Source organism: Phocoena sinus, chromosome 2 (genome assembly GCF_008692025.1).
Source record: "Phocoena sinus isolate mPhoSin1 chromosome 2, mPhoSin1.pri, whole genome shotgun sequence".
NCBI lineage: Eukaryota > Metazoa > Chordata > Mammalia > Artiodactyla > Phocoenidae > Phocoena > Phocoena sinus.
Window position 1 is genome coordinate 36,328,753 of NC_045764.1, and position 70,752 is coordinate 36,399,504.

The window sequence follows — 70,752 nt, forward strand, 5'->3', positions numbered from 1 at the left end:
CGTTATGACACACAGTCTCTGTGGCGCACAGGCTTTTCTCTAGCTGTGGTGTGCAGGTTTTCTCTCTAGTTGTGGTGCATGGGCTCCAGGGCCTGTGGGCTCTGTAGTTGTGGCACATGGGCTCCAGAGGGTATTGGCTCTGTAGTTTGTGACATGTGGGCTCTCTCGTTGAGGCACGTGAGCTCAGTAGTTGTGGCACTTGGGCTTAGTTGCCCCATGGCCTGTGGGATCTCAGTTTCCCGACCAGGAATCAAACCTGCGTCTCCTGCATTGGAAGGCAGGTTCTTTACCACTGGACCACCAGGGAAGTCCTGGGGTTTTTTTTTTTGTTTTGTTTTTTTGTTTTTTTTAAAGAAACTGTGCATTTACATGTTTGTGTGCATGAAAGAATCTTCAAAAGGCACCTTGGGGCTGGGGAATTTGAGGAAGGAGATGATTCTCACTTAAGAAAGGAAAATACGAAGTTGTGCATGCTATTATCAGTAACTTTTAATGTGGCATTGAACTTCCCTGTAAGTCTTTGTATCTCATTCTCTTAATAGAATCGTAGAAGTACTAGACTACTAACATTTGTTCTGGATATAAACATAAAGAGACGAAGAGCATCCCAAAAGTTTTACCAAATTCTTTTTTTTAAAGAAGACGGTTTGTTTTTATTTAAATGTTCTGTGTGTGGTTTTTGTTTTTTTGTTTTTTTGTTTTTTTGTTTTTTTTTTTTTTTTAATTTTTCCGAACACGCAGGCTCAGCGGCCATGGCTCACGGGCCCAGCCGCTCTGCGGCATGTGGGATCTTCCCAGACCGGGGCACGAACCCGTGTCCCCTGCATTGGCAGGCGGACTCCCAACCACTGCGCCACCAGGGAAGCCCTGTTGTTTTTTTTTTTTACCATATTGTGAGTTCCTTTGTCAGAGAGCCATACCCAGATTTTAAATTCTTAAAACCACTTTCTGAATTCTTTTTTGTAATTTATATTTGCTATAGACAATAGCAAATAGACTATTTGCTATTTACATTTGCTATAGACAATTTGGAAAATTCAAGTACAGATATATCCTACTACCTATAGTCTACTTCAGTTGTTTAGATGCTGTTAGAGTGTCTTTCTACATATTTCTGGATATTTTCATGCAGTTGATATTTTCTTTCCCCAACACTTGAGCATTCTTCTTTATCATGTACTGAGATATGAATTTTAATGTATAAGTTCCTACTCCATTATGAGAGAAATAGTTTTTCACCATTAATAGCTTTGTGACAGATATCTTTGTAGGTAGATATTTCTCTGCATTTATGAGTATTTAATTAGAGATTTTTAGCAGTAAAGTTACTAGGTTGAACAGTTAATATTTTTAACGTTTTTGATGATTTATGGAAATGCTCTCTTTTTATGATCCCTCTAGCAGGTTAGAATGCTTATCTCACCATATATGCAGAGAAGGAAATTATCAAAATGACTGAGCACCGTTGAATATTATACCTTTAATTTTCCTAGTTTGGTAACCAGAATTCTTATTTTAATTTCCATTTCTTTTTTTTTTTTTTTTTTTTTTGCGGTACGTGGGCTTCTCACCGTTGTGGCCTCTCCCGTTGCGGAGCACAGGCTTCGGAGGCGCAGGCTCAGCGGCCATGGCTCACGGGCCCAGCCGCTCCGCGACATGTGGGATCTTCCCAGACCGGGGCACGAACCCGTGTCCCCTGCATCGGCAGGCGGACTCTCAACCACTGCGCCACCAGGGAAGCCCATCCATTTCTTATAAAGTGGAATAAAATGTTTTTAGAAAAACACTACAAGTCCTGTATCTTTTTCCTTGTTGAATTTCCTGCTGACATTTTTTTTTTTTTTTTAATGGCCGTGCCATGTAGCTTGCAGGGATTCAGGGATCGAACCTGCGCCCCTTGCAGGGGATGCAGGGAGTCTTAAGCACTGCACCGCCAGGGAAGCCCCCAGACCTTTTTTTTTTTTCTGTTGGGGTGGAAACTCCACAGGCAATCTGAAAAATCAGACTACCTTAAAGACAGTTGTGATTCCTTCCTTTGTAGTGAAGTTAAAAGAAGATATGTAGCTTTTTAATTCATTGTTATATAATTTCTAATGAATAAAATCCCAGGGGGAAATGCTTTAAAATGGGTTTAGACTGGCAAATATTCCTTACAGGCAGCTTTAACTCTGAAATGTTAATGATGGCTAGGAATAGTAATCATCTTAAATTCACACCTGTGTAGTTCTATATCTCTGTGTACAAAGGTGTGTGTACAGGGGAGAATCCAAATTTAGAATAGCTGTGAAACCAGTTTGAGCATATGTCCTTAGATTCTTTCCCCATAAACACAAAAGTACAAACTAACTTATAAGTGGTACTATTTATTCTTATGTGGATCAGTTTGGTTATTACTAGCAATCTGGCTATCCTAGACAAAATGTAACTTAATTAACTTTTTGTTCTGACCAAAACCCAGAGAGGGAGAGGTCAAATTTATTTAATGTGCCCGTTTTTTTTTTTAAGGGAGGTAATATTTTTTTAAATTAATTAATCTTGGGCTGTGTTGGGTCTTCGTTTCTGTGCGAGGGCTTTCTCTAGTTGCGGCGAGCGGGGGGCCACTCTTCATCGCGGTGCGCGGGCCTCTCGCTGTCGCGGCCTCTCCCGTTGCGGAGCACAGGCTCCAGACGCGCAGGCTCAGTAGCTGTGGCGCACGGGCTTAGTGGCTCCGCGGCATGTGGGATCTTCCCAGACCAGGGCTCGAACCCGTGTCCCCTGCATTGGCGGGCGGACTCTCAACCACTGGGCCACCAGGGAATCCCAAAGGGAGGTAATATTTAAAACCAGAGACCTCTACAGACAGTGCCATAGTTTTAAAGTGCTTTAAGTCTTACCAAGTACTTAGAAAAATGTAGTCATAATATTTTTAGAATCTTCTTCTTCTTCTTCTTCTTTTTTTTTTTTAATCCTTACAGAGCACAATAATACCAGTTTGCTAATGTAGAGGAAAGGCCACTGGATAAGAACTCATCCTCAAAGAAAAGAGGGCAGAGGAAATGAAATTGATAGCTACTGGCTGTTTTTTTTCTTCTGTTTGGAAAAAATGCTTCAACTGTCTAATAATCAGATGTTGTAAATTAGATTAACAAGATATTTGAAAAGCATACTTAAGGAAATCTTAACCAACATTCCCCCATTAGGCCAGGAACCCCCTTAATACTTTAATATCATCATCTCTCTTTCCTTCCTAGCTCTTCACTCACATTATAGTTCATCACTTGTATGATTATTTAGATTGTCTTCGCCACTAGATTGTCAGTCCATACAGGCAAGAGCTGTAGCTGGTTTTCCTTACTTATCATATTCCTGTTGCCTAGCTAGTGCCTGACACATGAGACTCTCATTTAATAGGTAAATATTTTTTTTAACCTATTATTTTGGCAGAGCTTAAACGTTGGATATTATCAGTGTTGATAAAGGTGTTCACAAATGCATAGAAAATGGTATGAGAGGAATATATTTTAAACTGTTAATTCAGAGGAGACTATAAGATTGAGGATGGAGGAGTGCTGCAAGCATGTGAAAATGATCTTTTCCTTTTTACTCTGTGTGTTGTCTTGATTTTTATCTTTTTTCTTTTTTAACACATAAAGTGTACGTCTACACTGAGTGCTAGCTGTGTCATCTTGCTCACATTGCTTTACTTCTTTTGAGCCTTGGTATCAATACTTGTAAAATGGACGTAGTGCCTTCTCCATATGGTATTTTAAAATTTTAATAGTATATTTTATTATGTTCATCAATTTTTTATTATTTTTTTAGATTTCACATAAAGGTGATATCACGGTATTTATCTTTCTCTGTCGGACTTACTTCACTTGACACAATACCCTCCACGTCCATCCATGTTGTTGCAAGTGGCAAAATTTCATTCTTTTTTATGGATGAGGAGTATTCTGTTGTTTCTATCTACCCATCTTCTTTATCCATTCATCTGCTGATGGACACTTAGGTTGCTAATAAAAAAGAAACAGGCTCACAGATACAGAGAACAAACTAGTGGTTACCAGCGCAGGGGGTGGGGGAGGGAAGGGACAAGGTAGGGGTAGGGAATTAAGAGGTACAAACTATTATGTATAAAATAATCTACAAGGATGTACAGCATGGAATATAGCCATATTTTATAATAACTATAAATGGAATATAACGTTTAAAAATTGTAAATTACTGTTTGTATACCTATAACTTACATAATATTGTACATCAACTGTACTTCAATTGAAGAATATATTTTCTATTTAATATAAAATATTTTAAAATGTGATTTATATAAAAAATTATTGAGGTATTTTATGATTTGATTTTTTATACTAAGTCTTCAAAATGCAGAAATTAGAAAATTTTGAGATTATAATTGGTGTACAATATTGTATTAGTTTTAGGTGTACAACATAGTGATTGTATACATGTTTATTGTGAAATGATATACAGCTTATTTTCCTGATATGCGTTATATTTTATACTCACAGCTCATCTTGATTTGAACTATAAATTTTCATCTGAAGTAGTTGATATGTATTTAGGTGTCATAATGTTGAAAATGTAGATTCACGTATTCAGGTTGTTCTGAACCATACTTAAAAGTTTTCCAGTAACAGACTAGAATTACCAGATTTTTAATTTAAATTTCAATCAGTTAAAATTTAAAATTCATTTCCCACTTGTAACAGCTACTTTTTAAGTGCTCAGTGGCTTCCTGTTGCTAGTGGGTTCCGAATTGGACATGACAATTCCAGAGGAATATGCATTAGATTGACAGGACAGTGAGTGGTGTCCTTTTGTTCTCACTAGGGCTCTTCAATCCAGGTTTGCTCTTGTCCTTGGCTCTCTAAGAGAAATTCCCAGCTACCATATTTACTGTAGGGATGACTTCCATTGTGCCAGTGTCCCGACAGACGTTGATCAGGAAGCAGAACCACAATGAGTGTTGTGGACTAAGGGATTTATTATAGGACTTAACTCATTACACAGTTGAGGGAGGAGTGGGGTTTGGAAGATCAGGGAAGCTGCACTAACCAGCCTTCCTGAAGCCCTGGCATAGGTGGACAGTTGGGGCCCACAGGGCACTCCAGAAAGCCAGGCCCATCTAGCTGCTAGAGTCAGGCCTGAAGGGTTGCTGGTGGAGAGTCTGTAGAAGGCTGTTGCCGCTGCACCTGGTGGTGGGCCTGGGCTTGCTTTTGTCTTCAGGGCCTGTTGTAGGGTGGAGGAATTGGATGTGGAGTGGAGGAGAACAAGGAGAGCTGGAAACTGCCAGCGTCTCAGTGTCTGTTCCTCACTGTGTCAGCGCTGCCGACCTGATGTTCTTTTACTTTCTCAGCCAATTCCAGGCACAGTCACCTGTGGAGAGCGGGACAGAACAATACTTGGACTTGAGGAGTACAAGTGTGAAAGAGCTGCAGTGGAAAGTGGAGGGGTGTGTGTGTGTGTGTGTGCAACCTTAAGACTCCAATCCGTGAAAATAAATAAACCTTGTGCGATTGTTCTAGAGCCTTTCCACAGACTCTCCTCTTTTTCTCACTTTTTGAAGTAGGGAATGTGATGTTTAATTTCCCGATATCCTTGGTCTGCATAGTACCATCCCCATCTGTTGCAATGTCGGGGCTTTGCCACTAAAAGCCTAAGGCTTGATTATGTCTTGATCACAAGTAAGATTACTCCCACTTTAGTGTGTGCATTCTAGTTTCTGAATGTAGATGTTTTACATCTTTTTGACTGAAAAAGAAATGAGTACAATTAATGGGGGAAGAGGGAAACGTCAAGGATTAAGGCTTCTGGAATCAATCCAAGAGAGGGTGTTTCTGCTGTGAGTTGAGGGGCTTAGACTAAGTAGAGTCCAAAGTCTCTTCTATTTTTAATATTCTGTGGTTTATTTTACTTTAATTGAATTTTAATCCTAATTTTATATTGTCATTGAACTCCTAATGTCCAATTTAAAATCTCTCTACGTGAACTTTTCTTTGTAGAAATTTTTAATTTTTCAAATTTATTTAGGGGATGTTAAGTGTGAGTTACCCTTCTTAATAACATGTATTTTTTTCTTATCATAATGTGTTCATTGTAAAAATTTTGAAGAAAACAGATACATTAGAAGGGAAAAAATCATAGGTAATCCCACTACCCAGGTACAACTACTGTTAACATTTTAGTGTATCTCTCCAGTATTTTTCTTATATTTACTAAAGAGAAAGCTTTCTGAACACACTATGTAGTAATTTGCCTCTTTCTCTTCTTTTATCTTTTTGTGTCACTAACTTCCCATGTCTTTTTCAACGTTACATAGCATTTTACTTTGTAAGATTGACGCATTATGGGATTTTTAACCTGAGTCTGTGGATAGAATTCAGGGAGTTGAGTATCTTGGGCAGGGAAAAACTTAGATATTTATTTTCACCAGTGTTTAACTGAAATGTAGCATTTCCTTCTAAATGTGGACAAAAAGTCAAAATAACATTAGCAGGACCTAATTCTTTGGCAATAAGAATAATCATCAGTAGGATGATTAGACATTTTTGTCTGATTGCTTTATCGTCATTGCACATATCTTGAGGTGTTTACATTCATCACTACAAAATTATGATCACTATTTTACATATTTAACATTATTTTTAGAAGGTATCCATTCATAGGCTTTAGCACATTGCCAAATGGTTCATGGAACGAAAAGTTAAGAATTTCAAACTGTTGGAGGTAGTTTGCTTAAATAGGTGTCTATTTTAAACACTAGTAGAAGTACCTGAAGTTAAACTTTTGCTTATATCTGTGATTATTTGGACATAGGATAAATCTCTAAAAGCAAAAATTTTTTCATCAGATAAGTACTTTTAAAGCATTTAGTTAGATTAGCTTCCAGAAATGTTGCATTAGTTTACTCTCTTACTATACTATCTGAAAGCACCCAGTTCTTTCTAAATCATTAACTTTTGTATTCTCTAGATCTGTTATGATTGGCACTGTAATGGGTCTTCAGTTTGGTGTAATGTTCAAGGAACTTATGCAGATCCCAAAATTTGAACCAGTATAGCATCAGGCATAGTAACATTTTGTTGTGTTTAGATTATGCTAGTTTTATTTACAACTTGGGGACATCCACCACCTGGACAGCATGTTGTATTCCAGGACTCTGTACCACAGAGTCTTCAAAACATTCTGCTTCAGGAACTCCCACACCAGAGCCATAGATGAGGTGGAGCTAGACTTAAATCTGCAGTTTTCGTTTTTGTTCTCCATGGGGAAGAAATTGTCACCTTCAAAAACTATGTATGTACATGGCAGTGGAATCTTGGAAACACCAGAATGTGAAATTGACATTTTACTGAATAAGTGGGTGCTTAGGGGAAAGGATGATAAGAAGGGGGAGGAGCTAGTATTGAGAGTTGAACTCCTGGTAGGATGGGATAGGTTTAGAACAGAGCTCCATAGGGACCTAGCTGGAGAAAACGGAATCCATTAATAATTTACTGATAAAGCAAGTCTGATTTGGGGTAGTATGAGTGTAGACCTGGACCTGAGAAAGTGCCCTGGAGCAGGGGAGAGGCAGGAAAGCAGGTTGGTCCCTGGATTTGGATCCCACTTCTACCACTTAGTAGCTTTCTTGCTTTGGCCCTATCTGATCCTTGTTTGCTCACTAGTTTCTAAAAAAAAAGACGAAGAAGAAGATTTAACCAGGTGGTCTTTTTAGCTCCTTTCTTGCTGACTCTCTCATCTGGTGCTGGCATCAGGGGCTTTTGCCCAGAGATGCTCATCCTGCCTGTAGTAATTACTTGTTTGGTCAGTCCTTGCTGAAGGGCTTGAATTATACAGAACACTCTTATTTGCAAATGATCAAACACCTAATTAGAATTAACTTTAGCAAACCGTGGGAAGTGTTGGAAGGCTGTTGGTATATAGCTCACAGAACAGGAAGAAATTTTGTTGAGGTTGTATCTCTTTGCTGCCTCTCTTCCAGTGTGAGTTTCATTTTCTCCTTTTGCATAATTTTCTGTTATCTAAGGAAGGGGCTGTGTTCACATCCTCTGGCATCATGAAGTCAGGAAATGATTCTTTCTTTCCAATACCCAGTTAGAAAAATCTTAGGGAAGAAGTCTCAATTAGCTTGGCTTGAGTTATGCCCATACCAGGACTGGTCTCTGTAGTCATAGGGATGAGTTATTATGACCCAGGTTGGGTCAGATGCGCATCTATGGACCATCACTGTAATCAGTGATGCAGAATCCAGCAAGAAGATGGCATTTGCCATTAGGACCACTTGGATGATATAGAAGGAAAAACAGTTCAACAAAAACCTGAGGTGTTGGAAATTTTTAAAAACATGATCTTGGGGTTTCGTGGACTAAGCAGCAGCAGTCTTCAAACATTTGTATCTATCCAATTTTTAAAAAACAATGTACCCCACAGTGAGATCCAGTTCACACGCATTAGGATGGTCATTGTCCCCCCGCCCCCCCCCCCCCCGCAAAAAAAAAGCCCAAACAAACCAGAAAATAACAAGTGTTGGCAAGGATATAGAGAAATTGAAACGCTTACGCTTTGCAGAATGCAAAATGGTATATAGATGCTGTGGTAAATAATACAGTGGTTCCTAAAAAAATATTAAACATAGAATTACTGTATGGTCCAGCAGTTCCACTTCTAAGTATATGTATGTAAAAGAAGTGAACTCAGGGCGGGAACACATATTTGTACACTGATATTCACAGCAGTACTATTCATTCACAGTAGCCAAAAGGTGGAAAGAAATGGCCCAAATGTCCATGGACAGATAAATGGATAAACAAAATGTGGTACATACATCCAGTGGAATATTATTCATCCTTAAAAAGGAAGGGAAATTTGATACATGCTATAGTATGGATAAACCTTGAAGATACTCTGCTAAGCGAAATACGCCAGACGCAATAGACAAATATTGCATGACTTCACTTCTTGGAGGTACCTGAAATAATGGAATTCAGAGGCAGAAAATGGCTACCAGAGACTGGGGAGTTAGTGAGGAGTTAGTATTTAATGGGTACAGAGTTTTAATTTGAGATGAAAAAGTTGTGGCAATGGTTAGTGGTAATAGGTGCACAAAAATGTGAATGTACTTAATGCCTCTAAATGGAACACTTTAAAATGGTTATAATGGTAAAATTTTATGTTAGATATATTTTACCACAATAAAAAACATTTTAAAAAACACAGTGTACTCCTTGCACATTTAACTTGGTATCTAAAATTTCATCGAAAAATGTGTCCAGTGGAATCAATATTTGTAGAGATTTTTATCCATATCATCTGTTTAAAAAACTGTAAATTAGCTCTTTAATTAAAGTTAAAGCTCTTTAACTAATTAAAGTGGGAAATTTCTCATTATTCCTTTTCTCCTTTACTTGTATTTCTAGTCTACTTCTCCCACAGAACATTATACTAATGAAATGTTTTACAGTTTAGTCTTCTGTTGATCACGTGTTATACTTCTCTGCAACAAAAACTACATAAATTGAAAATTTAAATTATTTCCTGTGACTAAAAGGCTATAAGTGTTTTGGATTGCTGTGGCCATTGATTGCTAGGACAATTGATTAAGACTTTGTTTATTGGAAATGCTTTTTAATGAGAGAAATGGGGCATTTTTATAACTCATGTAATTTTGGATGACTCACTTATTGCCAGAATGACTCAGCATTTTCAACACCAAATACACTCCTCTTTTCTGTTTTTATAGATCTGTGCCCTACTGAGTATACTTGTTCACATAAATAAGTAGATGGGAAATGAAGGTATTGTTATAGAGCAGTGTCATTCAGTTGTTTGAACTCCTTGACTTGTATGCAAAAAATCAGTCATCTATCATTATTTTTAGTCATTTACTTGCCAGCAGTTCCATTCACTCCTTCATATTTGTTGAAAAGAAGGAACTGGAAACCATCTAAGTTGTGAAAAGATTTGTTACCTGAGGCATCAGTCATTGAATTTCTCAGTTTTTTGGCAGTATACCAAGAATGCTTATGGAGATTTCAGATGACTATGTTTTTCTTTCACTTAGAGACCTGTTTAACTCATTACCTGAAGGATTGAGAAAATTAAAATGCTCTTAAGTTAAAAAATATGCCCTTACGAATACAGTGGTTTTAAATGCTTTTTTTTTTTTTTTTTTTTTTTTTTTGGCTGTGCCGTGTGGCTTGCGGGATCTTAGTTCCCTGACCAGGGATTGAACCCAGGCCCTCGGCAGTGAAAGTGTGGAGTCCTGACCACTGGACCGCCAGGGAATTCCCTTAAAATACTTTTTATCTTATCGCTTGCTTTATGTTTTGTCAAAAACCTTGGGTCTGTAGATCTTAACTCGTTCTGTTTATGGAAAATGTCAACCATAAAATCTAATTTAATGAAGTTGGTAGTTGGTTTTTATCATCAAACCAATTACTGCTTTTAGTCAGAAAAAGTCTAACTTCATTTTCCCCCAACATTTTACTTTGAACATTTTCAAGCATACAGAAAACATGAATGAATTATAAAGTGAACACCCATAATACCCATCACCTAGACGCTGCAGTCAACATTTTGTCATATTTATTTCGCTCAGTGTAATTGAGATTCATCCATGTTGGTGTATGTATCAATAGTCTATTCTTTTTTATTGCTGAGTGATTTCTAGTATATGTATGTATACACCACATTTTATTCTTCTGTTAATGGTCACTTGGATTCATTCCAGGTTTGGGTGATTATGCATAAAGTTGCTGTCACCATTCACGTACAGGTCTTTTTGTAGACATACACTTGCATTCCTCTTAGTTCAATACCTAGGAGTAGAATTTCTGGGTCATAGGATAGTATATGTGTAATTGTATAAGAAATTGGCAGAGCTTTTTCAAAAGTGATTGTACCATCATAAAATAATATATGGAAGTTCTGATCGGCAACACCAAATGATGGCAAATTGTGGAGCAGTCTTTTTAATTTTAGCCATCTGGTGGGTATGTAGTAGTTTCTCATTGTGGTTTAATTTGCATTTCTTTGATGACTAATGATACTGAGCATTTTTTCTAGTGCTTATTGTCCAGTTCTGTATTTTTGTGTGAAATGCCTTTTGAAGATTTGTCTGCCCTTTTAAAAAATTTTTTTTTCTTTTACTTTTGAATTGTTAATATTTCTTATACACTCCACATACTAGCCATTTGTCAGGTATGGTTGCAGATACTTTCTACCATTTTGTAGGTTACTTAATTATTTTCTTAATGGTGTCTTGATGAGCAGACATTTTTAATTTTGCTAAGTCCAGCGTATCAAAACTTTCTGTAATGATCGTTGCTCTCTGTGTCCTCCGTAAGAAACATTGCTATGCATCCCCCTGGCCCCCCCACCCGAGGTCAGAAAGATAGTCTGTATTTTCTTACAGAAGCTTTAAAAAGTTAAAACTTTTACTTTTAGGTCTCTCTGATTAATATTAAATTAATGTTTGTAAATGGTGTGAGGTAGGGGGTCAAGGTTCATTTCCGCCCCCCCCCCCCCCCCCCCCGCATATGGGTATTTGGCTGTTCCAGCACCATTTGTTAGAAATGTCCTCACTGGATTGCTTGAAGGCGTGTATATTACTGGGGTTGCATTGAGTATGTGGATCAATTTGGTGGGAAATGACTTTTTAATAACATTGAGGGCTTCCCTGGTGGCGCAGTGGTTGAGAGTCTGCCTGCCGATGCAGGGGACACAGGTTCGTGCCCCGGTCCGGGAAGATCCCACGTGCCATGCAGCGGCTGGGCCCGTGAGCCATGGCCGCTGAGCCTGCGCGTCCGGAGCCTGTGCTCCGCAACGGGAGAGGCCACAACAGTGAGAGGCCCACGTACCGCCAAAAAAAAAAAAAAAAAAAAAAAAATTGAATTTTCCAGTATGTAAACATGGTATATGCCATTTTAAAATCTAAACATTGTTAATATTTATTTTCAGAAACATTATAGAAATTGCTTTGAAATAAATTACAGAATTCATTTGAAGATCATTAATGTGGTTGAGACTAAAATGAGCCAATGATCATATTTTTATGGTGGGAAGTACAAAGTAAACCTAATATTCTCTCATACCTTAATCTGTAATGTGGTTAAAGTATAGCTGAAATTATAAGGAAGCTTTCTTTGAACATCCTAGGCATCATGCATTCCCTCTCTTCTGAACTACTGTTATTAACACACAGGTTAACAGTACATGGTTCTCTTAAGAGTGTGAACTTCCAGGGAGTTGTGATTGGCTCAAGTTCAGCCTTTAAAGTTTGATGAATAGTGTGAGAGAAAGTTGGTAAGCCTGGAGATTGGCTTTGATCTGAGAGGCTACAGGGAGCCGTTGAAGGCACTTTTTTAGGAGAATGAACACCATGAAGAGGGGGTGTTGTGTAAGAATGGGATGAATTACCTGGAAGAGAGAGTCTGGGGTAGGAAGACCATTTTAAACTCTTAATGCTCAAAGTGTGCTCAGCAAACCAGTAGTGTAAGATATCACTTTGGGAGTAGGTTAAGAATGCAGATTCTGGGACCTGACCCACACCCACTGAGTTAGAGTCAGTGTTGTAAAGATTCCCAAGTCATTCCTATGCCCATGAAAGTCAGAAGTAACTGCTTTAGGGAAACGTTCAGTCCCCCTGGTGTGAGTGGTTAAGGGCCCCAGTGCACACAACAGTTGACATGATCGTGGCAGATGTCTGACTTCTTGCATGTTGGCTCTTTCTCTTTAGATTGTCAAAATGGATTTTTAGAATCATTTCTGTTTTCTTGAGTTGGTGGTGTGGGGGCAGGGGAATAGTCTTTCAAACAGTCTTTTTAGAAATACATTCTTAGAAATGCTACTTTATGGGCTTTTTAAAACTTCAGGAACCGTATATCGTTGATTTAAGTAGCCTCAACAGACCGTAAGGTCAGTTATTTAAAAGAAATTTAATGGGGACAAGTGATTCAGTGTCCTTTGCTATTCCCAGGGACTGGAATTTGGGGATGAAGTTGAGATTTTGTAAAAGATTTCAAGTGTGGTTGCTGTACAAATTGTAATAGTGCGCTTGTTGAACGTCTAAAGAGAAAGAAAGGAGAAGACAGCTTTCGTTGTACAGTTTGTGCAATAACTAAAGGACAATAAATCCACTAGCAGCCTGCTACCCTCACACATAAACTGTTTGTATTTTTATGTATTCCTTTACCAGCATCATCTGTCAACATACAAAATTTTCACACAGTTATGTAATCATGATATAGATGCAACTTTGTAGTCTGCTTTATGTCATTTAACATATTACCCTGCTCCCCAGCTCCTCCTCTTCCCTCCTTATCCAGATGTTCTGCCGTCTTCTTCCTTCTCTTTCCTCTCATCCCTTACCTCCCTGGCTGGCCTCCCTAGCTTGGATCTCTGGTTCATCTTGGGCCCTTTACCACATTATTTCTTGTTTAAGAGTGTACAGAGATTTTTCACTGCATGCCTGAGCATCAGTTTGATATTCCAGCCTCAGTTCTTCCTGGCTTGGCTAGCCCAAACACACGTTGCTTATTACCTTCTCCCCTATTACCTCCTCCGAACCAGGTCCCTTTCTGCCGAGGATCAGCTCTTGATGCATCTGCTGTGTGAAGCCATCTCTGGTTTCCCAGGGGCCTCAACAGACTTCTTGCAGTCACCATCTACCTTTATACAATGGAACCTGACTTAATGGTTTCATAAATGGGGGCTCACTGCCCTTTTCTTGTTTCACTTCCCTACTTGGCAGATGCTCAAGAATGATAGCTGCAGAGAACCCTGAGCAGCTTCGTGCTAAGTTTTGTTGGCAGAGGAGTCATCAGAGGACAGACATGTTCTTATTGCTGAGGATGGAAATGATTAGAGTTGAGGCTATACTACTCTGAGCCCTAGAGCCAAAGCCCCTGGGTCACCTCTGCATTTTGAGTCTGCCAGGGGTTACTGTATTTTAGACTGTGGCAAACTTTGGACTTTGGGTCAGTTTACTTGTTTCCATGAGTTGTCCAGTTGCTAAGAAGTTTGAGAGATTAACTATAAAGAAGATAACTGATATTTTCAAAGGGAGATGCTTTTAAATTTTTGAATCAAATTAAGAAACTTAAATCGGAAATGTTGTGTAGGTATTGATAGAGAAACTTGTAGGGTTAGGGTTGATGTAGAAAGCATTTAAGCTGAGACATTATTCAAATAGATAGCCTTAGAAGGAGAAGTCTCACTTCATCATGTGCTCGTTCCCAGTTTTTGGTATCTTCGGAGTGTCTAGTTTGTGCTTGGCTAAAGGTTATAAAGAATATCCTCCAATAAAAAGGGTCAAGTTCCTGTCCAGCATCAGGTGTGAGTTTGAGAAGCAAAGATGGGCTTTACTTAGTAAAATCAGGCTTTGTGTTTCGGACCTTTCAACTTAACTGAATGTTATCCTGTGTTGACAGTTAACTTCTTAGACTTTCTGTCAATGTAGATTGAAGAGGTAGAACAGAACGGGCACGTTTGGAGAGCTGGGATCAGGAAGCCATTAGAAAAGAGGCTTTTGGGGGTAAAATGTTTTTGAAGACAAATGGCCGCAGATAAGAGTGATCATGCCTACCCGTTCACCTAGGACTGTCTCTGTTCAAGCTTGCTGTCCTGGTATGATGATTAATATTTGCCCCCTTTCTCTCTCAAAAGTGCCTTCGTTTGGATGATAACTTATATGGTCACCTACTAAAAGCAACATACTGATAAAATACTTTGTGCCAGACACTGTACCAAATGCTTTATGTAATCCTTGCAAAACACCTGAAAGGTAGCTGCTGTGGCCACTTTACAGATGAAAAGATGCTCAGAAAGGTTTAGTAACTTGACCGAGATCACACGGTGGCAGACCTGGTGAGTAAAGCAAGCTCTATCAGACTTTTAAAGCGACTTAATTTTTCCCAGCCTGCCACACCAAGGGGTTAACAGGGTCTTCTATTAATTTGAGGAACTAGTGAAAGAATCCTACAGTGGTAGTGCAAGCCTTTACCTAAAAGAAACAGTGGAATGGAGAATGTCTGGATAAAGATAAAAAGGTGATGTCTTAGTGGGAATGCTGGGATTAAAGGGAGAGAGTTACACTGTATTTAGATGTCCAGGCTCCTAGATGCTTATAGCCATTTGTTTCTAAATGGACTTAAACTGATGTGCTGCTCAGGCCCGGGGTCTTTCTGCTTGGGTTTGGAAGTTCGTGGTAGTTGTATAGATCAGTGCTACTCAAACTTTTATGTGCATTAATATCAACTGGGAGTCTTGTTAAAATGTAGATCAATTCCATAGGTCTCAAGTGGAGTCTGAGATTCTGTGTTTATAACAAGCACCTAGTGATGCTGATATTGCTGGTCTGCCACACTGTAGTTTGGGTAGCAAGAGTACAGTTGATTAGATTCCCTCTGCCTGGGGCATGAGGGTGCCCATATCCACAAATGCCCTGATTTTAGATGGGGAAGGGAGGGCCGATTGCTTCTAGTTGTAGGTGTGCTCACATTGTGATGGAAGGGACTACGTGGATAGCTGGTGTAGGTGGGGAATAGGTACTTAAATATGGATTTTCCAAAGGAAGCATTGTGTTTTTATAATTAATACATATGGATTATTTTTAAAGTATATCCTTAGCTTAGGGGAAGGGTGGACAGAGAAGCAGGAGGGAGTGGTCTGGGGTGGGGGCAACACCAGCGTGGGTGAGTTCTTGCTCAGCCTGTGCAGTGGTGAAGAAGGCTTTGATAGACACAGACAGGGAGCAAGCAGAGTATCTACAGCCAGACAGGAATAATGTGGATGGATGACACAGCAGCAAAGCTCTTAAAAAAAAAAAAAAAAACCAAGGGGAGGAGTCCCTCCCACAGACTGGCCATTTTCCCCCTCTAGGCTATGCCTGAGTGCCTGTGGACAGAAGGGTATACTCAGGAGGCTCTGGCCAGCTGTTCCTGTGGATAACAGCATTATCCTCCACTCTGCCCACTTCGTAACCCTGTCCTGGGCGGTCCCAGGTGGGCATGCTTCCCGTATCTGGTTACTTCTTCTTGTAACATGGGCAAACAAGCAGGGTGGAGTGCTGCCTACCTGGTCTAGGTGCGAGCAGCCTGCTTGCTGAAGCTGGGACCTTCACTTTACCCTCCTTTCTGAGGAAGAAGCCTTGTGACTGGAGGGCATGTTGGAAAAGGACTGATGCAGGAGAGTATGTTGGCAGACAGGAAATGGCAGTTTCCAGAAGCTCTGGGCAGAGCTGGACTTGGTGCTGGAGCTGTGAGTGGTCACCGAAATCGGGCTTTGGTCCTGGGCAGCACCCCTGAGAGGGGGCCTGGGCAACCAGAGGCATCAGTGATCCTTACAGCTGGCCAGTGTATCCTGAGTGCTTCTGGAAAAGCAAGAGAAACAGTACTGACAGAGCCAGGTGATGTGAACTCCTGCACATGGGGTTTCTGATAAGGCATAGTCCTGCTTCTGAGACGGTTTCTCTTATTTTGGTCTGTCAGACACTGTTTTGGGAGTGTTTCCTCAGTCTGTACCTACACTTGCAGGAGGGAGGAGCTGGTCCTGCTGTATCTGCTCGTGATTGATGCCCATCCTTTTTGGGGTGAGGGAACTTGGGAACAGGGAGTATCCTAGTCAGGACAGATCTTACTCTGGCATGTGGGTTGCCCAGTGACTCCCCCTCCCCCTGCCGAAGCTGACCCCCTTTCTCTGATCAGCTGCTCCTGACAAGCCTGGAGCACCAAGTGTTGTTCCCCAGGGTCCGAGCGCACAGTGTTTTTCTGAAGGTTGTCCCATCCTCAGTGGTAAACACTGCTGTGTCAGGGTACTGCTCAGGGGCCACTTGGAGCACACAGATTTTTGCTAGCAGAATTGTGAAGCTTTGCATCGGGCTGCAAAACCAGGGCTTGAGCAAGCAGCTGGAGAGAGTCCAGGACTAGAGTGTTTTTGGGTTTGGGGGGTGGAGAGCAGAGGGAGGGAAAGGGAGGGGCAGGAGGGCAGAGCTACACAAGCAGGCAGTCTGCTGCTTTGGCTTTGCTGTCGGCAGAGAGGACTTCAGTCGTGCCTGAGGGCCGCTTGGCCACTATTGCTGTAGACCGGAGGGCGCTGCCTCGCAACCCTGACTTAGCGGCACTGCACCCGGACTGTTCCAAGTAGCTGTTGTGCTGTCTTTTCCCTGGGAGGCAAGTCTCCTCCCTGTCGTCCCCTCCTGCTCCTCCCCCGTTCTGTGAGGGATGATGCCGCTCTCTTGCACAGCTCAGCCGGCTGATGTCACTGGCAGCGGGAAGCATCAGCAGCCTGATCACATGCCGGCCCAGTCTGTAATGCAGACGGGATAGGGGTGTGTATGTGGGGAGGGGGGCTGTATGGCAACTGCTCTTGCTCTAATACCCCCAAAAGTGCAGAGGCAGCGGCTGCAGCATCCAGCCAGCTTGGATGTCTGGTCCTTGAGCCTAAGGAAACTATTATTAATATTATTTATTGTTGATAATACTGGGGAAAACAGCCCTTAACTCTGGGGTTCTGCTGTCCTCCTGTCCAAAGCAGACTTCCAGGACTCTGAAGAAACAGTTACAAGCAGGATGCTTTTCCCCACCTCTGCGCAAGATTCTTCCCGTGGCCTCCCAGATGCAAATGACTTGTGCCTTGGCCTGCAGTCCCTCAGTCTCACAGGCTGGGACCGACCCTGGAGCACCCAGGACTCAGATTCTTCAGCCCAGAGCAGCACACACTCAGGTGAGTGCCAGAAAATGAGTTGGCTTGGGGGATGGTGGTGGTGGTGGTGTATGTGGGGTAGTGAGTGAAGATATCCACAGCAACAGTTGTTCTGTTCACCTTTACATCACCCCCCCCCCCCCCATACAACATGGAGCTGTTTTGCAAAAGATGGAAATGCTGGCTGTGAGTGTGGCAGGACAGATGGTTGCTTGTAAAAGCAGGCATGGCTTTTCCACTTACCCTGATAAATTCCCTGGAGTTGTTAGTCTGTACCTGAGGTGGCCCCGAGAAGGGTCCACAAGGTGACAGTCTTAGGCAGAAAAGATCCAGCTAACCCCCTAGTGCCCAGGCCTGTCTTGGAGATGATGAAGCAAAACACTTTTAGGTGGGGGAGGGGACTTAAGGGGCTGATTACTGGATGTCCAGATTCTATTTCTCAGTGGCTTTTAAAACTAGGGAGCTATGTGTGAAGGATGGGTGGTCCCTGAATCATGGCAAGGGAAGAATTTTAACCGTAAGTGAGGCTGGGTATTACTGGGATATTGGAATTGGCTTAACATAAGGTTTAGAGCATTGATCCTGGAAAGGGGTAAGCAGGGTAAGTGGGGTGGAGTAACTCTCAGCTGCGGAGGCTTTTTTTTTTTTCTTTCTTTGTGTTAAGGGTGACCAAGTAGATGAAGGAAGAACCACTCCTCTTTAGGATCCCTTGACATCTTGGAAGGATTCGATGGGGACAAGTTGAAGGGGCTTCTTGGCAACCCCTTGAGCTGATTCTGCTCAGACCTTCCCATTGCCCGTTTATTTCCCTCCCGTGGTTCAAGGGGGAGGGTTGGCCAGATGCAAGGCTTGGAGTTTTCAGGAAGAAATGTGAACTTAAGAAATACTGTAACTATACATAAAAATCTATGTATTGCGCCTTATGTAAATTATACCTTAATAAAAAGAATATTGGCAGCAGGTACTTTAAAAAGATGGAAAGGGGGGGGTGGGGGCGGCCATTTGCTGTTGGTGCTGACAGTGGGGTTCACAGAGCCTGCCATCCTTCCTTGCCTCCCATCTCCAGAAGCTGGCAGTCATGGCAGCAAGGTGCTGTCTTGTTGATATCTCTGGCCTCCACCCTGTTTGGCGCAGGTCTTTTTTTAGAATGCTTTGCAGAGCCTGGGACTGTTGTGTCTGTTGGCATTTTAATGCCCGGTTTTTTGGTAAATCCCATCTGATTGGGGGGTAGAGGGTGGATTTTTTTAATTTGGCTGCAGGTGGGGAAGAGCTTCACCTTAAGTAACTACCTCTGAGTTGAGGTAGAATTTCTTGAAGTACCAGCCTTTAGCTGACTCAGGTTTTTCCCTGGGCTGGGAAGTGTGGTGTCACTGTTTGGTATCCTATGCCTTGGAGATCTTGGCTTGGAGATAGTGGTAGTTTCTTTTATGTGGTATTCCGAAGCCAGCCGGCGGGGTGGTGGGGGGTGGGTCAGCTGTGAAGCTGACCTTGTCCCCACCCTCACTGCTGTATCTGAGCAAAAGACAGGGGAGCCCACCCAGGAGGCAGGCACGTGTCTGTGGTGATCAGTGTTTGACCAAAACAGTGTCTCTCACTGGTATCACATTGGGTGTGGCCCTTCTTTGGCTCTGGTTTCTCTTAGCTGCAGGGGTCCTTCTGAAATGTATTATAACAAATAGAAATGCAGGAGGGGCCAGCTTGGGGCTTGGAGAGGGCCTTGAAAGTCATTCTGAAATTAGGCTGTTAAAAAAAAAAAAAAATAGCTTGGGCCCAGCCATAATTTCCTCAGTTTCCCCACCACCTGAAAGGCCTGTTTGTAGTTATTTGTCTCTGAAGTGGGGATGGATTTACTTCTCCATGTTCTGTCTCAAGCACTTAGGTAATAAATACTACATGATTTTTTGGATCAGGGCGGGGCTGTAATCTGTGGCCCTGGCATTCATGGGAACCCAGAGAGTTGCCCCAGAGGTGTGACTTAGCCAAGGGCAGGGTTAGTGTGTGTATGTCTTCCTTTCCGAGGGTTGAGGGCCCAGCCATCCCTGATGCCCACGTTATCCTTGGGAGCTGTGGTGATGGCCATCTCTCTCCTTTCTCTGAGCTCTGGGCCTTCTTGGAAAGCCCACATGAGGGTGCCGCCTCCTGGAGTAGGACGCAGCCCTCCCACCAGCCAGCTGCACCCTTGCCAGCAATGCAGGAACACGCAGCCCACATTCCAGTGCCTACACTGCCTCCCCATCTGAAGACCAACTAGCTCAGTTTCTTCAGGGAGGGAGGAGGTATTTCAACAGCTCTGGACGGTCTGGGAGTCATCATTGCAGACAGCCTGGTAGCTTGCTGTCTCTGCATGGAGCACCTGGTGCAAGCTTCTTCCTTGGCCCTCCTGGGGGATATATTGCCCCATGTGGCTATGCGTTTACATCTGACCATTTTCCACAACTCTTTAAGTTTTCAGCAATGTGTAGGGGGCAAGGTTGGAGGTAGCAGGGCTCTTGCCTGAAAAATCTTGGCTAAATTCATTGAACAAATACTTGAGCACTGGCTGTGTGCCAGGCACTGAAGAGACATCAACGAATAAAATTATTGCCTTTAAAAATCCCCTTAACTATCGAGGGGAAATAGATGAGAACGAATACCAAATGCAGCATGATAGTTGCTGTGCTTGGGGGCTTTCATTTTCTCCCTTAAGGATTTTTTTGGCATTGGGGCAACATTTCATTGGATTCTCAGCATGAGACTGGTACATGGAGACCTGTCTCCAGGGGCTAAGGTCCTTCTGCCACATGGATTTCATTGGCCTGGGAGGCCTGCAGGAAGACCCTGGGGTGTAATCTGTTTTCGAGAGTTGTGCCTGTAAGGCCAGCATTGGTTTGGGTGTGGTACTCTGTGAGGTCCCTCCCTTCTAGACTCTGCCTACCCCTAAGGCCTCATTTCACGCTGGGAAAGGAGGCCTTCCTTCCCATCAGGGCAAGATGAATGTTAGAGGCGACCCCAGTGACATGTGTCTGGGGCTACCTTTGTCTTGCTTGCAGTGTCCTAAGTCTTGTAATGGAACAGGAGGGCTATGAAAGCTATATCCTCAATGTCCTGGGATGGGGGAGAGAGTGACTAATCACCATTTATCGACTACTTCCTATGTGAAGTATATCACATGATTTAATGCTTTCACAGTCCTGTGAAATGGGTACTATTATTGTTCCTATCTGAAAGATGAGGAAATAATGCTCACAGAGCTCGTGAAGTGCTAAAAGTGAAACAACGACCAGAATTCGAGCCTGGGTTTCTTTGATTCCAAGCCTCTTAGGCTTCCTATCACACCTGTGTTCCTGTGGGCAGAACCCTAACATGCTGAGCAAGAACACTTCCGGGAAGGTATCTCTGTATATACAACTCCAGGGCTGTTCAGCCATGATGTTTTCCTTTGCCGAGGGTCCCTCAAGGCTTGGGCACGAGACAGTTCTGACTCCCTCCTCACCCTGAGTCTCAGCTCATCAGCTGTGCCCCCCGATGCATTTGTGTTCCTGCCTTCCCCCGGTGACTCTTTTGCATGCAGCATTACTCAGCAGGAAGTGGGGTAGACTGAGAGCCTACTTTAGGGGACCTGGAAACAAGGACTCCTAATGAAGGCCTTGTGCAGAAGCCCAGTGGGCAGACCAGACGCTCAGTCTAAGGATGTCAGAGGACATGTCCTGTTTCCTCCCACTCTCCTTAGAAGTCCCTTGGAGATTAACCTGTTCACCCTCTTTGATTTCTGCCCTAACCAGTGAAGAGTATGTTCCCTGTGCTTTGTCACTTAACAGGCTCCCCATTGGTCTGCAGGCTGAATCAGCCTGGGATGAGAGGGGAGTCTTCAGCATTTTGCTTCTGCTGCTGCTCTACTTCCAAATAACCTTTCTGAGGCAACGTTCAAAGTAGGGTTGGGTTCCTTCTCTGTGGAACATGGACTTCTGGGCCCAAACAAGTTCTCCTGCAAATCTACCTCAGCTGTCCAAGTCTTCACTGCTTATATTCCCAGTATGTAGCACAGAGCCTGGCTCCTGTCTTTTTAGTAAGTAGTTACTGAGTGAATGATGAGTGCTGAGTTAATTCCGGGTAAGTTTGAACTACAGAGTTCAGACAAATTCTCTTTCTCTTCGGCTTCCTACTTGTGTTGATCATCTGGACGGACAGATGGTTCAGTGATCAGTATCTCTGAGCCCTCATAGCTTTTAGGGCATGATGATGCATTTACAGAAAGTTTTTTTCATACACCAGAGCATGAATTCTGTCACGGAGTCAGGTAGTCTACTGAGGAGAATAGCTTTTAGTGCAGAGAGGAGGGAGGGCCTGAGGAGCAGTGTGACAATGTGGTACCTCCTAGGTGAGAAAGAAGTTGAGGTGGTTGGGTCCAGGGACCGAGTATTGCTGACCTTACATGGGACTTGAGCATGTCATTTCTTCAGGTTAATGAAACTTGTCCAGTGATCAAGATCGGGGAGAAAGGCTATGTCGGGTACCACCTTGGACCTGTGGGATCCAGAGTTGGTGGAGGGAGTTCAGACTCGCAGGATCACCGCCTGAGTTGGGGTGTGTTGTAGAGTTGCAGGGTTGGGGTCATAGGCAAAGAGCATCGTTATACCTGCAATGAGTGCTCCTCTTATGCCTTTAGGTAGATTTTGAGCAGGCAGCCCAGGACCAAGGGTTGGGATAGGGAAGAAGGGTTCCAGGTGCAGCCTTGTGTCTCGGGCTGGAAATAATGGCTCCTGGTCTGGGTTTTTCCCGTGATTACTCCTGTTAGACAGACTATGATGTCTCAGGCCTGGGCTCTCCTTGAGCTGAGCTCAAGCTCAGTGTCTTGCAGTGCAGGCATCCGGTGCCTGACTCCTGCTGCCATTGCTGCTGCCGCCATCGCTCTTGGGTGCCTTTGTACTCGTGGGGAAGGCTTCAGAAAATTCCAGCAGTGACTCAGCTGTAAAACCCACAGGAGCTGGCACAGAAGGGTGAAAGTGGAGAAAGTTAACAATCAGTCTAAAAATATTACTGCTGATTTGGTCTCTTGTACCCTCTGAGGTAGCATTAATGAGCTGGAACCCTCTGCCAGGTCCTCTTCTCCCCGTGACTTCCGTTAGAACTGTCTGTAGCTGATGCGGATTCCTGCCGGCATGTGAGTGGGGATGGGTGCCTGTGCTCCAGGGAGAGCATACTGTTTTTCTTAGTCACTTTTGGAAGATAAGGATTTGCCGTACACTTGGCCACCAGGGCTGGAGGCACCTGGTAAACCTCAGACTTCCTTTGATCCCTGAGTTGTAGAGGTCAAGATAGGAGCAGAGCAAAGAGGTCAGGGCCTTGGCCACCATTGAAAGGGACTATGGGACTTCTCTGTCTGCTTAGCGGACTTCTCTATCTGCTTAGTCTGTCTAGGTTAATACTCGACATCTGACTTTGATGAAGTTCTGTGCCGCATGACGGGGAGTGTAGTTTGAGATCGGTCACTGGCCTACAGCATAAGGAACCTGTCACTTCCACTGGATTTTGGGTTATATGGCTTGAAGAGTGTGTCTTCCCAGGAGGTATACTTTATACTTCAAGTTAGGAAGAAGTGATTGCTCCTTCCCTCCTGATTCCCAGCTGGTGAGAATCAGTGCTCCTTACTCAGCAGCCTTATATAGGGGAATATAGTCTCATGGGCTGAGCTGGGAGCAAGACAGGCTCTGTCTCTTGAAACGAGGTCCCACCTTCCCAAGAAGCCCACTGTCTCTGCTGCTTTCCTCCCTTTGATCTGTAGATACTCAAAGAACGACATAGCCAGGTCCTTTGTGAGGTTGGGCTATATAGAGGGACAGTCAGGTCACTGTAGGGCATCTGACCATGAGTGACAGTTTCCAGAACTTGGCTCCTTCTGTGGGTTGAAGAAACTATCAAACCACCTAGAAAATCCTTGGCCTCTTGATACAGGTTTTCTTGTCTTCCCTGTATCTTCTAGTCAAACTCCTGTATTCTTGGCCTCTTCCAATTTAATATTTGCAGGAAACTGATGTGGAGGTGCTGATGTGACCCAGGTGTGTTAATTCTGGTACACTCTGATGTTTCATGTTTTGTCTGACAGCACTGCCCCTTTCCCGTTTTCCTGTGTGGTTGGAATTAGTGTTCAGTGGATACTCTTCCCTGCTCCTTGTATTTGAATGTAGAAGTATATTTCAGTGGTTGTGAGGATCCCAGGGAGAGTGACTCTCTTCAGCCTGTATCTATATATGTTTAGTTCTCTTTGAAGAAAGTATTTGAAACTAGTGGAAGGAATATTGTCACAAATTTGGTATGGGAAGTAACAGTGCTTTCCTTTCAACCTTTGTTTTGGTGATGGGCTGGGCTGGGATGAACTAAGGTTTTTTTCCCTCTAATTCTGAATTGCATCTCAGTCAGCACTGTGTCCTTAAATTGAATAACCTTGATAGAAGGGGAGTAGCCTCAGTGAGCATACTGGCTCCTAGGGATCTGATACTCCCTTTCTTTCAGTACTATTCATATTCAGCAAGCGTTGATCACCTGCTTTCTGCCAGGTGTTGAGCTAATTACTGCTGGAGTCGGGTGGTAAGGATGGCCCTTGGTGTGCTTGGTTGAGAAGGCAGAACTTTGTACCTCTGTGTGTCTGCAAATATCTATGCAAGTGTTTCTGATGCTTTAAAAAGCTTGTTTAAAAGAAGATGATTTCTCTTACAGGTAGAGACTCCAAAGGTACTCAGTTACCATTTTTTCCCCTGGGATTCTAGTCCCTATTGGTTGTGCTTGATTTCTGTTTTCTGGTCGGATCAGTCGCCTTGAAAAAGGTGAAGAAAGTCAAATGGGCATTGACTGGTTTTCCTTCGGTCATAAAAAAGTTTTTTTGTTTGGAAATTTCAAACTTACAGAAGTCACAAATACAAAATAAAAATTATACAAAGGTTACTTGTATTTCATTTATCCAGATTCTCCTGTTGTTGACATTTACCTCATTTGGTTTATCATTTGCAGTTCTCTCTCTATATGTATATCTCTCTATATAATTTCTTTCTGTACCATAAAGAATAATGTTCTGACGTACATTCATGTACAGCAAAAGCTATGAACTTCAGTCAACTTAAAATTGATATAATACTCTCATTAAACTGTTGTTCATATTCCAGTTTTCTCTGGTGACCCAATAGTGTCCTTAATAGCACTTTTCTCTCCTTTGTCTCTTAGCAGTTGTCTGCCTCAGGCAGTAGGCCCACGCTCTCTTTGTATTTGCTTGATATAAGCTTACAGAGTTCTTGTCTTGAATGTTTTTCACAATGTTCAGCTTCTTTCTGGCTGTCACTTTTCCTGAAATTATTATCACAGTCCATGCCAATTTTTTTTAATATTAATTATTTGTTCCTGGTTAGGTCTCTTTCCCTCTCTCCTCTCCTCCAGCACCCCCTCCCCACGCCGGTGGGGTCGGGGGGGTTGGGGGGCATGTTTCAGAGATCAGACTCTTTGGGAAATGTCCTACATAGCCACCTTGTGTTCTTTTTTCCTCCTGTGTATTAGTTGCCATCGTGCTGTAAGAGCTGTATTTGAATAACCTACAGTTTCTTAAGTCAAGGAAATAATTACATACGAAAGGTTCTGGGGTGTGGTAAGGGGACTGATTAGAAGCTTGAAGTAGCAAGCCTCAGATTTTTCTAGATTAGTGCCTCTCAGACTTTAATGTGCATACAAATCTCCTGGGGATCTTGTTAAAATGCAGGTTCTGATTCAGTAGGTCTGGAGTGGGGCCCAAGATACATTTTTAATGAGTTCCTGGAGCAGCAAGGTCCTAGAGAAGTTTTAAGAGCTGGATGATTTAGATCCCAAGGTATTGACCTCTGGAACCCGAGATGGCTTGTCTGTAGTTGATGGTCTTACAGGAATTTGAACACAAGAGAGGTGTCAAGAACATGAAGACAAGAAGATGTAAAGTCCTGAGTATTTAAAAGAAAAAAAAGTAGGGAATGGTGTGTTACCAAGGATAAAGCAAGGAATCAGAAAGAATTGGGTCCCACTCTGTCATTAATTAGCTGACAAACTCACTACAAACACTTGCCCTTTAAGCCTTGGTTTCCTTTTGTTAAGATGGGGTAATAATACCCACTTCTTAGGAGGCAGGGAAGATTATTTACCTAAAGTGCTTCTGACACGGTATCTGGCATATACTAGATGTGCAGCATGTGGAAGCTGCTATTAGTGAATGGTCGGAGCTTGACTGCACCTGTCCAGACTGGAGAACAGATGATTGACCATGAACTCTGGGCACTTAAGGAAGTGGAGTTCATTAGTGGCCATTGTGGGTTGTCATGCCGTTTTCTTTTTAGACAGGCTTATTATCAGATTAGAGGAGTGTTACAGACATAATCGCTAGCTTTGACACAGGAATTTGACAAAGCCTCAGGATACCTTTGTGGGCATGTCAAAAAAAAAATTGTAGGTTAGTTGAGGTAGATGGATTTGTGGGTGTTAGAACAGATGTATCAACACAGTCATGAATACAGGTTGTTGTAAATGAGAAAGGTGGTCTACACTGGCACCCATACTGCTTTTTGACTCTTTCAGATACACTTTTAAAATCTTGGGTAAAGATGTAGTTACTGTGGCCCATATTTATCCTCCTTGACACAAGTCATTTGGGCCAGCCATCTCCTTGAGTGTTTTTCTGCATCCTGCTTAATGCTGTGTTTCCCTGACAACTCTTGGAGCTCTGCTGTGCCACCCTTCCTAGGATTAACAAACTGCCCTTTATCTTGTTTGTCTCTGGCGAACGCTCCTGCCAACTTCTGCCTCCGCTGAAGGTTTTTTCCTTCAGGATGTCACTTTCTCAAGTGGAGGCTGCATGTTCTCCTAGCCTTATCTACCTCAGGGTCATTCTTTTTGTTCTTCTTACCAATTCCCCAGTCCTTTCCCTTTTCTGAAGATCTCAATATGTGTTTTTTGTTTGTTTTAACCCCAGGCCCACTTGTCACTGTGGGTCCCTTTAACGTCCACGTGAATGACCTATCCAGTATTTTAGCCTCCACGCAGTCCACCTCAACCACCTGTGGTCGCACACCCTGGACCGCACCGTCCTCAGGACTTCGGACTTCACTGTTCCCCTCTTCCTGTTTCTCCTGTCTGCCCCTCCCCTCCTCTGGTAGCTGTCAGCACATGGCCATTGCTGCTTCTCCATTTGCTTCCAGCATCTTGACTCTCTCCTGTCTTTCACCTGTAATGCATGACCCCTTCTTCATCTCTGTTGCTGGTGCCATCAACCCTGTTGTCTCATTTCCTCCTTCACACCCTCTTTGGGAAAAACCCTCAGCCCTGTGTGGGTGCAGTATCCACCCAGGTTCCCGACGTTGCTGGAGAGAGTCACCCAAGTCTGATTTAATACTCAGTCCCAGCCGGGCACTGGGTACCGGCACTGTCCTCCCCAGTGTCCCTGCTCAGCCTCCTTGGCTGTCCCCATGGCAGCTCCCCAGTATCTCCCACTTACCTTCAGGATAAAATCTAAACACCCTAATTTGGTTTTCGAAGCTCTCTATGATGTGATTGTTACCTCATCATTCACCGCCCTAACCTTGTTTCTGTAAAATGTGAAGAAAGATGAGGCCCTCTTAGGGCAATGGTACCACTTTTAAGACCAATACATGTGATATGTTAGTTTTCACAGTGCTTTTTTTTTTTTTTTTTGACACGTCTTGCAGCACCAAGTAGGAGCCTGGAATAAATCTTCACATCTTCTACCCTCTCAGGGCATGAATTCCAGGGGCTTGGGCTCGGTGTTTCATTGATGTAGGGGTTTGTCAGGAGTATTTGAGAAATTTGACAAAAGTATTTCTGATGGGTGTCAGAATCTAAGCGTTAAGGGACACTTAGTTTCAACACACCTGTGCATATTCAGTGCCTGTGCTTGGGAAACTGCTTTGAAAGTCCTAGTTTTAAAAGAATGTTTCCTTAAGAAAGGAAGTCATAAACTAAGTAATAAACTCCTTGCTGAAGATGGTAAAGCTCCCCCCTCCCCAGCACACATACATGTTAGACTGGCTAGATTTAAAAAACCAACCCTACCGAGTGTTGGCCAGCGTGTGGAGGGACTGAAATTCATCAATGCTGGTGGGAGGGTAAAATGGTACATCTACTTTGGAGAACAGTAGGACAGTTTCTTTAAAAATCAAGGCTAGGGCTTCCCTGGTGGCGCAGTGGTTGGGAGTCCGCCTGCCGATGCAGGGGACACGGGTTCGTGCCCCGGTCCGGGAAGATCCCACACGCCGCGGAGCGGCTGGGCCCGTGAGCCATGGCCGCTGAACCTGCACGTCCGGAGCCTGTGCTCCACAACGGGAGAGGCCACGGCAGTGAGAGGCCCGCGTATAACAACAACAACAACAAAAAATCAAGGCTAAGTAAACACAATAAAATAAACACATCCACACTATTCCCTGCATTAAAAAAAAAGTTGATACCCCTACCTTATTTTGAGCTGAGAGGGAAGTGGTTGGCCAACGGAGAGCAGGTCGGTCTGATCTTGCACATACCCTCTGTCATGAATACCCTGAAAGAATGCTCTCACTTTGATTCCATGCTTAGAGGGGTTTATTCCTGCCTCAGGAGGCTCACCACAGCCCCAGCCAGACATTCAGGCTGACTTTCAGGCTGACTTGGACCCTGAAAGAAAACCAGCTTTGGTGACCTGTGTCTCACTCAGGTACTGGTGAGTAATTGTGAGGTAGAGCCAGTCACAGCCACCGTTTATTGAGCACTTTCATATGTAAACGCATTATTTTGGTTTCACCTCACAGCCTTTTTGAGGGGGATGTTTTCCCCTTTCTCCAGATGAAAAAACAAAATCAGATTAATACGGCTTCTTTCTTACCTAGCTTTGGTGCCACCGTAGCTCCATGGCCAAAGCCCTCTTCCACCGCCTCCTCATGGATAAAAGGGTGTTTTGCTTTGCTTTGGATTCCTTATTTCCCCAAGGCCAAGTGCGGGAAAATGCTGCTCTCCCTTGCTGTCCACTTTACCTCTCTTATCTTTCCTGGCCTCTGCTTCACTCTTTTTTGATGTTTAATATTTAAATATTGTGCACTGGGTACTGCTGTGCCGAGCACTTTCCATCTGCTGTCTTAATTATTGAACCCTCCTGACAATGTTATGAAATAGTTGGTATTCCACCCAAGATGCCATGAGAAAATGGAGACTCAAGAGAGCTTCCCAGAGCATGCAGCCATGTAAAGGTGCGTCAGACCCAGGGTTTCACCCCAAGATTGTCGTAAGCCAGAGCCGGCTTAACCACAACATCACTCTGCTTCCATCCTAAATGTGTGAAGTCCAAGGGTGCATAGAAGAGAATCTGCATATGCTAGAATTTTGCATAAAGGAATCTCTTAGATGAGATGGTATGCTTATGCTCTACCAGACTTCTGGGGTGTGCCATGAAGTTCTGTATTTTAGCTATGTAGTGTTAGAAAGGTGGGAGTTCCTCTAATAAACACAGGAAGGAAGGAGTATGGTTTGGGCTTCCTAATTGTGCTGAAGGCATCTCCTATGGCGACACGGGCATGTGTGTCCAGACATTAATAGCAGTTGTAACCAGGGTCCCCAGTGGTACAGGTTCCCAGATGCTGGCCCTGACCCGCAAGCCTGGGTGGCAGAGAGCAGTAGTTTTGCTGCTTCTGTTGCAGCAGGAACTTGGGTCTTCAGAATGCCATCCTGTCCCTTCCATTCATGGACCCTGGGTGTCTGTCTGCTCTTTACACTCTTAACTGCGGCTCTGTCATGCTTTCGGTGGTCGTGGCTTGGTCCATCTTGCTGGGTGGCTGTGGGAGGGAAAGGCAAGGGCTCTTGGCTGGAAAGCAAACTAAGAGGTCATGAGACTTCCTTTTTATTTCCTCCCTTTTTTTTCTCCCTAGTATTGAGCATGCTCCACAATCCATTGGGCAGTGTCCTGGGGAAACCCCCCTTGAGCTTCCTGCCTCTGGACCCCCTTGGATCTGACTTGGTGGACAAGTTTCCAGCACCCTCCGTTAGAGGATCCCGCCTGGACACCCGGCCCATCCTGGACTCTCGTTCTAGCAGCCCCTCTGACTCAGACACCAGTGGCTTCAGCTCTGGATCAGATCATCTCTCAGATTTGATTGTATGTAACTTGCTGCAGAGTGGCTCGGGGAGAGCACGTGAGCTGGAGGTGGGATGCATGTCCACTAGAATGCAGGCTGCGAGGTGGCATGATGGGAGGTGTGGAGACATGTATAGAACTTTCCATCCTCGACAGAATAGAGGGTGCCTCGTATACCCATTATACGCATTGAGCAGTACATTTCAGGACCTGACCTGAGGACTCTACGGGTTACTCCAAGAGCCGTTGGGAAAGTTAGTTTCAAAAATAAATATGGGAGTCCTGGCAGTGTTCTGTTTCTTGACCTCCATTGGTGTTTTCTTAGCCTTTAAACAATATCATTTATGTACCTTTATGTATGATACCTCAAATATTTTAACTGATGATTTTAAGAATCACAAGTTAGTAATCAGTGGGGCTAGGGTTTTAATCCAGATCTGACTCCAGCTCTTTTTCAGAGGCCATGACGAATCCATGAAATAATGTCTCAGAGTTAATCTTTGCATCTCCTGCTCTGCATATACAGCCACGTGTGACATGTGTGGCACTCGTGCTAAAGGGAGTTGGAAAGTGGATTACGATAGATGAGGAATAGGGGATATTAGAAGTAAATATATAGGAATGGCAGGGAGAAATCATCCTAAAGTAAAATTCAGTTTAAGGTGCCTTCTGAGCCTGCTTCTCTACTACCAAAGCCACTGAGCTGACTGTTCAGTGAATATAATGGCTATTTTCCTTCCCCCTTCTCTTCCGTATCCAAGACTGGCAACGCTGGTTGTTGCCACGTCCCATTCATAGCATGACCTCTTAGGGCCCACCTTGCCTCCCGCCAGTCTGTCCTAGGATATGAAAGCTGGCATTGGTGTCCCCACTACTCCCTGGTTTTATCTGTTCAGGATGTGTTTCCAGAAAGGTAACTACAAGCAGGGCTCCTTTGATTCTCTGGGCTGCAGTTTTTACTCCCCTATAAAATGGGATTCGATGGGATGCTTATATATATATATATATATATATATATATATATATATATTTTTTTTTTTTTTATAATTCTTTTCATTACTTCATATGGGCCTCAGTCTTGGAAATTTGCCTCATAACCAGCTTTAATATTTTGGGATTTTGTTTAAAGGACTTTTCTCTGATTCCCACCCCAAAGGTTAATTGATGAAGGGGTATGAACAGACAAGTCACAGAAGAGGAAATAGAGGCAGTATTTGAACTTACAGGAAATATTCTATTGAGTGATTATTTTAGTTTATTTTTTGATAATGTGGTATCATTTCTACCCACTTAAATTAGTAGAATATAGAGCCTTGACACAAGCTTGTTGTTTTTAGAAACCTGTGTTCTCATACATTTCTAATAGAACACAGAACCTTCATAGAAAGCATTTTGGCATTCTACGTCTAGGAATCTGACCAGAGAACACACAAAATATGAAGAAGCTACATTTTATTTAAATGTTTTTAAAATAAAGTTTAAAGCTTTTATTTATAATCCTGAAAACTTGCAAAGTATCTAAATGCTTAACAGTAGGGGGAATAGGTCAGTGAAGTGTAGCTTGTTCCCTAAATAGAATATCATAAATTAATTAAAAATGGTTATGAAGACTGGCAATGTGGAGAAAAAGACTGAACTGGGGAGAAAAGAATTTGTTTAAATTATGGTATAAGGACAGCTAATCTTAAGAACGCATAGGAAGAAAGTCTAAACGAAAATATATCAAATATTGGTATTTTTCATAATTTCTATAGTGTGATTATTACTTTTGTAACAACTGTCCTTTAAAAACCTGTATCTTCCTTTTTTCTTCCCTAGTCAAGCCTCCGAATTTCTCCTCCCCTGCCCTTCCTGTCTCTGACGGGGGGTGGTCCCAGGGACCCTTTAAAGATGGGGGTTGGGTCCCGGCTGGACCAAGAGCAAGCTGCTCTGGCTGCAGTCACGCCCTCCCCAACCAGCGCATCAAAGAGATGGCCAGGAGCTTCTGTGTGGCCGTCCTGGGACCTCCTTGAAGCCCCCAAAGACCCCTTCAGCATAGAGAGAGAGGCCAGGCTACACAGGCAAGCTGCAGGTGAGTGTGGCTGTGGGCCTGCTGGGGGGGCCTGGGGCCTCGTTCTCGGGCAGTGAGTAAAAGTGACTGGGGAACTGTCCACAAGAGGACTTGACTGCATGGTGAAGTCGGCTTCTGCACAGAGTGGTCTCTTCTGAGGAGTGAGTGCTAATGCGGACACACTTGGTAACTTTTTTGAGGCTGAGCAGAGAGGAACAATAGATAATCTGGCACACTGGGTTGTGCCTATTAGGGGTTGGATGCATCTCTGACTTTTGCTCTTCTGTGGAGATTGTGCACTGCTCTCGCGTTTGATTCTTTTCACAGGTGCATATGTTCAAGAGAAACCCTGGAAATGGTGCCTAGAATTTTGTCTCCCTCCCCCTTTCTAATTCAAAGACATGTCACGCACAACCCACGCTGGAGCTTTCTTCCCCAGGGCTTTCTGATTGGTATACACAGGGATGCACTGCGGGGGGAGAGGGGGTGGTCCATTTGTCAACCTCCAAGGTAAGGGATGTCCCCAGGTGTACTGGTCTCTCAGGAACCCTTAGATTCTGTTGTTTAAGTTACCTTAAATCCATCATTAAATCTGTTCATCTTATACCAGTACTTGGAAGCAAATGAGCTGTATATGTCATTGTTTACTAGTGCTTCAGGGAGATGCTCACTGACCACTGTTGTAAGGTTCTGGAATTGATTAAATGAATGTTCAGTTTCTCCATTCCCTTTGTTTCCATAGGTTTCAATATGTCTGTCTTTCTACTCACAGAGCTAGACCTGATCTCATTCTCCCTAGCAGTGCTCCTGCCCTATTTTAATGGTTTCGGCAATCTGTGTTTGTACTTTCTCTGTTGCCATTGTTTTCCTGTGAAATGACTTTACTGTGCTTTTGGATGAGGCCATTATATCGACTTCTGTTTTTGTTTGCAAAATACTGCCGATGGTGCCTAATTTCTTGCTGTAGCAAGACATTGGGCCTGTGCCTTTTAGAGAATGACCTTCCATGTTATTGTCCTGAATGAAAATGGTGGTTCATTTCATTAGCTGTCTGCTCCAGTGCTGGAGGAGGAGAGTAAAATAGGCGAGGACTAGCCAGTTCCCACTAAGGTCAGTCTCTGATCTGGAAGGGCACGGACTGAGTGGGGACAGGATTAAAGACTGATACGATAGAAGGCCCGGTGGTGTCTCTTTAGGTACCATAACGATAGCTTTGGAAATGATGGGGAATTATTCTGACATGGAACAGTTGTGACATTCTTATCTTGGGTTGCTGGTGCTGGTTTTTATTGGCAGTGTCCTAACTTCTGTGAGTGATGAGTTCAGGGAAACAGTATAACGTTCCTTATTTGAACATTTGGGGAGAAGGTCCATTTGGACCAGTAGGCATTTAGGATGTTGTATGAAAAATTGTCCTGTTTACTTTCAAGTACAGGCATACCTTGTTTTATTGAGCTTCACTTTATTGCACTTCACAAATACTGCATTTTAAAAAAAATTTCTATTTTATTTTGGAGTGTAGTTGATTTACAATGTTGTGTTAGTTTCAGGTGTACAGCAAAGTGATTCCATTATACATGCACATGTATCTATTCTTTTTCAAATTCTTTTCCCATTTAGGTTATTACAGAATACTGAGCAGAGTCCCCTGTGCTATACAGTAGGTCCTTGTTGGTTATCTATTTTAAATATAGCAATGTGTACATGTCAATCCCAAACTCCCAATCTATCGATACTGCATTTTGGTTTTTTTATATACAAATTGGAGGTTTGTAGCAACCCTGTGTTGTCAGATGATGGTTAGCGTTTTTTAGCCATAAAGTATTTTTACATTAAGGTAGGTACGTTGTTTTTTTAGACATAATGCTATTGCACACTTAATAGACTACAGTATAGTGTAAATGTAAGTTTTATATGCACTGGGAAACCAGAAGATTTGTGTGACTAGCTTTATTGCAATATTCATTTTATTGTGGTGATTTGGAGCAAAACCCTGCAGTATCTCTGAGGTGTGCCTATAATCACAAATTTAAATTAATTAGTATTATAAGCAATGGCTAGATAAAACTGCTTTCTGGTTATATGTTATATGTATGAAAATAGCTTGAGTTGTGATCATTTTTACCCCACACATCTGGTTTGCTATTCCTCTCAGTTTTAGTGGAGGCAGAACTAGTGAATTAGGGTTATCATACTGGGCTGACTGGTTTGGTGAGGTGTAAGTTTTCTTGCTTTTCAGAGTAGTCATGGATGTTCTCCCAGGCAGCCAGACTAGGACTGTGGCCTCTCTCCTTCTTCCTGGATAAAAGTTCACCACAGAGAAGGGCAGTGACTTTGTTAATTCTTTGACTCCTGTTTCTCTTTGTCTTCTGCCAAAGCTGTGAATGAAGCCACCTGTACCTGGAGTGGCCAGCTTCCTCCCCGGAACTACAAGAACCCCATCTACTCTTGCAAGGTGTTCCTAGGAGGTGTCCCTTGGGATATTACGGAAGGTGAGCTCTGAGACCTTCTGCTTCAAGTGTTGAAGGTGGGGCATGTCTTTCAGGAGCAAGAAACTTGGACTTGAGGCCAAGAACTGAACCTCTGCCTGGGCACAGGGTATCACAGGAGCAACTGTGAATGGGAAAGGTGCACTTCACAGACTCCTACAGTGCTTCTGTGTCTGTTGCGTACAGTTGTCACCTGAGACCCAAGGTCAATTCTCAGTTGTCTGTCAAGGAGGATGAGCCCAAGAGAATACCAGTGGCCCTGTGCCTTCCTCGGGAGGATGGTGTCTCCGTTTCTGTCATTCTTTTCATCTCTTTGCAGCTGGATTGGTTAACACCTTCCGTGTTTTTGGCTCTTTGAGTGTGGAGTGGCCTGGTAAGGATGGCAAGCACCCCCGGTGTCCTCCCAAAGGTAATATGCCTAAAGGTAATAAAGACATGGTAGGAGCTTTTTTTCCCTCCCTAGTATGTAATTGCACCTGAGGGACGCTGGGGTGTCACAGCTGCATGATGATAACGAGGTTTGGGCACTCCACAGCACAGAACTTTCAGCTCTCGGCACTCCTTCTCAACCTCACACATCCTTCTGTTTCTTCTGAGCCAATGTTCCATCTGTCCAAACTCACACTGCAGTTGGAGCTCCCTGTGAAACGGCCTTGTGCACTTCCCTCCACACCTGAACCCCAGCCGTTCCTGACCTCTCAAAATGAGGCGTTTGAAAAGCTTTCCTTTACTTGCCTTTCCTTCCCAGTTACGTTGTTGCCTGACCTAATTCTGAGCTCCCTTTGGAGTTAGCAGGAATGAGGACCAAGCATCTGATTTCTCACTGGTCTGAAATGAGATCCCTTCCCTGTAGAAAGGAGCAAGTGCTATTTTCACTCTGCCCCATCTTCACTGAAAGTGTTCCGATGAACTGAACCAGTGGTCTAACTAGGCTTTTAAAGGAATATCTCCATCCCCTGGCCCCAGACCTGTCATGGCTCCTGCCCCCAGGAAAGCCAGGCTTGCTGACCTGAACATGCTTTGTGTTGTGGGATAAAGATCTATGTGGTAATGATGGGATCCTCTGTCCTACTTTGCCAATCCCTTCCCTTACTAGGGTGGGAGATGGTGTGCTTCTCCCTCCGTTGGCCTGGTTGTCCAGCATAGCAAATGCTTCCATTCAACAAGACTTTCAGGAGTAGGACAAAAACGTGTCTCACCCATAAGGCATCTTTCTCGGAAGAAACTCCCTGCTGCAAAACCAAGGCTGAGGAGTAGCCACCTGAGGGATGTTAATGCAGTTTCTCCTTCCATTGGATATAGGGTATGTATATCTGGTCTTCGAACTAGAGAAGTCTGTCCGGGCCTTGCTTCAGGCTTGCTCTCATGACCCGCTGAGCCCAGATGGCCTGAGTGAATATTACTTCAAGATGTCCAGCCGGAGGATGCGCTGCAAGGAGGTGAGTTGGCACAGCGTCCTTTCTGGATCGGGTGATTGGCATATGAGGCAGTGGATTTCATGGGGTGGGTGGATACACAGGCTGCAGACAAGTATCCCTACTGAGGCAAGAGGGCTGCTCTTCTTGCCCCACGTTGAATACAACAGAACACTCTCAGCTGCATTAACCCCCCACCCCGCACCTTTGGGCCATAATGGTACGTATGTGCTTCTGCCCATGGAAATCAAACTGTCTCCCAGATCTCCTTCTATTCTAGCCAGTGCTTCTGTACCAAACCTCTTGTCTTAGAAATGAAATTGAAATTAGCAGCTTTCTCTGCTTGGACTTAACTGAAAATCTACAGTTGTTTCTCCCTAGTCCTGCTCTCAGGATGTGCCTTCTCACCTCCTAATCTGTGGTGGGTAGACCCCTCTTTAGCCCACATCTATCCATGGATGACTTCTTCACTGCCATTCAGGGCTTTATTACTATCTAGTTTCCTCCATCTGGTTCTCTCTCCTTAGGCCGTCTCTGGTATCAACCTCAGCGTCGTGAGTCTCTAGCATAGAGCCATCCTGCCTGGGAGCCTCATTGCATATTCTTGGACCCTATCTCAGGCTTACTAAGTCAGTTTGGGTGGAGTTTAAGAATCTCCACTTTAGGACTTCCCTGGTGGCGCAGTGGTTGAGAATCCGCCTGCCGATGGAGGGGACGCATTGGGGTTCGTGCCCCGGTCCGGGAAGATCCCACATGCCGCGGAGTGGCTGGGCCCGTGAGCCACGGCTGCTGAGCCTGTGCGTCTGGAGCCTGTGCTCCGCAACAAGAGAGGCCACAACAGTGAGAGGCCCGCATACCGCAAAAAAAAAAAAAAAAAAAAAAAAAGAATCTCCACTTTCACCAAGTTCCCCAGTGGTGCTAGTGGGTGGTGTTTGAGAACCACTTGTCAAAGGAACTTTTGAACTCAGGAATCAGTGTTATTTTTTAAAATTTGGTTCCAGAGTACATTACTTTTGTGATATTGGATGAGATATTTCATATCATGAAACTTCATTTCCTCATCTATAAAATGGAAAATTGAAATGCCTCTTTTAAGATTAGCAGTTGCCAGGGGTTATGAGGGTAGAGGGGATGAATAGGCGAAGCACAGAGGATTTTGAGGATGGTGAAGATACTCTCTGTGATACTGTAATGGTAGATACATGCCATTATACATTTGCCCAAAACCCATAGAGCTACAGTGGTAAAACAGACCCCGAGTGTGAACCCTAATGTAAACCGTGGATTTTGGACAATACTGATGTGTCAGGGTAGGTTTCCTGATTGCAGCAGGTGTGCCGGTCCTGTGAGGGGTGTTGAGAGTGGGGGAGGCTGTTCGTGTATGGATGCGGGGGGGCGGTTATATAGGAACCCCACATTTTCAGCTCAGTTTTGCTGTGAACTGGAAGCTGCTCTAGAAAGTAAAGTCTACTAAAATCTGTAGGGTAATGGAGAAAATGCCTGTTTTATTGAGATAGTCACATTGGATTTAAAATAAATGATGCATGTCACAAAGCTGGCTCTTTGTTTTACGATGTTTCCTGGTGTTAGTTCACATTTTGTCCTCTGGCTGCGCACGGTGCCCACAGTTTCCCTGCCTTCTTTCTTGCTGTGTGGAGCTCATGTAGTTATCACAACTTATGATGCTCTGGGACTTAACAACATGCTCCTTCTTCCCTATCCCCTGCTTTCACAGTGAGAGGCTGCCATTGCAGCACCACAGGCCCTCACCCTCCTCAGTGCCCTGCAGACACCTTCCTGCTCCTAGTCCCTTGTCACCGCATCGCACAGTGTTTGAATAGCTTCCTTTGATGCATGGGCTGTAGGCAGCTCTGGTTCTCATATCTCTCTGACCCTCTATTTCCTTTGTGTTTCCCCCTCCACACCAGAGTAGTAGGTACTTGATTCCCCCCTCTCTTCTTCCCCATAGTCAGACAGGTTACTCACTTGTGTGGCTCTGCTCTTACCTTTAGACCAGACTCACCTCTCTAGTCTCATGTCCTACTTGAGCCCCACCTTCCTGTGGGGCCTTTCTTTGGCATGGCCTATAATTATAAACTCTTACTTTTTTTTTTTTTTTTTTAAACTCTTACTTTTAAGAAAGCTTGGAAAGCGTGGTGGCTGTTGGGATGTGAACCAAGATTGTGATACTTTCTCATGGTAATGGAAAAAGCAAGATGGGCTTTTGCATCTTCCAATGAAATTGGCTCCCCCTGGTAACTTCTCCCAGGCTCTCTCATCTCAAGCTTATCTAGGTCTAGAACCCATCAGACCTGATTCTTGTTTTCCCACCATGCCCAGGCAGTCTGAATTCTGCAGATTCTCCTGTTGAAGAATCTTCTTGATCTTGGCCTGTTTTTTGCCCAGTACCACCAGCCTTCTCCAGGTCTTCATCAGCTGTCCTGTGAACTACTGTTCTGCCTCCTTGCTGGTTTATGCCTCAGATCTCTTCCTGCTTTGAGACCTTTTTTTTTTTTTTAAAAAAAAAAAAAAAATCTTCACAGATTAATCTTCCAAAAACACTTACTGATCATCTGTCAACTCACTTCATTCTGGAGCCTTCTGTCTGCTATGCCAGATTTTGTTCTAGGCTCAGGATTTGGAAGCAGAGGACATGGTCAATTCCTGCCCTAGTGTCACTCTGCTCTGCAGAACCTCAGTGTTCTCCTGTGTGTGACTTCTCACACTACCTCTCTCCAGTTACTCCCGCTGCTCCTGTCACAAGCCCTCTAGTGAGTACATGGGGCCAGTAACCATCTCATACAGATACCTTCAGCATCCCCACCCTCTGTCCTTCAAGCTCCTATCCTGTCATTCTCTGTGAATCCTTCCTGTCCCAAGGACCCTAGACCATGCTGTCTGTTCATCAGTGTCCATGGTCCTTTGTTGGAACCACATGGTTGAAGGTTGTAACAGTGCTAGGTTCCTGGGTATGACAGTTTGGGACTATTTTGCTTACTCTTCAGAATGGGTAGACTACTACTCATCCATTTTTTAAAAAAACCATTTTGGACTCATGGACTCAGTAAAATTCAAGTCTAGTTGTGTTGGGGTGAGGGTGGCTTGCTGAGTACCTGTGTGCCTGGGACTGTATGGGGCTCAGCTTAGCATCTCCAGAGCGTGTGCCTCTCCATACGAGAGCCTTTTTCTGGCTCCCTACCAGGACTGATATACCTTTGGGTGGTTTTTAGGTACAAGTGATCCCCTGGGTCTTGGCCGACAGCAACTTTGTTCAGAGCCCATCTCAGAGACTTGACCCCAGCAGGACGGTATTTGTTGGTGCTCTGCACGGGATGCTCAATGCCGAGGCCCTGGCAGCCATTCTGAACGACCTATTTGGTGGTGTGGTGTATGCTGGGATTGACACAGATAAGCACAAGTATCCCATTGGTAAGTGTCCCACTTCTGTGTGGGAAAGCTGGGTGGCCCCTGGGATGTAGACCAAGATTGTGATACTTCCCTATGGGAGTGGAGGGGGAGACCTGACTCAGACCTGCAGATCAGCATATACCAGCAGTATAGCATCTTTTTCTAGATAAGCCACCAGTACTGACCCCTCTGTACCCATCCTTCTCCCACCACTTCCCTTGAAGGGGAGAAAAATTGATAGGAGGTGAAAATGAAACAGGAACTTTGGTTGGAAGCTCAGAGTTCACAGCCAAACCAGTCTGAGACAGACAACAGGTAATATTTCATTAAAAGGCCAGGACTTCCCTGAACTTGCTTGGTTTCCTTTGTTAAGAGGCCTTGAAAAGCGGCCTTGTCTAGGGTCAGAGACCACGTGAGGCTGAAGGAAGACTCTGGGTGACTCAGCCAACAGAGTATGGTCGTGGCCTATGCTGTCCTAGTGTAGGGGAGTCGGGGGGCCTAACCACTGGGTTTTGGTCAGCCCCACTGGGAAAGGAGGGCAGTTTCCCAGTCGTGGTAGAATAATCTTAGTGGTGGGGTTTGGAGGTGGAGCAGAGCCTCAGCTTCCTGATCAACACATGGCTAATCCACCTTCCCACATGCTTCGTCTGCCCACCCACACAGAATCTGGTCAGGAAGGAGCATCTTGTGCCTTTCAGTGCTGCACCGCAGATTGAGAACAGGGACTTCAGAGGCTGCAGGGGCAGAGGCGGCACTTGGCAGGATGAGGCTGCTTCCGGCTCCCCTGCTAGGCTCTGGAGTACCTCCAGGCCAGGAGGGCCTTGACTGCTGGGCCTGCCTTCAGAGAGGTGTACTATCTGCATCTTGCTTTCCACTCTGAACCCTTGTAACCGTGCCTGTGCATCTGCTTACACGGAGGAGTCTCTTCCCTCCCCCTTGTGGTCAGCAAGTCCTCCCCCCATTCCTGAGGGGGTTGTGCCATCATGGTCTACAGCCACACCGTCTGGTACAGTGCCACCAGCTAAATGTGACTCTTGAGTGCTTGAAGTGTGCCTAATGCCACATGTTGAAATGATAATATTTTGGATATATTGGGGTAAAGAAAATAAATTAAAATTAAGTCCACTACATTTTTCTTCTTCATTCCACTACATTCATTAAATGCGGCTACTAGAAAACTTAAAATTACATAAGTAGCCCACATTATATTTCTATTGGACAGCACAGCACTGATCTAGGAACAGGGTTTCCTGAGTGTTGACAAGTGGCGTTTGGGAGAATTTGGCTGGAAGGTAAGTTTTCCTGTTTTTCCTAGGGTCTGGTCGCGTGACTTTCAATAACCAACGTAGTTACCTGAAAGCAGTCAGTGCTGCTTTTGTGGAGATCAAAACCACCAAGTTCACCAAGAAGGTGAGTGGGCTGGTCTGTACCCTCACTCTGGGCCATCCAAGAGGGGTTTGGGCCAGCCACTACCCAGGGCAGGCCTGAGACGGAAGCTGTCCCTGTGCTGGATATGCTTTGGGGAATGAGCCAAGCTTCTGAGGACACACTTGAGGTGAGGTTTGGGTTTGGGAGGGGCTTGGTCTTGGTCGACTCGGGGGGATGGGAGCTTGGGACTGTTGAGCCTCCTCAACATGTGGGGTGCCTTCCTGTGCTGTGTTATTTGGCCAGCTTTGCAAGGCAGCCTGACTTCTGTTCTCCAGCCTGACCTGCATTTTCGGATTGCTTACTTGTTGCTGGATGATAGAGTGCCACGTGGTCCGGTTTGCCGAGAAGACTGGGCAGTAGTGTGTGTGGTTGTGCACACTTTGTAGAGCCAGCCCGGCAGCTTCTGCAGTTTGGGCACCTGCCATCAAGGATCTCTGTGCTCTCTGCCTATAGTTCTCTCTGGGCCCCCATTAAAACAGGAAACCCCCTGTATTCATGTGGATGGCCCGTGACATGCCCTTCTCTTCTGGCCCATTTGGCCTCCTGGTGAGAAGCAGCCACTTCATTATCCTGTTTCGCTTTGTGCAGGTTCAGATTGACCCCTACTTAGAAGATTCTCTGTGTCATATCTGCAGTTCTCAGCCTGGTCCTTTTTTCTGTCGCGATCAGGTGAGTCCCCTGGGCACTTGAGATGTTTATAAAATCCCTGCCTTCAGTTAAAGATTGTCATGTCTCATTTGTCACGTGGAATGTTGGAGTCCTCAGGTGCCTCGCGGTTGTCTTAAGAGCATAGAAGAGGCAGCAGTAATGTTTGCTGATGATCAGACCAGAGACACACTTGACCCAAAACTGCTGGGAAAGCTCGTTGAGTCTTGATACTTTGGCCTTCTCCTTGCCTGGGATGTTGGTTTTCAGTGTGGCACTATTGGTAATGGTGATTTTTGAGGATGATAGGAACCTGCTGGGCGTGGTCAGCAGTACTGTGAGCCAGGCACTGTTGTTCTAAGTCTAAGGCCCTCTAGATTGATTTTCCCCTATGCATGGAAGCTTGCTTTTTTTACTTCTGAACCTCTGGACTGTTTTGATATTTGTACCTGGTTTGTACCCAGTTGTCAGAAGCAGGCAGAAAGCAGCATGGCAGTTTTTGTTGAGTGTTTCTGGGTGGTGGAGCACAGATCTGGATGTATTTGGGCAGTGCTTCTCATAGTCTAACGTATATACGCATCACCTAAGGATCTTGTGTAAATGCAGATTCTGATTTAGTAGGTTTGGAGTGTGGCCTGAGATGCCTTGGTTCTGACAAGTTTCCAAGTAGTGCCAGTGTCGCTGGCAACAAGACAAGTTTGGGACGTGTTCGAATACCAGCAGTGCATCCATACTTAGTTATTTTTGCAGCGGTGCTGTCAGTCAGGTTTGGAGTCTCTGGGTAGACAGTAGTTAAACTGAGGCTGCAAAATGAGGATATGAAGTAAGTTTGGGTTGCTGGGTAAAGCCGGAGAATAAGTGTATCTCTGAATAGCCTCTTCTAGCAGGCTTTTGTGTGTGTGTATCTTCCACAGATGATCCCCATTTTTAGATAATGGCTCAGAAGTTTAGTGGCTCGCCGGGGCTTACACAGCCAGCGGGAGTGTGGGCCTGGGACTGAGATAGTGCCCAGTGACCTCTCCTCACTTAGTGTGACGAGGGAGCCGTGCTGCCCGGCATTAGGATCTGGAGTCACTGTCTTTAAATGTTCTCCCATGTTAGCAGGCGTGTGCTACAGCTGCTCCATAGGAGGTGGGAAGGGCAGGGGACTGGAAGAGCAGCTGTGGTGCTAAGAGGAGATGAGGGAAGCTGGCACAGTCTCTACACAGTAGGAGCCCAGCATCCTGGATTAAGTCTGGGCACCCATAGAAACAGGCAGTGGATTTGCCATGGTTTGGTCAGGCCTCTGTTGGGGATGAGAGGGATCCCCAGGACCATCTCTTCTAACCCCACAGAGGCCATCAGGAATCCCCCACTTGCTCTTGGGCAGAGCAGGCAGCTCATGCAGCTGCCCCCCTGGCTGGTGCTGACACAGGCCTGGCTTCTCTCTGTTTTTCTCCGCTCCACCCAGGTGTGCTTCAAGTACTTCTGCCGGAGCTGCTGGCACTGGCGGCACAGCATGGAGGGCCTGCGCCATCACAGCCCCCTGATGCGGAACCAGAAGAACCGAGATTCCAGCTAGAGGAGCTGGCCTTGCCCAGTGGCCTGTGGCGCCTGAGGCTGGCAGGTCAGGCAGTAGCCTGCACTACCCTGCTGCCACTGGCCACCGGGGAGCTGGCTTCCCGAGGACAAGGGAAAATCGTAGTCACCTTTGCACTTGCTGAATCTGTCTTTGTTTCTGCACTAATTAATGCACAATGAGTTTTGTCGGATTTTGTTTTCAGGGGGTGTACCAGGGCAAGGACCCTTAGGCTCACCCTCCAAGCGACTCTGTAGTTTTCCCAGATTTTAGTTACTCATTTTGCCGATGAAAAAGCAAAAAAGAACTACGTGTCCGGAAGGTATTGACACGATGCCTACATCTAGGTTTATTTATTAAAAGCGCTTTTTTACATTCCTTGCAATACTGATGGTGATGATGTGCAGGTCTCATTGGTTTCATTCTTGCAGTTGCCATACAGTGCCTTTCCATTTATTTAACCCCCACCTGAACGGCATAAACTGAGTGTTCAGCTGGTGTTTTTTACTGTAAACAACAAGGAGACTTTGCTCTTCATTTAAACCAAAATCATATTTCATATTTTACGCTCGAGGGTTTTTACCGGTTCCTTTTTACACTCCTTAAAACAGTTTTTAAGTCGTTTGGAACAAGAGATTTTTTTTTTTCTTTCCTGGCAGCTTTTAACATTATAGCAAATTTGTGTCTGGGGACTGCTGGTCACTGTTTCTCACAGTTGCAAATCAAGGCATTTGCAACCAAGAAAAAAAAATTTTTTTGGATTTGAAACTGGACCGGATAAACGGTGTTTGAGTGGCTGCTGTATATAGTTTTAAATGGTTTATTGCACCTTCTTAAGTTGCACTTACTTGGGGGGGGAGGGTTGATAGAAGTTTTTAATCACAAAGTCACAGGACTTTTTTCTTTTGTAACTGAGCTAAAAAGGGCTGCTTTTTGGTGGGGGCAGATGAAGGCTCACAGGAGCCCTTTCTCTCAGAGGGGACAAGTACCCTTCCCTTATTTCTTTCATTTGAGAAATGTATGAAGCAACAGTTGCAGTTGACTGAAATGCTACTGGAATTTGAAAACTTGACTTTTTCTTTTCTTCCTTTTTTTTTTTAAAAAAAAACGACTTGCCCCTCTTTGGGAAGCTGTGTGCCAAAGAACCAGTGTCATAACCCCCCCTCCTCCCTCCTGCTGAGCTGACGTTGCATTGTTGCATATCCCAGCTACTCTGTGGGTTTTGTGAAGCTGTGTGTGAAGTCTCTACCTCATTGTAGTATATGCAGGCAAGACTGCACTCTCCTACAGATGTGTGGAGTAAGCTGTGGTGTAGTTTTTTTGGCACATAATAAACACGTTGCAGCAGAGTTCTGGTTTTGTCTCTGTGTCTGAGCTGTGGGAAAAAGGGGGCAGTGGGACACCAAGATTCCAGAGTAAAAACCCACATTTCCTTGGATCTTCTGTGATGAGATTCCAGCCCAGGTTGATAGTGGGGCCATGTGGGGACTTGCCCCGTAAGTCCTTCTTGGTCACTTCCGTGGTCAAATGCACCTCGGAGGTGCCTCTCTAGTAAGTGGGTACCTCTAGTCTAGGTATGTAAAAAGCCCTCACAAGTAAACTTCTTGGGGTTCCTCTTTTCAAAATCCTAGACTCAGCTTGGAGGAACTGGAGGCATAGCTCCCCAGAGGTCGGCACGAGCCACTTGTTCTCAGCTTCTCCTGTAAGCCTCAGAGCTGATTCTTCTTCTTGGGAGGCTTCCTATCTCTTGGAGTCAGCTGTGCTGACCCAGTTCTTTACTGAGTGGGAGTAAATTTTTGCTGTTCTTCAGACTATCATCTGGACTCTTTCTCACAGGCGGGATGCCAGGATTTTTGAAAGGGTCTGCTGATGATTGTTTCAGGTAGGTTGTTCCTGGGCCCAGCTGCTGGAGTGATCTTTGGAAGATTCCATTGTAGTCTGCGGTGGAGGGAGCCCTGCACACTGAAGCATCCGTTCCGTGAGAGGTGCAAGAAGTCACTATCTTAGGGGGTGGGGAGTCCCTTCAGCCAAGAATGAGAGGCCTCATCTTTCCCTTGAGGCCTGACTGGCAGCAGCATAGTTTGAAGTGTGCAGGTAAAGTAAACTGCATCTCTCTTGAAGGAGAGTCTGACTCTTCCTTTTGGTGTCCTGGTCTGTCCTGTCCTATCCTATTCAGAGAGTCATCTCTTCTCCCCTTTGGTCCCTCTTTTGTCCAGGTGCTCCTTTCCGGGCAAGGGCTTCCTGTCCTTCAGCCTTCCATTCTCAGTCAGTTCAGAGACTGACTGGACTGTCCAAGGTGACCAGGAGTTGAGTTGGGGGATGAAGCACAGCCTGGTGCCCCTTAACTCATCCAAACTGGGCAGCCCAGTCTTTCTTTAAGTCAGGCGGGGACTTGGAACCCACTTAAGCGAAGTTGGAGATAAGGAGCAGGGCACCCCCGAGGCTAATGAGGCCACCAGGGGTAGCCTGTGCTGGTGGCCTCAGAAGGACCTGGTTTGCGGATGGGTGCAGCAGGAACAGCCTTATGACGGTGGTGGTTGGAGAGAGTGCCTCAGCTGGGAGCGCTACAGGTGAACTGGGCCCTTCACTTAAACATTTGAGAACTTGCTTTGTGCTGGGCACTGTTCAAGGCAAATACTGCCATGGAACTCATCCCTAGCTGAGAAAATTGAGACAAGTCACTGTGACGTGCTAAGAAATACTGGAGCAACTTTAAAAGGATAGCAATGCTAAAAAAAAAAAAAGGATAATAGCAGTGTTACTTTGTATAAATTGGAGGGAAAGTTCCTCTGATAAGGTGACGTTTGAGCAACGACTCGGAAGAAGTGAGATAATTCTTTCCCAGTTGTACCTGTGTCTCCACCAGGCTAGACACAAGTCTGTGACCCATGGATTGGGTGGGGATCCTGTGCACGGCGCCATCCCCTACTTCCTCACTTCTCCGCGCTCCCGCCTTCCTGATGGCTCTTAAGCCTTCATCCCTCTCCGCATCATGTGTGGGAGAGATGCGCCGCCGCTCTTAGTCTAGGGCACTTAATGGGCGACCTAACCACTGAAGAAGGGTGTAGAGAAACCTGCGTAAGACCACCCTAGTTGGGGCGGGGCGGGGCGGGGCGGGTCAGCCACTCGCTACGCCCACTGGATGGCGATTGGCCATACTTCCGTTCCATTCCGCCCCGCCCCTCTAGGGGTCGCTGTGCTGCGCTTACAGTCGGCTCAGCGCATTTCAGACTAGGCGGAAGCGGCTTTCTGGCCTGCGCTTTATAGGCCTCTCGTGCTTCCTGTTTCCTCTTTTACCAAGGACCCGCCGACATGGTAGGTGTTTTTGTTTCCAAGCTGGTACCCCCCGCAATCGTCCTCCATCCGCCGCTTTGCGCGGCCCCCAGCCCACGAGGAGGGGCGCAGTACCCTGTGAGGCCGAAGCCTCCGTGGGCCGCTGGCTTCCGCGTTGACCCCGCGCTCCAGCACTGCCCGGCCGGCCTTCTCCCCCTCCTGGGCTCAGACCCAACCCACGAACCCCGCTCCGGTCAGGGCGTGACGCCGTGCTGTTCCCCGGAGGGGGTTCCTGAGTCGCGAGTGACCCTGTGTTCTCCACTTGCAGGGCCGCGTTCGCACCAAAACCGTGAAGAAGGCGGCCCGGGTCATCATTGAGAAGTATTACACGCGCCTGGGCAACGACTTTCACACCAACAAGCGCGTGTGCGAGGAGATCGCCATCATTCCCAGCAAGAAGCTCCGCAACAAGATCGCAGGGTGAGTTCAGCCGGCGCTCGGCCTCCAGGGCCTGCTGGGAGTCGGAGAGTCGTGGCCCCGCGGGTGGGTCGTGGGAGCTGGGTTAGCACTAGTCTCCCGCTGCTCCGAGAAGAGCGCTGGAGGTGTGCCTTTGCCGGGTTTCTTGGTGGGGTTGTCTTATGTTCGCGTTGTATTTGGCGGTTTGACTGGCGGTGGCGCTTGGACGAGGTTTAGCAACAGTCGACCTCTGGAAGACTAACGTTAAGTAAGGGCATACGTGATTTAATGCTAACTTATGTAAATTGGAATTCGAAGTAAAGGAAATGAAGGTTGGGAGGAGGGGTCGTGAAGGTTTGTTGGGAGTACTTGATAGCTTTGAAAGCGAATTTGAATAGAGAGGATGTGCGACACCAAAGGGACAGGCATGCCTAGGTAAGTGGAGCTGCGTGTGGAGGTTTTGTGTATGTAGGAGGTTCAGAGTCAGGGCCCCCAAGGTGAATCCTCTCCCTTCTCACTGCGGGAAGAGAACTAAAATACACATCCAGACGTTCTGGGTACCAGTGGGAGCCAATGTGTGTTCTTGGGCATCTGTTCTTTGTAGCTATGTCACACATCTGATGAAGCGGATTCAGAGAGGCCCAGTGAGAGGTATCTCCATCAAGCTGCAGGAGGAGGAGAGAGAGAGGAGAGATAATTACGTGCCTGAGGTAAACTTTCTGGGTCTTATTCTGGACCTCTTGTTCATCCTGAAAGATAAAGCAGGTTCCTGAGAACCGTTTCAGGTACCTGGTTTTCAAAGCGACCGTAGCTGAGTCTTCACATACCCTTTGACCAGCTGTAGGTGCCTATAATTTACTTGCCTGTGTGTTAGGTTCTGTTCTGCCCTGTTGGGATCATGTAAGTCCATTCTGTTTTATACATGAGAGCCTTTTAATGATGTTTGTTTGGTGACTTAATGTCTTCTGGTTTGATTATTTGCCCTGGCATAGTATTTCTGCAGTATAAACCCAGTCTTAAGGTTTTCTAAATACTGGATTCGTGGGATCCTACTGTATCCTCTCTATGCCACCCATCCCCGTCCCCCACCCCCTTTTTTTGTTCCTCATTTAAGAATCTTAGAGAAAAGGCAGGGAAGGTGAGAGAGAACTCATTGCTATTTGGGGCCTGCCTCGTTCCTTATAGGTCTCAGCCCTGGATCAGGAAATCATTGAAGTAGATCCTGACACTAAGGAAATGCTGAAGCTCTTGGTAAGTGTTTGCTGATTTCCTAAAGTAGGGCTTCCCTGGTCACCATCCATCAGTAGCTTTCTACTATGGGTAATACTTCTAGGTAACACTTACTGAGTCTTTAAAATATATCAAGTAATCTCAGTGTTTCTTTCTGTATGGCGTTTCCCTTTTCCTCAGTATGTCCCATGAGGCACATCCTGTTATTTACATTTTATAGATGATGAAATGGTAACTTCAAGGTTAGTAGGTGGCAGGGATGGGAAGCCATCCACCCTTCTAACCACTAACCTAGACTGCTTCCAAAGTGGGTTTAGCTAGTTATTGAAGGTTCAGTTTGCTCTCCACACGAGGATAACTCCCAAATCCAGTGGCTGTTCTTCCAGGACTTCCAGAACACCCCTTCTCTCAGTTCCTTCTGTTCTCGTCTCGATTTTGTGGCTGGCTTCTCACATTTACCCCCTTGGTTCCATCCTTAGTTCTCTTTTCAGTCTGCCTCCTTACTTCTGTATCTGTATGCTAATCACTCAATGAGCTGTGGTCTCATTTCCAGTTGCTAACTGGGCACTACTTGGGTAGTTCAGCTATCTTCAGTACAATCTGATAAGTGTCTCTTCTGTGACATATCTTAGTACTTTAGTAGTTTGGTGAAAGCATGAGCTTCAAAGTCCAGGAGGCAGTTGGTGATTTAGAGCAACTTTATTTTTCCTTTTTATGATCATGAAACGTCTAAGATGTTCAGAAAGATAATGAATAGAGTGAACACCCATATACTACCACCTGGTCTCAGAAAAACATAACCAGTACAGCTAACGCCTGCTACAGATCATTTTGTCCTGAAATACTACTCTGGAATGCATCTTTTTAATTTCAACTGTAAAATTGGTTTTTGAGGATAAAATGAGGAATTAAATTCTGGTTATATGGTGGGCCCTTGGGTTCTTTTTTTTTTTTTAAACATCTTTATTGGAGTACAGTTGCTTTATAGTAGTGTGTTAGTTTCTATTTATAACAAAGTGAATCAGCTATACACATGCTCTTGGGTTCTTTGCACTTAGATTGAGCCACCTTAAAGGCAGGCCCTGACCTTGTCCTACCACTATTCTACCCAGGCCCTTCACAAATGTTGATTGCATAAGTGATGCCTCCTACCTGAGGGCTGGTCTTGGAAATGAAGTGGCACTGTATATGCCTTAGAGTAGTGATTCTCAAAGGGACAGATTTTGCACCCCACAGGGAACATTTGGTAATATCTGGAGACATTTTTGGTTGTCACAGTTGGGGGATACTAGCAGACATTAGTGGATAGAGTCCAGGAATGCTGTCAAACGTCTTAAAGTGCACAGGACAGCTCCTTCATGGCTGACTGTGGAGGATCCTTCAGATTGCAGGTAGACTCCCTACAGAGTTTATTGCTCTGGGGTGGGGAGGAGAAGGCTCTCTTGGTTTTCTGCAGGGTCCCACCAATCTGACCCCAAGGTTGTGGAGGCTGACAGAAGCATAGCCTAATGGTGGTGCCGGGGCTCTGGACACAGATCTCACCAGTACAGCCACACTAAGCCCCTTTTTATTGTTCCAGGACTTTGGCAGTCTGTCCAACCTGCAGGTCACTCAGCCTACAGTTGGGATGAATTTCAAAACACCACGTGGAGCCGTTTGAATCTTTCTGCTGTGCTGTAATATTTTCAATAAACCTCGGACAACAACTGTGCCTGTGTCATCTGTGGGGTTGGGTGCCAGTGGAGCTAAGGGCAGGAATTCTTTCTCAAGGGAGAAGTATCCTGAAGAAGAGCAGTCTGCAGTGTGACGCATCTGTAAGTGGCCTGTGGGCAGCGCCCATACAGATTACGGATGTATTAGGAGGCCTGAGCTTGGACACCTGCATCACTTCTTTGGTTGCCAGCTCTACCCTTCTTGGTCCTCCCAGGCCCTGAGCACGCACTCTGGCTTCAGACAAAAGTCAGGAGATGCCTTTCCCTCCTCACCCTGTAGGCCCTGCTTCAGCCTCCTCTGAGTACATGCAGTTTGGGTTAATGAACCTGCCGGGTCTTGAAAGGGTAACGCTCCTCATGTGTGTGAGGGTTGGGCTTTCTGTGGGTGGGAGATAGGATGGGTGTGGAGGCCAGTACCTGGAGCATAGGAGATTGAATGAGTGTGAATGGATGTGTGGGGGAGGATCAGTGAAACACAAGGGGATGTGTCAGTTCAAGGGAGGCTGAGCTCACTGGGTGGATCCCGGGTGGGTGGATCTGAGCTTGGGGAGCTGCTGAGGCTGTGGGTTCAACTCTATGTTGTGGAGAGTGCTGGGTTGGGCTGGTCCCTGCTGAGCAGTGGGAGGACAGCTTGCAGCACAGGCTCCTCTGCTTGACTGTCCTGGGCTGAGCTGGGCCTGTTTATGTACATGAGCATGTCAAGATCTCTGCAAGGTAGTGGCAGGACCTAGGTCAGTCTGGCTCTCCATTGATCCTTGCACATCTGGTTCTGTGAGGCAGATGCGTGCAGCAAACATCCTAAAAATGTGTATTGTAGCAGTACAAAAATTGTAACAATTTTGATACAATTTCAAACTTGAAAAGTTGCAAGAATATATAGCACAAAGAACTTTAAAATACTCTTACCCGACCTCACCTCACATTTTGCCCCAATTGCTTTAATTCTGTCTCTATACACACTTTTTTTTTCTGATTCATTAGGATCAAGTTAGAGATGGGCCCTTTTGTTCCAAATATTTTATTGTCAGTTTGCTAAGAACAAGCATAACAGCCGATCAATGATCATAATCGGGAAGTCTAACATTGATATCATACTGTTACCTAATCCATAGTCCATTGTAAAATCTTGCCAATTTTCCCAATAATATCTTCCATAGTTTTCTTCCCTGGTTCAGAATCCAACCCAGAATTACTACATCTAGTTCTCATGTCCTTCAGCCTTCTTTCCATGTCTGTCTTTGAAAAGTATTGGCTGATTTTGTAGAATGTCCTTCAGTTTGGGTTTGATGTCGGCTCACAATTAGATTTAATTGAGCTTTTTTCTGTAGGGATACAGATGGTCCGTGACTTAAAATGGTTCGATTTAAGATTTTTTGATTTTAGGATGGTGTGAAAGTGGTATTATTCAGTAGAAAGTACTTCAAATACGGAATTTTGATCTTTTCCCAGGCTAGTGATGTGTGGTCGGGCTCGTGATTCTGGGCGGTGGCAGTGAGCCACAGACCCTAGTCAGCTATGTGATCTCAAAGGTAAACCCAACAATACACAACTCTTTTTTTGTACCCATACAAACATTGTTTCACTTTCAGTATAGCATTCAATACGTGAGATACCCAATACTTTTATTATAAAATGGGCTTTGTGTTAGATGATTTTGCCTAATTGTAGGCTAATGTGTTAGAACATTAAAAGTAGCCTCAGCTAAGCTATGATGTTCAGTAGGTTGTGTATTAAATGTATTTGTGACTTAGGGTATTTTCAATCTACGATGGGTTTATTGCAACATAACCCCATCATAAGTCAAGGAAGATGTGTACCACAGAAGAGATGCTGTGTACTTGATGCATCATATTGGGAGGCACAGAATACTTGGTGAGTTTTAGTGATGTTTACTTTGAGCACTTGGATTAAGGGGCATCTGTCAAGTTTCTCCACTGTAAGTTATAAGGAGGTATTTCGAGGCTAAATATCCTGTTCTTCAACTTTTCACTCACTAGTTAATAGCATCTATTAATATTTTAACTCCATTATTACCTTTATATTTATTAGTATTGTACAGTAAGGAAGAGCTTTCTCTTAAAACTTTTTCTTTCCATTTTTTGATGTGGAGTCGGGCATTCTCAGCAAATACTCTTGCCTTCTAAATACAGCTCCATATAAAGAAGCCTTTCCTCTTGGTTTTTGGTGTCGATGAGGAAAGGGGTGGGCTTTCTGTATGGGGGGAGAAATTAGAGCTGGGTTAAAATTACCAATGGGTGAGAAAATTAACAAAATGCCAAACCAGCAACAAGGCCGTTTGCTGTGATGTTTTCCACGCTCGCCTACTAGGAGGCAGTGTCATTGCTATTCCACATCTGCCTGGCTCCTCTACCTCTAGGCCCTGTGCTCTAGATAACTTAAGATGAGGGATGGGAAGGGTCAGGGGAGGAGGAGGGAGCCGACTTGGGCTGCACGAAGAAGCTGTTTATCCTCCTTCAGTGTCGTGGAGCTTCTCTAGGCCTTAGTTCTTTTCATCTGTAAAATAAGACCTGTGCTCATTAGAACTTCCTGTGGAGCTTGTTAAAAGCAGGTGGCCAGGCCCTGCCCCTGATTTGGGCTGTGATTTGTGTGTTCAGGAGGTGGGTGGGGCCTGCGTGGGTGTTTTCACAGGTACTTGCTGGCAGTTCCAATCCCAGCTGGTTTGGAAACTGCCAGCCTAGCAACTAGCACTGGCTGGCCCACGGTTCAGTCTCCCATGTTTGGGGTCAGATAATGCTCTTCGCATAAAATAGACGAGAGAGTCTTCTGCCTTCTGTGTCACAGACTCTGCTTCTTCAAGATTTGAAAGGCCCCAGGAAAGTTTTGGAGGTAATTATCTTCTTTTTTTTCTATGTTGCCCTTAGTTGTCTTAAAGTATAACTTTCAACAAAGTGAAATGGCTCTCATACAGATGGATATAAAATGAACACATGTTAAGTAAGCATTTTTAAAAACTCAGAGAACTAAGATGTTACAGTCAGTTCAAAGGAGAAGTCAAGGACAAATTTGGAGTAAAAGAACGTTGAAATGAATTTATAAATGGACACGAGACTGACTTCTTCCACAGGAGGGAAGTCAGCTGAACCTCTACCCAACAGAATTTATTTATTTGCATTTGTCTATAGATAAGAATTATTTGTATTATCAGGTATCTACAACTTACAGAGTTGTAAAATAGCTCCAAGGCAGTGAAAGGTGCAGAGCCTCTCTATAGAATCCAAATCAAAACCCAGGTTGTTGCTCTTAACAGTTGAAGCACAAATTTTCCCCTCTATCTGTAAATTCATATTCTCTGTATTGCTTATGTTGTTAGTATTTTTAATTTTATTAGTATATAATTAATTATAGTTTTCTCATAATTAGGAAAACTCCGTTATGTGTCACTTTAAATGTTATGTTTGTTTTGTTTTCTAAATTAAACTTGTCAGATGTTTATTTTATCCATAGTTTCAAAGAACTAGCACTTGGAGGTGTAACTTGCTTTTTACTTTACTTTTACTTTCCTCATTAGATACTGGAAAAAAACACGGATTCAATTGTGAGGAATGTGAGTAAAGCTCATTTTCTCTTTTTCAGCTGCAGGGGTCAGCAAACTATGCGCAGCTGCCTGTTTATGGGTAAGCCATGAACTAAGAATGGTTTTTCACATTTCTAAATGCTTTAAAACAATAGCAACAACAAGAGGAGAATACTGTGGCCTGTGGAAACTATATGAAATTCAAATCAGTGTCTACATACAGAGTTTCATTGGGGTGCAGCCACATTCATTTGTTTACAAATTGTAGATGGCTGTTTTCCTGAGGCACTGGCTGAATTAAGTAGTTGCCACAGAGACAGTACGAAGCAGTGTTATCACTTTGCAGGACGGATTGCAGTTATACATTTATAACTCAATAGTGTTATGAGGGCCATACCTATCACCATATCGTGACATTTAATTTTTTAAAAATTATTAGTGCATACTTAACGTTAAAGAAAAAAGAGACACCCCGCCCCGTCTCGGAACGCGCAGGGCGACGGCGGCCGGGGTGGGGGTGCGCGTGTGCCCTGGGCCCGGGCCCCCCAGGAGCCATAATCCTGGAGGGACCCGCTCCCAGGAGTCATGTCCCTGCACCCCGGCCCCCGGGAGACATAATCCCTGCGCCCCGGCCGGGCCCCTAGGAACCGTGTCTACAAGTCCCGGGGGCCGGTGTGGCAGGGGCCGGCGTGGCAGCTGCTGGGCTCGCTCCGGGAGGCGGCAGGCGCCGCGAGCCCCTTCCCGCAGGGGCGCCTGTGCCGCGGACCGGCGGCCGGGGATCGCGGGGATCGCGGGGGACAGGAGCGCAGCGGACAGAGAGGCCTGGGCGCCGCCGGTTCATGTTGCTGTTTACGCTGCGGGCGCGCAGTGCCCCCTGCCTGCCCGCCAGCCCGCTGCTCCCCCATGCCCTCAGTGCGCCTGCCGCTGCGCCCCCGAGCGCTAGACCGCGCGGCCGCCATGGGGAATGGGATGAGCAAGATCCTGTCTGGCCTGTATATCGGCAACTTCAAAGATGCCAGAGAAGAACAAGGTGACACACATTCTGTCTCTGCACGACAGCGCCAGGCCAACATTGGAGGGGGTTAAATACCTGTGCATACCAGCAGCGGATTCACCATCTCAAAACCTGACAAGACATTTCAAAGAAAGTATTAAATTCATCCACGAGTGCCACCTGCGAGGTGAGGGCTGCCTTGTTCACTCCCTGCCGGGCGTCTCCAGGAGCGTGACTCTGGTGGTTGCATACATCATGACGGTCAACCGACTTCGGCTGGGAAGATGCCCTGTGCACTGTGCGTGCAGGGAGGTCCTGTGCAAACCCCAACCTGGGCTTCCAGAGGCAGCTCCAGGAGTTTGAGGAGCACCGGGTCCATCACTTCCGCCAATGGCTGAAGGAGGAGTACATAGAGAGCCCTTTGCGGGATGCAGAAGAAGCCAGAGGCATTCTGGCCACCCCAGGGGTTCTGAAGTTCTGGGCCACTCTCAGAAGACTGTAATGTACCTGAAATGTTGCAAAGCCAGAGTTTAGGTGCTGCCCAGAAGAAAAGCAACCAGAGTTCATTTTTCAGTGTCCAGAAGTAATTTGTGAACTCGCCTGTTTTCATTTTAAACAATATATATTCAATTGTGTCATCAAAAAAAAGAAAAAGAGAAAACTGGGCTTTAAACGTTATGTTTTTAAGGTTTGAGTAACCCATTCATTCGGTAGGCAAGGGAAGCTGTTTACCAATGGTGAGTTAATGTCTCTGGAAGAAACGTGTGCAGAGTAAGTAAACTTACTTAAAACTATTAGCCTTTGGGTGAGAATGGTTGCTTAAAGGGGTGAGATGCGTTGCTTAAAGGGTTGAGAACATTGGGAGCAATATCAGTAGTCAATTCAAAACAAGGCAAATGATTTTGAATGGTTTTCCTTGGTTCTTGATGAGTCAAAGTGTTAACCAATACTGCTCAGCTGTTATGCAAGGGTCAATGCCAACCTTGAAGAGTCTAAAGAATTAGCCTCTAGAATAATCTGCATAGAACAGCTACAGGTGAGAATAATTTTAAAGATGAGCAATCACTGATTCAGTATAACCTGAAGTGGGAATTGGCTGAGCTAATGTTACAGCTGATTTTGGTAGAAATACATGCAGAGCAGAAAGGGCTTATTTGGACAGACTCAAAACTTGCAGAGATGTAAAGTGTTTAAAACCTGTGTTATTCATTATGTTACTCATTAATACGTATTCTGTAGAAAATACCTAAATTTCAATTATTGAACCAGTACTGTTAGCAGTGAATTTTACTCACTCTCATAGAGTTAACCATCATCAGTTCCATGAATTTTGGTAGTTGTATTTAACTGCGGTAAAGTTTTTTTTGACATATAATATTTGTTATTTTAACCAGTCATAATTGTATAATAAGAGACAATAAATATGTTTACAGTGTTATGGTAACCATCATCACTATCTAAAACTTTTTCCTCATCCCCAACAAAAACCGTGTACTCGGTAAACAATAACTCCCTATTCCCCATATCACATTTTGTTTATCCATTCATATTTTGGTGGACATTTTGGTTGCTTCTGCTTTTTGGTTGTTGTGCAGAATGCTGCTATGAACATGGGTGTACAGATATCTGTTTAAATCCCTGCTTTCAGTTATTTTGAGTATTTCCAAGAACTGGAATTGCTAGTTCATGTGGTAAATCTATGTTTAATTTTTTAAGGAAATGCCGTACTATTTTCCACAGCAACTGTGCTATTTTACATTCCTACCAGCAGTGTACAAGTTTCTCCACATCCTTGCCAAAACTTGTTACTTTCTGGGGTTTTTCTTGGTTTTGATTTTGTTCTTTTGATAATAGCCATCCTCGTGAGTGTGAAGTGGTATCTCATTGTAGTTTTGATTTGCATTTCCATAATGATTAGTGATATTGAGCATCTTTTTAGGTGTTTATTGGCCATATGTACATCTTCTATGAAGAAATGTCTGTTCAAGTTCTTTGTCAGTTTTTAAATTGGGTGTTACTGAATTGTAGGAGTTCTTTGTATATTCTGGATATTAATTCTTTATTAGATATGATTTGCAAATATTTTTCCTCATTCTGTGGATTGTCTTTTCTCTCTGTTGATAATGTCCTTTGATACACAAAAGTTTTAACTTTTGACGGAGTTCAGTGTGTTATTTTTTCTTTTATTGCTTATGCTTTTGGTGTCATATCTAAGAATCCTTTGCCAAATCCATAGGCATGAAGAATTACTCCTGTGTTTTCTTTCAAGAATTTTATGGTTTTAGCCCTTATATTTAATCCTTTGATACATTTTGTGTTAATTTTTATATATGGTATGAGGTAGGGGTCCAACTTCATTCTCTTGCATATGGAAGTCCTGTTGTCCCAGCATCATCTGTTAAAGAGACTGTTCCTTTCCCATTGATTGGACTTGAGACCCCTGTCAAAAATCAGTTAGCCATAAATGTATGGGTTTGTTTCTGAACTCTCAGTTCTATTCCATTGGTCTATAAGTCTGTCCTTCTGTCAGTCCACAGCGTTTTGATTACTGTAGCTTTGTAGTGAGCTACGAAGTGTGGGTCCTTCCACTTTGTTCTTTTTTAAGATTTTTTTTTTTTTTTTGTCTACCTGGGCTGTGTAAGTTTGCTAGTGCTGCCATACAGAATGCCACAGACTTAAACAGAGATTTATTTTCTTACAGTTCTGGAGGCTAGAAGTCCAAGATCAAGATGTAAGCAGGTTTGATTTCTCCCGAGGCCTCTCTTCTTGCCTTGGAGCTGGCTGTCTTCTTGCTGTGTCCTCACCTGCTCTTCTCTGTGCATGCATAGCCCTGGTCGCTCTGTATCCAAATTTCCTCATCTAATAAGGACACCGGTCAGATTAGACTAGGGCCCACCCTAACAGACTCACTGTAACATAATTACCTCTTTAAAGGCCCTGTCTGCAAATACAGTCACATTCTGAGGTACTGGAGGTTCAGGCTTCTGCATATGAATTTTGGGGAATACAGTTCAGCCTATTACATGGACTCCATGCACTGAATTTGAGAATCAGCTTTTCCATTTCTGCAAAAAAAGCCCACTGGAATTTTAATAGGAGTTACTCTGAATTTTGTAGATGGCTTTGGGTAGTATTGACATCCCGACAGTATTAAGTCTTCCAGTCTATGAGCATGGGATGTCTTTCCACTTATTTAGATCTTCTTTAATTTCTTAGAGGAATATTTTGTAATTTTCAGGGAACAAGCCTTTCACTCCTTGCTTAAGTTTATTCCCAGGCATTTTATTCTTTTAGGTTGTGCTATTGTGGTATAATAAGAAATATATATTTGGTCTTTCTCCCCAGTTCTTGGCATAAAATCTTCTAAAACCCTTTCCTGAGTGTTATTCATAATAAGCCCCTTTCAACCATACCTGAGTTTATGCTAATGGGGTGACTCTTGGTGGGCTGTAGATCGCTTCAGGGTGGGGGCTAGTTGCTAGAGGAACCAACCATGTGAATAGAGGATTGGAACTTTTTAGCCCCACCCCCTGACCTCTGTGGAGGGGAGGGGGCTGGAAATTGAATTAATCACCAATAGCCAATGATTTAATCCATCACGTCTACATATTTGAACCTCCATAAAAACTCTTTAAGTGATGGGGTTTGGAGAGCTTCCAGGTTGGTGAATGTGTGCTGGGAGGGTGGCACATCCCAAACTCCTTGGGGACAGAAAATCCTGTGCTGAGGCTCCTTCCAGACCTCACCCTATGTACCTCTTGGTCTGGCTGTTCATTTGTATCCTTTATAATAAACCAGTAATAGTAAAGTTTTCCTCCAAGTTCTGTGAGCTGTTATAGCAAATTACTGAACCTGAGATGGGGTCATGGGAACCCCCAGTTTGTAGCCAAATCAGACAGAATTATGGGTAACCTGGGGACTCAAAACTTGTGACTAGCCTCTGAAGTAGGGGGATTGAGATTTTAATCTGTGGGGTCTGTGCTAACTCTGGGTAGTGAGTGTCACTAAGTTGTAGGGCACCCAGTTGGTAGTGAGTGTCACTAAGTTGTAGGGCACCCAGTTGGTGTCTACAGAGAACTGGCGAATTGCTTGGTGTGGAAAACCCACACATAGATATTATTGTAAATTGAATTGATGTCTCAGTTTTCTAATTATTCATCATTGATATATAGAAACAACTGATTTTTGCAATTTTGCTGAATTTGTTGATTCACTCTAGTAACTTTCTTGTACATTCCTTGGGATTTTCCATGTGTAGGATCATGTCACCTGCAGATAGTTTTACTTCTTCATTCCCAATTTGGATGCCTTTTATTTCTTTTCTTGTTTAATTGCTCTGCTAGAATTTCTAGTACAGTGTTAAATAGCAGTGGTGAAAGCAGGCATTCTTGTCTCATTCATGAAATTACAAGTAAAAAGCTTTCAGTCTCTCATTGTGAAGCATAATGTTAGCTGTGGTTTTTTCCATAAATGCCCTTTATCATGTTGAGGAATCTTCCCTCTATTCCTAGTTTTTCTGAGAGTTTTTATAGTGAAAGAGTGTTGGCTTTTGTAAATGCCTTTTCTGTATCAATTGAGATGACAGTATGTTGTTTTTTTCTTCTACTACTGTGATATATTACATTCATTTTTCTCTTATGTTGAACCCTTGCATTTCTATTATAAATTCCACTTTGTCATGGTATATAATCCTTTTAATGTGTTTAGTTTGGTTTACTAGTATTTTGTTGAGGATCTTTGCATTGATATTCATAACGGATTGATTTCCAATTTTCTTTTTTGTGATGGTCTTAATATGGCTTTGGTATTAGGGAAATGCTGACCCCATAGAACGAGATGGAAAGTGTTCTCCTAGTTTATTTCTTTGAAGAGTTTGAGAAGGACTGGTGTTAACTGTTCTTTAAATTTTTGGTAGAATTTACCAGTGAATCCATGTGGTCCTCGACTTTTCTTTGCTGGGAAATTTTTGATTACTGATTCAATGTTTTTACTTGTTATAGGTCTAGTGAGATTTTCTGTTTCTTCAGTCAATTTAGGTAATTTGTGTGTTTCTAGGAATTTGTCCGTTTCATCTAGGTTATCCAATTTTAGAACCCAAAGAAGGATTCCAGTTTTTGTTGTTGTTATATTTATTTTTGGCTGTGTTGGGTCTTCGTTTCTGTGCAAGGGCTTTTTCCAGTTGCGGCGAGTGGGGGCCATTCTTCATCACGGTGCACGGGCCTCTCACTGTCGCGGCCTCTCCAGATGCGCAGGCTCAGTAGTTGTGTCTCACAGGCTTAGTTGCTCTGCGGCATGTGGGATCTTCCCAGACCAGGGCTCAAACCCGTGTCCCCTGCATTGGCAGGCAGATTGTTAACCACTGCGCCACCAGGGAAGCCCTCCAGTTTTTTCTTCTGTTAAACCTTGGCTATTAGGAGCTAGGGAGTGAGAAAATGTGTATGTATGCATGGATAGTTGAATATAAATACATAAAAATGTATTTTTATTTATAAAAGTGCAATTTGATTTAGGACTTCAACCTAACAAATTCAGCTAGCAAAGCAAGTTATTTTCCTTCTTAAAAGAAAATGAATTTTTTTTAATTTTTAAGATTGTTTTTAATTATTTGAACAGGCAGCACGTCACATGGTTCACAATTCAAAAGATAAAAGTGAGCTTACAGTGAGCAATCTCCATCCAACTCATGTCCTCCAGCTTTCTAGTTCCCCCTCTGCACATGGAGTCCTGTTGTCAGTTTCTTTTGTGTCCTAGATATGTTACATGTATATGTGATGGGTTTTAAAGTGTGTCCACACATTATTAAAGCCCCCTCCCTTCAAGAGGTGTAGGTTTCATCCCTCCTCTTGGTTATGGGCTGGACTTAGTGACTCCCTTATAACTAATAGAACATGACAGAAGTGATGGTGTGTAACATCCAAGACTAAGTCATCAATCTATTTTGTGACCTCCTCCTTGCTCTTTCTTGGATCAATTGCTCTGCGGCAAGCCAGCTGCCATGTTGCAAAGACACTGAGGAACTGAGGCCTCCCGGTAACAGCAATGTAAGAAACTCATCTTGGAAGTAGACAGACCCTCCAGCCCCAGTGAAGCTTTCAGATGACTGCAGCCTGGATAACACCTTTTTTTTTTTCTTTTTAAAAAGTTCCCAGGTTTCTATTTTATTTTATTTTTTTGGCCACGCCGTGCAGCTTATAAGATCTTAGTTTCCCAACCAGGGATCAAACCCGTGTCCCCCCCAGCAGTGGAAGCATGGGATCCCAACCACTGGACCGCCAGGGAAGTCCCAACATCTTATTTTTAAAAATTGAGATATAATTCATATACCATGTAATTTTCCCTTTTGAAGTATAAATACAGTGGTTTTTAGTATATTCACAAAATTGTGCAACTCTCACTGCTGTATAACTTCAGAACATGTTCAGTACCTACAAAAGAAGCCTCATACCAATTCACTCCCCATTTCCCCACCCCCCAGCCCATGGCAACCACTAATCTACTCTTAATTTCTATGGATTTGCCTGGAAGTTTCATATAAATGGAATTGTATAATATATGGCCTTTTGTGTCTGGCTTCCTTCACTTAGCATAATGTTTTCAAGGTTCATCCATGTTGTACTTCATTCCTTTGTATGGCTGGATAATATTCCAGTGTATGGATAGTACCACATTTTGTTTATATATTCATCAGTTTATGAACATTTGGGTTGTTTCCATTTTTTAGTTATTGTGAATACTGCTATGAAATGTATAAAAATTTTTGTGTGAACATATGTTTTCATTTCACTTGGGTATATTACCTAGGATTGCAATTGTTGGGGTCACATGGTAACTTGATGTTTAACTTTTTGAAAAATTGCAAAACTGTTTTCCAAAGTAGCTGTGCCATTTTACATTCCAACCAGCAATGTATGGGGATTCCAGTTCCTCCACATTCTCACCAAAACTTGTTATTAACTGCCTTTTTTGATGACGCCATCCTAATATGTGTGAAGTGGTATCTTATTGTAGTTTTGTTTTGCATTTCTCTGGTGGTTAAGGATGTTGAGCATCTGCTCATGTTCTTATTGACCATTTGTATATATTCTTTGAAGAAATGTCTATTCAAATCCTTTGCTCATCTAAAAACTGGATTATTTATCTTTTATTGTTGAGTTGTAAGAATTCTTTATATATTCTGATTTCTACGACCTTATCAGATACATGATTTGCAAATACTTTCTCTCGTTCTATCAGTTGTTTTTTCACATTTCTGATAGTGTCCTTTGAAGCACAGAGTTCTAAGTTTTGATGAAATCCAATTTATCTGTTTTTTTTTCCTTTGGTTGCTTATGCTTTAAGTATCATATCTAAGAAAACATTGCCTAATCCAAGGTCACTATGATTTACACCTATGCTTTCATCTAAAAGTTTTGTAGTTTTAGTTCACATGTTTAGGTTCTTGACCTGTTTTGTGTTAATTGTTGTATGTTGTGTGAGGTAGTGGGTCCAACTTCATTCTTTTGTGTGTAGATATACAGTTATCCCAGCCCCATTTGTTGAAGACTGTTCTTTTCCCCATTGAAAGGTCTTGGCACCCTTGTAGGAAATCAGTTAATCATAAATGTAAGGGTTTATTTCTGGACTCTGAATTCTATTCCATTAACTTCTGCCTATCCTTACGCCAGTATTACACAGTCTTGATTACTGTAGCTTTATAGAAAGTTTTAAAATCAGGAACTGTGTGTATTCCAACTTCGTTATTTTTCAAGATTGTTTTGGTTATTCAGGTCTTCAGTATTTCCATATGAATTTTTAGGATCAGCTTGTCAATTATTGCAAAAAAAAAAAAAAAAAGCAGTTGGGCCTTTAAAAGGGATTGCATTGAATCCATAAATCACTTTGTGGACTTTATTAGTTTCCTAGGGCTGCCATAGTAAAAACCACAAACTGGGTGGCTTAAAACAATAGAAATTTATTGTCTTACAGTTCTGGAGGTTAGAAGTCTGAAATCAAGGTGTCTTCAGCGCCATGCTTCCTCTGAAACCTATAGGTGAATCCTTTCTTGTCTTTTCCTGGCATCTTTTTATAAGGACACCAACCATATTGATTTAGGGGCACACCCTATTCCAGTATGACCTCATCTTAACTAATTACATTTACAAATGACCGTATTACAAATAAGGTCACATCCTGAGGCACTAAGATGTGAACGTATCGTTTTGGGGAGGACACAGTTCAACCCTTAACAGGGACTACTGTGTGCCTAAGTCTTCCAATGCATGAACATGGGATATTTTTCAACTTATTTATTTCAGTGATATTTTGTAGTTTTCAGTATACAAGCCTTGTACTTCTTTATTCCTAAGTAATTTTATTCTTTTTGATGCTATTATAAATGGAATTTTCTTAATTTCATTTTTTAAAATTGAAGTATAGTTGATTTACAATATTGTGTTAGTTTCGGGCGTACAGCAAAGTGATTCGGTTGTACATATATATGTGTGTGTATATATATTCTTTTTTTCGATTCTTTCCCGTTATAGTTTATTATAAGATATTGAATATAGTTCCTTAACTTCATTTTTTGATTCTATAGCAATAGACTTTACCTTTTTTCTTTTTTTCTTTTTGGCTGCACTAGGTCTTATTTGCAGCATGCGGGATCTTTTAGTTGCAACATGTGAACTCTTAGTTGCCGCATGTGAGATATAGTTCCCTGACCAGGGTTCGAACCTGGGCCCCCTGCATTGGGAGCACAGAGTCTTAGGCAGTGGACCACCAGGGAAGTCCCTACACTTGATTTTTATATTATTGAAATTGTATCTTGCAACCTTGCTACTGTTGGAGAGAAGGACATTTCCCCCCTACCCCTCTTGAGTTCTTCAGGCTGGTATAATAATTAAGTTGACACAAAACAGATTAACAGGAGGAAAAAAAAAATAATTTGTACACGTGGAGGTCTCATAGAAATGGGACCCTCAAAGTGACCAAAGCAGGCTGTTTATATATCATTTTTAAACAAAGAAACAATTATTTGTGAAAATTTAAAAAAGGGTCTTGTGCTTGGGGTTGCAGAGTAATAAAGAAGTAGCAAAATTTGTTTATACAGCTTTCTTAGCCTTGAATTCTCTAGCTCTGATGATAAGGATGCTATCTATCTTCTTGGTATAGGGAGGATAGGATACTTAACACATGGGAGATTTCCTCCCCCCCTTTCAGGGGGAAATAGGTCAGAGTATTTTTTATATCATTTTTTCCGCTAGCTGTTTCTTAAGTAGTTTTAATTCAAAAAATCAATATGCCGTGTGACATAACTTGTGGTGGCCTGCTCTGAGCCCCAACCCTAGCTCTAATGGGTTTTTGTGTGTGTGTATTCCTTAGGATTTTCTATATACAAGATTATATTATCTGCAAATAGACATAATTTTTCCTTTCCAATCTGTAGGCCTTTTCTTTCTTTCTTTTTTCTTTTTTTGCCTATTTGTCCTAGTGAGTACCTCCAGTACATTGCCTCAGAACAGTGTTGAATAGAAGTAGTGAGAGCAGATATCTTTGATCTTAGGGAGAGAGTTTCCAGTATTTCACCATTAAGCATGATGTCAGCTGTGGGTTTTTTGTGATGCCCTTTATCAGGTTGAGGAAGTTCCCTTCTATTCCTAGTTTATTAGTGTTTTTATCATAAGAGAGTGTTGAATTTTGGCAAATGCTTTTTCTGTGCTTATTGAGACAATCATGTAGTTATTCTTTATTCTATCAATAAAATGTTTTACAATGATTTTCCTACATTGGACCAATCTTGCATTCCTGAGATAAATATCACTTTTTTGTATGTTGCTGCATTCAGTTTGCTGTTTTTTAGTAGAGGGTTTTTACATTTATATTCATAAATGATACTGGTTTATAGTTCTCTTGTGATATCTTTGGTTTTGGTATCAGGGTAATATCTCACAAAATGAGTTTGGAAGTGTTCCTTCCTCTTCTGTTTCTAGGAAGAATTTGAGAGGGATTGGTGTTAATTCTTTTTTAGGTGTTTGGTAGAATTCAGGGGTGAAGCCATCTGGTCCTGAGTTTTTCTTTGTGGGAAACTTTTTGATCACTCATTCTATCTCTGCTTATTGTAGGTCTATTCAACTTTTCTATTTTTTACTGAGTCAGTTTCATTAATTTGTGTCTTTCTAGGAATTTGTACATTTCACCTGGTTATCTAATGTGTTGTTATATAGTTATTCATAGTATTCTCTTATAAAACTTCTTATTTCTGTAAGGTTGGTAGCAGTGTGACCACACACACCCCCTCCCCCGCATCTTTCATTCATGATTTTAACAGTTTACGTCTTTTCTCTTTTTTGTCAGTCTAGCCTGAAGTTTTTCAACTTGTTCTTCTTTCAAAGAATCAACTTCTGGTCTTGTTGATTTTTCTCTATAGTTTTCCTATTTTTATTGCATTTACTTCTGCTATAATCTTTATTATTTCTTTCCTAATGTTTGCTTTGGTTAGTTTGCACTTCTTTTATTGGGTTGGCCAAAAAGTTCATCGGGGTTTTCCCATAACATCTGAATAAACTTTTTGGCCAACCCAAACACTAACGTATTAAGAACCTATTGATATGAGTTGTCTTCTTTTTTATTGTATGATTTACAGCTGTAAATTTTTCTGTAAGCACTACTTTCACTCCATTCCATAAATTTTAGCCTCTTACGTTTTCATTTTCATTCATCTCAAAGTATTTTCTAATTTCTCTTGTGACTTATTCATTGATCTATTGGTGATTTAAGATTGTATTAATTTCCACATATTTGTGAATTTCCAAATTTTCCTGTTATTGATTTCTAGTTTCATTCCATTTTGGTCAGAGAAAATACTTTGTATGAGTTCAATTCTTTTAAACTTATTCAGACTTACATCATGGCCTATCATATGGCATATCCTGAAGAATGTTCCATGTATAATAGAGAGGAATGTGTATACTTCTGTTGTTGGATGCAGTGTTCTATAGATGCATTCTAAGTGGTTGCCTTATAGTGTTGTTCAAATCGTCTGTTTCCTTGTTGATCTTCTGTCTACTCATTTTATCCATAATTGAAAGTGGAGTATTGAAGACTCCAGCAATTATTGTTAAATTGTCTAATTCTCCCTTCAGTTCTGTCAGTTTTTGCTTCATGTATTTTGGTGTTCTGTTATTAGGTACATATGTTTATGATTGTTATATCTTCTTGAGAGATTGTCCCTTTTATCATGATAAAATGTCCTTCTTTGTCCCTAGTAACAATTTTTGTTTTAAAGTGTATTTTGTCTGATATTAGTATAGCCACTTCAGTTCTCTTTCAGTTACTGTCTGAATGGTATATTGTCTTCTCTCCTTTTAGTTTCAACCTATTTGTGTCTGAATCTAGAGTGTGTCTCTTGTAGATAGCGTAAGGTTTGATTGTTTTTTAAAAATCCCTTATGACAATCTCCACCTTAATTGAGTGTTTAATCCATTTATATTGAGTGTACTCAATGTAAAGGTGGAATTTATGCCTTCCTTTTGGCTATTTGTTTCCTGTATGTCTTATGTCTTTTTTATTCCTCTGTTTCTCCATGACTGCCTTCTTTGTGTTAAGTACATATTCTCTAGTGCACCATTTTAATACCTTGTCATTTCTTTTATTATAAAATATCTTTTGAGTTATTTTCTTAGTGGTTGTTCTGGATATCTTAATTTATAATAATCTATTCAACAGTTAAGATTAATTTTATTTCAGTAATATACAAAATTTTGCTCCTATATAGCTCTATTTCTCCCTTCCTTTGTGTTGTTATTATCATCCACATTAAATCTTTATATATTGGATGCCCATCCACATCTCACTGCCATGTCATGTCACTGCCTTCTGGCTTCCACAGTTTATGATGAGAAATCAGCTGCTAATCTTATTGAGGATGTCTTGCACATGATATGTGCCATTTCTCTCTGGTGGCCTTTAAGATTCTCTCCTTGTCTCCAGCTTTCAATAGTTTGATTACAATGTGTCTTGGTATGGCTCTCTTTTGAGTTTATCCTACTTGGAGTTCATTGAGCTTCTTGGGTCTGTAGGCAAATGTTTTTCATCAAATTTGGGAAATTTTCTGCCATTATTCCTTTAAGTATTCTTTCTGGTCTTTCTTTTCTCCTTCTAGTATTCTCATTATGCGTATGTTGGTACACTTGATGCTGTCCCAGAGGTCTCTGAGGCTTTGTTCAGTTTTCTTTATTTATTTTCTCCTTTCTACTCCTCAAGACTGGTAAGCCCAATTTACCTATCTTCAAGATCACTGATTCCTTCCTCCACCTGCTGAAATCTGCTGTTGAACACCTCTAGTGAATTTCTCATTTCAGTCATTATACTTCTCAACTCTAGAATTTCTATATGGTTCTTTATTTATAATTTCTATCTCTATTGATATTCTCTTTGGTAATACATTTTTTTAATACTTTCCTTTAGTTTTTCAGATGGTATTTCCTTTAGTTCTTTGAACATATTTTGAATAGCTGATTTAAAGTCTTTGGTCTGGGGAATTCCCAGGAAGTTCAGTGGTTAGGACTCCAGGCTTTCACTGCCGAGGGCCCAGGTTCAATCCCTGGTCGGGGAACTAAGATCCCTGCAAGCCATGTGGTGTGGCCAAAAAATAAATAAATAAAGTCAGTCTTTGGTTTTCCTCAGGAACTGTTTCTGTTGATAGCTTCCCCTGCCCCATATGGATCACACTTTTTATTTCTTTGCATGTCTTGTAACATTTTGTTGAAAACTGGACATTTAAATTGATATAATGTGGGAACTCTGGGAATCGGGTTCTTCCCTCATCCTCAGAGGTTTTTGTAGTTGCTGGGGTGTTTGTTTAATGATTTTTCTGAACTATTTTTGTAAGGTCTGTATTCTTTTTTGTGTGTGGCCACTGAAGTCTCTGCCTAGTTAGATTAGTGGCCAGCTAATGATTGGTCAGAGATTTCCTTTAATATCTGGAACCAGTAAATCACCCAGTCATTGCCAAGGGGTTCTGTATGCTTGTTGTGGCATGCCTTCAGCGCTCGGCCAGACACTTGACAACTCTGCCTTAGACTTCACTCCCTCCTTGTAAGGAGCCTCAATGTCGGCTAGAGGTGACAGCATTCTCAGTTCTCTTCTGAGCATGCACAGAATCCTACATATACCTTAACCTTATAGGTTCTGAGGAGTATGTCAGATTTTCACAGCCCTTATGGGCATCTCCTTCCCTAGATCTAACTTTTAAGCTTTTTGGGTAGCCTGTTGTTTGCCCCAATTGTTATCCACTGCCTACAGCAGCCATAAAATCAAACAATTGCATTGAAATGTTTTTACCAACACCTCCAGGGAAAAGATTTTCACATTGGGCAAGCTCCAAGTCTAATCAATAAAGACAGCCTTGCAAGTAGAGTCTTCCAGGGAGCCACCAGACAGGTCATATAATGACAGTTCTACGGGAATGAAGCTTTTAAGTAGCTCCAACCCTGATTCACCTCTTCTGTTGTCTGCCAGGCTGCTATTTTTCACTTGTGACTGTTGATTTTCAAGGCTGTCATGGAGCTGGAGAGAGGGGGATGAAAATAGGACAAGTTAAATTGCCACAAAGCTCGCTGTTGTTATTGAGATTTAGATACCTTCCTTGATTAAAACTCCTCAGATTGCTGCAATCTTTTGGTTAACTTCCAGAGTTCTGAAAAATTTGTTCTGACAATTTTTGTCAGTTTTCTTATTGCCTTTATGGAGGTTATAATTTTTGAAGGTCCTTATTACTCCATTTTCACTGGTATCACTCACCAGCCAACATCTTGAGTATAATCCCATGAGAGACACCTATTAAGCCACTCCCAAATTCCTGACCCACAGAAACTGAGATAATGAATGTTTGTTCTTTTAAGTTGCTAAGTGTGAGTAATTTATTATGTAGCAATGGATTATTAATACCATTAGCAAAAAAATACATATATTTCTCTTTTTAAATACATTTTTTAAAATAAATTTATTTATTTTTGGCTGCCTTGGGTCTTTGTTGTTGCACGCGGCCTTTCTCTAGTTGCAGTGAGCAGGGGCTACTCTTTGTTATGGTGCGCGGGCTTCTCATTGCAGTGGCTTCTCTTGTTGCGGAGTATGGGCTCTGGGCACGTGGGCTTCAGTAGTTGTGGCACGCAGGCTCAGTAGTTGTGGTGCACAGGCTTAGTTGCTCTGCGGCATGTGGGATCTTCCTGGACCAGGGCTCGAACCCATGTCCCCTGCATTGGCAGGTGGATTCTTAACCACTGCGCCACCAGGGAAGTCCCCGTATTTCTTTTTATTTTTTTATTAAAAAAATATTTATTTATTTTTAAATTAATTATTTATTTTTGCTGCACCAAGTCTTAGTTGCAGCATGCGGGATCTTTAGTTGTGGCATGTGTGCAGGATCTAGTTCCCCCACCAGGGATCAAACCTGGGCCGCCTGCATTGGAAGCATGGAGTCTTACCCACTGGACCACTAGGGAAGTCCCTTAAATACATATTAGAGCACACTATACACAGTGCCCTACACTTTTTTCACTTAGTGAATACTGGTTTCTTTCCCATTCCTTTTTTTTTTTTTTAAACATCTTTATTGGAGTATAATTGCTTTACATTGTTGTTAGTTTCTGCTGTATAACAAAGTGAATCAGCTATACGTATACATATATCACCATATCCCCTCCCTCTTGCATCTCCCTCCCACCCTCCCTATCCCACCCCTCTAGGTGGTCACAAAGCACCAAGCTGATCTCCCTGTGCTATGCGGCTGCTTCCCACTAGCTATCTGTTTTACATTTGGTAGTGTATATATGTCCATGCCACTCTCTCACTTCGTCCCAGCCTACCCTTCCCCCTCCCTGTGTCCTCAAGTCCATTCTCTACGTCTGCATCTTTATTCCTGTCCTGCCCCTAGGTTCTTCAGAACCTTTTTTTTTTTTTTTTTTAGATTTCATATATATGTGTTAGCATACGGTATTTGTTTTTCTCTTTCTGACTTACTTCCCTCTGTATGACAGACTCTAGGTCCATCCACCTCACTACAAATAACTCAATTTCGTTTTTTATGACTAATATCCCATTGTATACATGTGCCACATCTTCTTTATCCATTCATCTGTCGATGGACACTTGGGTTGCTTCCATGTCCTGGCTATTGTAAATAGTGCTGCAGTGAACACTGTGGTACATGACTTTTTGAATTATGGTTTTCTCAGGGTATGTGCCCAGTAGTGGGGTGGCTGGGTCATATGGTAGTTCTGTTTTTAGTTTTTTAAGGAACCTCCATACTGTTCTCCATAGTGGCTATATCAAATCTACATTCCCACGAACAGTGCAAAAGGATTCCCTTTTCTCCACAGTGTCTCTAGCATTTATTGTTTGTAGATTTTTTGATGATGGCATTTATTGTTTGTAGATTTTTTGATGATGGCCATTCTGACGGGTGTGAGGTGATACCTCACTGTAGTTTTGATCTGCATTTCTCTAATGATTAGTGATGTTGAGCATCCTCACATGTTTGTTGGCAGTCTGTATATCTTCTTTGGAGAAATGTCTATTTAGGTCTTTGGCCCAGTTTTTGATTGGGTTGTTCTTTTGACATTGAGCTGCATGAGCTGCTTTGTATATTTTGGAGATTATCCCATTCCTTTTTTATGGCTCTTTGAGATTCCACTGCATGCATTTGACTAATGATTTATGATGGATATCTGTCTCCACTCACTTAACGATGTATTTTAAGATTATATCCAGTCTTCTGCTCTTTCAGATAATGCTGGGATGAATAGTCTTATTTATGCAAGATTTCTCTTGTGTGTCAAAAATTCCCATTTCTAATTTTGTATTTGCCCTCTAAAAATTGGGCTTTTACATTTTGTTTCCATAGAAATGAAAACCCTGAATGAATCTAGTGGAAACAAGATTCATGAACAGGAATGAACAGGATTCATTCATTCATAAGGACAGGCAATTATCTCACTGAACAGGTAGTCTAGAGTTTTGAGGGTTCTGGGAGTGGTTGATAAACACTGACCCAGGTTTCTTCCATCCTTCAGCACTGTCGCTGTTGGAGGTGACTTCATCCTTGGACTGCAGTATGGCTGCAGCAGTCCCAAGTGCCACATCCAGACCCAACCCACCTAGAGAGAGAGGAGATGGTCTTCTCCTGTAGCTCTCTGGTGGGAGTGAGAACTTGATTCAGAATTATCCTTGTAGACTTCTCTTTGTGGCGTATTGGGCAGAATAGGGTCACCTGTCCATTGCTGGAGCAGTCAGTGGTAGATAGAGGGTAATCATCTGGTGGGAGAGGTAACCCCAGTGTCGGTGAAGCAGAGATGGTGGACTTCCTGCAGGCAGTGAGTGTCAGCATTAAACCTGAACTTGGAGCTTTGTTCTAAGGTCTTTTTAAAAAGTGTGTGTGTGGGGCTTCCCTGGTGGCGCAGTGGTTGAGAGTCCGCCTGCCGATGCAGGGGACACGAGTTCGTGCCCTGGTCCAGGAAGATCCCACATGCCGCGGAGCGGCTGGGCCCGTGAGCCATGGCCGCTGAGCCTGCGCGTCTGGAGCCTGTGCTCCGCAACGGGAGAGGCCACAACAGAGACAGGCCCGCATACCCCAAAAAAAAAAAAAAAAAAAAGTGTGTGTGTGTGTGTGTGTGTGTGTGTGTGTGTGTGTGTGTATTAATTAATTTTTGGGCTGTGCCAGGTCTTAGTTGTAGCATGCAGGATCTTCGTTGTGGCATTCAGGCTTCTTAGTTGCAGCATGTGA

The 70,752-nt window shown here is 43.3% G+C and overlaps 3 protein-coding genes across 4 annotated transcripts; all 3 read left to right on the forward strand.

Annotated features, from left to right (window-relative positions):
- The first annotated feature begins 15,946 nt into the window (after window positions 1–15,946).
- Window positions 15,947–44,142, forward strand: CPEB1 (cytoplasmic polyadenylation element binding protein 1). 2 transcript variants are annotated; one of them, XM_032622799.1, is made up of 11 exons: window positions 15,947–16,004; window positions 17,533–17,724; window positions 29,595–29,821; window positions 31,619–31,871; window positions 34,229–34,342; window positions 34,659–34,748; window positions 35,642–35,778; window positions 38,985–39,183; window positions 40,478–40,572; window positions 41,179–41,259; window positions 42,686–44,142. In XM_032622799.1, the coding sequence occupies exons 2-11, from the start codon at window positions 17,571–17,573 to the stop codon at window positions 42,794–42,796; spliced, it is 1,461 nt and encodes a 486-aa protein (XP_032478690.1). In that variant the 5' UTR covers window positions 15,947–16,004; window positions 17,533–17,570; the 3' UTR covers window positions 42,797–44,142. The 2 variants fall into 2 exon arrangements, with proteins under 2 accessions (XP_032478690.1, XP_032478691.1); XM_032622800.1 differs by lacking the exons at window positions 15,947–16,004; window positions 29,595–29,821 and having other exon boundaries at window positions 17,669–17,724; window positions 42,686–44,135.
- A 1,868-nt stretch (window positions 44,143–46,010) lies between these two features.
- Window positions 46,011–49,459, forward strand: RPS17 (ribosomal protein S17). Its single transcript, XM_032624715.1, has 5 exons — window positions 46,011–46,108; window positions 46,395–46,546; window positions 47,127–47,232; window positions 47,708–47,773; window positions 49,332–49,459. The coding sequence occupies exons 1-5, from the start codon at window positions 46,106–46,108 to the stop codon at window positions 49,410–49,412; spliced, it is 408 nt and encodes a 135-aa protein (XP_032480606.1). The 5' UTR covers window positions 46,011–46,105; the 3' UTR covers window positions 49,413–49,459.
- A 4,467-nt stretch (window positions 49,460–53,926) lies between these two features.
- On the forward strand, window positions 53,927–54,514 carry LOC116749626 (dual specificity protein phosphatase 22-like). The gene is given in 3 exon segments (XM_032624185.1): window positions 53,927–54,018; window positions 54,020–54,257; window positions 54,259–54,514. Coding segments are annotated over 3 exon segments (537 nt in total). The 5' UTR covers window positions 53,927–53,956; the 3' UTR covers window positions 54,496–54,514.
- Window positions 54,515–70,752: the final 16,238 nt, after the last annotated feature.

Excerpts from the sequence above, each read along its gene's own strand:
- CPEB1 (XM_032622799.1), top strand. The coding sequence starts at position 17,571 with ATGCTTTTCCCCACCTCTGCGCAAGATTCTTCCCGTGGCCTCCCAGAT. Across the intron at positions 34,343-34,658 it reads CCCTTGGGATATTACGGAAG|CTGGATTGGTTAACACCTTC; the intron begins GTGAGCTCTGAG and ends ATCTCTTTGCAG. Across the intron at positions 41,260-42,685 it reads CTTTTTTCTGTCGCGATCAG|GTGTGCTTCAAGTACTTCTG; the intron begins GTGAGTCCCCTG and ends CGCTCCACCCAG.
- RPS17 (XM_032624715.1), top strand. Across the intron at positions 46,547-47,126 it reads CTCCGCAACAAGATCGCAGG|CTATGTCACACATCTGATGA; the intron begins GTGAGTTCAGCC and ends TGTTCTTTGTAG. Across the intron at positions 47,233-47,707 it reads GAGATAATTACGTGCCTGAG|GTCTCAGCCCTGGATCAGGA; the intron begins GTAAACTTTCTG and ends CGTTCCTTATAG.